The sequence below is a fragment of the Microcaecilia unicolor genome, chromosome 8 (assembly GCF_901765095.1).
Source record: "Microcaecilia unicolor chromosome 8, aMicUni1.1, whole genome shotgun sequence".
Taxonomy (NCBI): domain Eukaryota; kingdom Metazoa; phylum Chordata; class Amphibia; order Gymnophiona; family Siphonopidae; genus Microcaecilia; species Microcaecilia unicolor.
In genome coordinates, this window is record NC_044038.1 from 209,591,364 (window position 1) to 209,652,311 (window position 60,948).

Genomic DNA, 60,948 nt, shown 5'->3' on the forward strand with positions numbered 1-60,948 from the left:
CCCCTTTCACACGTACCACCCCCTGTCACATATTCCCCTCCCCCCTGTCACACACCTCGTCACCCCCCCTCCACTCCCCTCCCCGTCACCCCCTTCCCTTACTACTGCCCTGGTGGTCTAGTGACCTCTTCGGGGCAGGAAAGAGCCCCCTCTTTGCTGCCTGGAACGCTGCCCTGCATCCTGTTGCTGATCTCGGCGCTGATTCAAAATGGCCACCGAGAGTTGAAGTCTCGAAAGGTCGCTTCAACTCTCGGCGGCCATTTTGAATCAGCACCAAGATCAGCAACAGGATGCAGGGCAGCGCTGCAGGCAGGAAAGAGGGGGCTCTTTCCTGCCTCAAAGGCGGAAGAGGTCACTAGACCACCAGGGCAGTAGAGTAGTAAGTAAGGGGAGGGGAGGGCCGGGAGGCTAGCATAGGACGACCCGCCCGCCAGCCTGCCTGTTTGTCCAGAAATCCGGACAAACGGGCAGATTGGCAAAACCCGCCCGGTTGCCCGGACATGTCGTCAAAAAGAGGACATGTCCGGGTAAATCCAGACATATGGTAACCCTACCCTTTACTAAGCTGCAGTAGAAAGTGGTCTCACCATGTCCTTACATTGATTCCTTCCCCCCCCCCCCCCCCCCCGTACTAAGGCCATTTTTACTACAGCCAGAAAATGGCCGATTTTCCATTTTCCCTATTAATGTCCAAGCACTAAATGTTGCCATTAGCATGCAACTATTAAAAGAATTAGCGCATGAGTGTTTACTGCCACCTACTTTGTAGGTGGTAAAGGCTCGCTTGCTAATTCTGTGCTGATCAGTTAGTGCGCAGTAATGTAGCAGCGCCAATTAGTGCCGAAATGCCCACTCTCCACCCCCCCCCCCAAACATGCCCCCTCCATGGAAAAATTAAAAAAAATAAATTTTTATAGCGCATTTTCTGCATGCAGATTAGGAACTTACCGCTGGATGCCTGAGTGCTTCCCCTGATAAGCCCTTTTAAGTTGCGGCAAGCATGTGCTAGCGTTTAATAAAAGGACCCCATTGTGGGACCCCTATTGTGCAGTGGTAAAAAGAAAAGAGTTAAGCTTCTTTTTTTTTTTTTTAGCTCCAGATTGTAAATTCTCCTTCGTTTGAGAAACGATTTCTTGCTGTATGTGTGTATACATTTTTTGTATATTTAAACTGACCTTAGAGAGACATTAAAAGTGTAAAAAGGTAAGTCTTAGACATGATTTTGGAAAGCTCCATGTTTATCTTGCCAGTGTTGAAGGTGATCTAACATTTGAAGGAATAACAGTGCTGTAAAATGTCTTTCTGAACCAGATCCAGGCGTTTAAATGCCAGTGACTGCTCATGCCAAGAATAAAGACAAAAACATTTAGGGACAGGGAAAGAGAATCACTGAACAAAAAGAAGCTGGAACATTAATTTAGTTAGGAGGCTTAGTTCTATCTTCATACTGCTTTTAGGAGGAAATGGGGGAATGATGGAGACCTCACAAAGACTTAGTGCAAAGATAACAGACATTGTTGTAATCCACTATATACCCAAAGACATGCATAGAATAAATTCAGCTGCTTAGCGGTGAAGAAGTGAGAGAGGGGGAAGAGATTAGGGTAGGTAGAGTGAGTGGACTTAATGATCCTTTCTACTGTAGAGATTTGTTTTAATTTGTATTCATCCCAGTAGTTTGAAACTAAAGCCAGTGCTGGACAGCAATAGCATACCAATGGCGGAGCGGTGGAGGCGGTCTGCCCTAGGTGCAGGCAGCAAGGGGGTGCACAAAGCAGTCACACGGCTGTCGGCTCCGTCGGGTTCGCTGCCCATCTGACGTTACTTCCGGTTCCGGGGCAGGGAACTGGCGGAGACGACAGCCACGCAATTGCTCCATGCATCCGCAGGTGGTGAGGATGATGCGCTTCGGAGGAGGGGGAGGTGAGTGATTATTTTTTTGTTACATTTGTACCCCGCGCTTTCCCACTCATGGCAGGCTCAATGCGGCTTACATATTGTATACAGGTACTTAAGTGACTTGCCCAGAGTCACAAGGAGCTGCCTGTGCCTGAAGTGGGAATCGAACTCAGTTCCTCAGTTCCCCAGGACCAAAGTCCACCACCCTAACCACTAGGCCGAGAGGGGGGAAGGGGATGTGCCAAGGCCCAGGGGCAGTAGCAGCAACCTTTCCAGCAAGGTAAATGCAGTTAGCAAAATTGTTGGTTTAAATACATATTTAACTGCCTATATGTGGTTGGCATGATAGCAAATTGGCAACCAGTGTTTAATCATGAATGACTGACTGTAACCTACTTGGATTGGTGGGTGCAGCTTTGGCCACCTTGTAGGGCAGACTGGATGGATCATGCAGGTCTTTATTTACCAAATCCAAGAAGACAGGAGGAGCCTCCACGGAAAGTCAAAGCAAAACAGCAAAAGTAGAGGCTGACAAATGCGCAAACCAATAGGGAGATAATATGAAAAACCAATTTATTCAGAATATTCATATTGTGACAAGGCTACATCCCCGATGTATAGAGTGAAGCAGCAGAACCATGAACTACATATCCCAGAATGCATTTCCAGTTCTAGCAGTGAGATCCCAGGGGATAGGCAAGCTGGCCATATACTGTCTCTGACCACAAGAGGGAGGGTGAATGAAGGAGCCAGTTCCCGGGACCAGCAATCTGTATATCATGCTGCCCACCTGTAATAGGGAGGGGTGGGTTGAGAAGCAGGAGGAGGATTGGATGGAAGAGGGAATTAATCAGCCTGAGCAGGGGAAGAAGGGAGAACGGAATGGGAGCTTGAGAGCTGAGGAAGGCAGCCCCTGAAGGTTTGGAAACCTACATGGTTTTGGGAATTTATTTTGGTTTAAACCCTGCTTAAGTAGAGAAGCCTGATTTTCTTTTGGGGAAACCCTGAGTGGTGGGGGAATTACTACCCTGTTTTGAAACCTGATTATTGTGAGAACCTCTGAAGTTGGAAGGCTTGTTTATGAAGGAGGGCTGCCTGGTGGGAAGAGGGGTTCAGTTCAGGAGGAGAGAAGCAGTGCAGGCTGAAAATCCTTGGGTGGAAGGAAGTCCCAAAAGTATTGAACCTCCTGAAAGTAAAGGCTGCTTGGTGATTAACACTGTCTTGAGGGGAAATCCTGCTTGTGGGACAAGTACTACTTGTTTGCTACTGACTGGGACCAAAAAAGCAGGGATTTCCAAAGGACTATTGCATTCCCCTCAGGGAAGGGGGCAAAGTCTTTGTGTAATTGGTTGATGTACTAAGCGAGGCAGAACAGCCCTGCCTGAGAAGCAAGTCTCTACTCTGGAGGGAAGTTTTGTTTATGAATCTGGAAAATAAAGGAATGTTTTTGAAGTATTTCCTGGTGGCAGTTTTGTGAAGTTCTGGCTATTCAGGGGAGGCAGCTTCCTTCCCCATACTGGAGCAGCGGGCCCCTTTACAATATCAATATCAAGGACCCTGGAAAGGACCCTGAATGATTTGAGTTATCATAACAACTCTTGCAGATCTTAGAACGCAAACTTGATATTGCACATCTCCAGAATCCCCCCCAAAAAAGATTCACTAAAACCAAGCATGCACCTGACGTGAGAGAAAGCAGGGCAGACAATGCACAGTGTTGGAGAAAAGCTTCAGCTGGCGGGGGTTAGGGACCCCCAGCAGCCAAATCAGGGGCCCCAAATCCAATTTCCCAGGCCCCCCGTAGCTACACCACTGGTTTCAAATAGGCACCCACTGGCTCTTCCTATCTAAAAAACAAATTACCCTCTTTACAAGCTAAAACATGATTATAATTTGCCATCTCTCCAGCCATATTACTGGTTGCAATTAAGATATTTTTCTTAATATTTGTGGAGATAATTTTAGAAAGGATTTTTTTTTCACATAAAAGAGCTTTTATACAATTACCCTAGGGGTTACGTGCATAAAAGTATTTAGGATGCCAAAAAGGCATTCACTTTTAATGGATTTAGCACCGATAAGTACATAAGCATCACCATCAAGCCCAGTGTCCTGTTTCCAACAGTGGTCAATCCAGGTCACAAGTACCTGGCAAGATCCCAAAACAGTAAAACAGATTTTATGCTGTTTCTCCCAAGAACAGTGAGTGGACTTTCCCAACTCATTTTTGCCAATCTGCCCGTTTGTCCAGATTTCTGGACAAACAGGCAGGCTCCTATAGGACGGCCTGCCCGCCAGCCTGCCCGTTTGTCCAGAAATCCAGACAAACGGGCAGATTGCTAGCCTCCCCTCCCCTCCCCTTACTTACTACTGCCCTGGTGGTCTAGTGACCTCTTCCGCCTTTGGGGCAGGAAAGAGCCCCCTCTTTCCTGCCCAGAGCGCTGCCCTGCATGCTTCCTTCCTGTTGCTGATCTCGGTGCCGATTCCAAAATGGCCGCCGAGAGTTGAAGTGACCTCGCGAGACTTCAACTCTCGGCGGCCATTTTGAATCGGCACCGAGATCAGCAACAGGAAGGATGCATGCAGGGCAGTGCTCCGGGCAGGAAAGAGGGGGCTCTTTCCTGCCCCGAAGAGGTCACTAGACCACCAGAGCAGTAGTAAGGTAAGGGGAGGGGGGTGACGGGGAGGGGGGGTGACGGGGGGGTGTGACAGTGGGGAGGGGAAAATGACGGGGTGGAGCGAGGGTGTGAAAGGGGACGGGGTGGGTGTGTGGTGGTGGCGGGGCATGTGTCCTCCTTTTTGGGGGACAAAATATGGTAACCCTACATATGTTCCTATGGGCGACTTAGCATTTAGCGAATGCTAATCATTAATATGGGCTAAAAACACTAATTTGTCCTTAGTGCTGCTTAGTAAGCAGGGTCCTAGGTGCCTACCTGGCCTTCACACATGGGCAGCTTGCAATTAAACTGCCCTCCACATGTCTCTGTTTTGAAAATGTCATTCCAGAGTCTGAATTTTTAAAACACGCCTTGGTGACTTTAGGGCTAGTGCCTTTACTTGGACGCTCCAGGATGCCCATGCCACCAGATTATGAACTGGAGCCCTGCCCTTTCACCATTATTGCTCAAATAAATGACTCAATGTTTGGCTTACCAGCAAACAGAAAAAAAGGAATCCCCTTCTTCCAGAGTTTGGAAAGTTTTCAAGAGCAGGGACCTTAAAAGAGGAAACACATGTCATGAACTTTAATCCTTTGTAAATCAGACACACTGAAAATTGTGTTTACAGAAACAGCAATGGACTCACAGAGAGCTGTAATTCTCAGGTGCCACTGGGAATAATTAGTCCTGGGGGAATTCTGTACAGAAAATTTGAAAATTCTGCTCTCTTATATATAATGTTTTATATAGAATTTCTCCACCATAAAAACCTGGGTCCTCCCTGCCCTTCCAGCTTTCTTTCTGCTCAGACTAGACCCACCCCCTCCTCCCAGCAGTTTCACCCCTACCATCATCCCCAGCCCCAAGAGCTTGAAATCCTTCTCAGTCTTGAGTGTGGACAATACGCTGAAATCTTCTGTGCAGAGTGCAGTAGCAGCCAAAAAAGCAAACAGGATACTAGGAATTATTAAGAAAGGGATGGGAATTAAGACCAATGTCTCTGTATCACTCCATGCAGCATCCTCACCTTGAGTGTTGCATTCAGTTGTGGTTGCTGTATCTCAAAAAAGATATAGTGGAATTAGAAAAGGTTCAAAGAAGAGCGACCAAATGATAAAGGGGGATGGAACTCTTTTCATATGAGGAAAGGCTAGAGGTTAGGGCTCTTCAGCTTGGAAAAGAGAGGGATGAGGAGGGATACGACTGAGGTCTACAAAATCCTGATTGGTGTAGAATGGGTAAAAGTGAATTGATTTTTCACTCTTTCAAAAAGTACGAAGACCGCAGACACTCAATGAAATTACATGGAAATATTTTTCCACTTAATGAATAGTTAAGCTCTGGAACTCGTTGCCAGAGGATGTGCATAAGTACATAAGTATTGCCATACTGGGACAGACCAAAGGTCCATCAAGCCCAGCATCCTGTTTCCAACAGTGGCCAATCCAGGTCACAAATACCTGGCAAGATCCCAAAAAAGTACAAAACATTTTACACTGCTTATCCCAGAAATAGTGGATTTTCCCCAAGTCCATTTAATGTGGTAACAGCAGTTAATGTATCTGGGTTTAAAAAAGGTTTGAGCAAGTTCCTAGAGGAAAAGTCCAGTCTACTATTGAGATAGACGTGGGGAGAGCCACTGCCTGCCCTGAGATTGGTAGCATGGAATGTTGCTACTCTTTGAGATTCTGAATGGAATCTTGCTACTCTTTGGAGTTCTACATGGAATGGTGCTACTCTTTGAGATTCTGAATGGAATGTTGCTACTATTTGGGTTTCTGCCAGGTACTTGTGACTTGGATTGGCCACTGTTATAAGCAGCATACTGTGCTAGATGGACTATTGGTCTGACCCAGTATGGCTATTCTTATGTTCTCTCTCTTTCCGCTGGTTCTAGCTTCAGTTTTCTCTGTCTCCTTACCAGAGTGGACATTCCCCCCCCCCAACTTACTCTCTCTCTCTCTCTCTCTCTACCCATTCCCAGCAAGACCCTCCAATTCTTTCTCAATCCCTTTCCTTCTCAAACACCCTTTTTTCACCCTCCCCACACCTTTCGAATACGAATAATCTGGGGCTCTACTGTGCTAAATCCTACTGAAATAAACATGATCTCTGATTTCACTTGTTTTTTTCATTATTTGTTATGTTAAAGCTCGATGCCCATTATTCGTATTTGGCCGAATAGTAAAATATGCTATTCGGTACAGCTCTAGTTCCAGCGGCACCAGTGCTAGAGAGCAGTGCTATACTGCCTTTTTAGGACATTCTGTCAGCCTGAACAGAGCTTTCTAGGAAGCATGCAGCCAGGCACATGACACAGCCGGCTGTGTGCTGATACATGACAGCCAGCCCTGGGCATGGAGCAGCAGGGAAAGCTGACTTCATTCTTAGGTTTGTCTTTTAGTGCTGGATCTGCTTTCCTAGCAGCAAATCCTCTGTATCAGTAGGCTTCTGATAAGCAGAAAAGGCACCACATGCCAGTAAAGAGACTGGGAGCTGTCTGGCAGCCCAGGCAGGTTTTTACTTCATTATGCTTGTGAAGATGAAAATGTTACAAATAGCTCCCAGATAACCTGAGAACCTATACCAAAACAAGACTCACAAAATCCAGAGAGACGATTTATTTGTTATATAAAAAAAAAAAATCAATAATAACACTTTTGCAAAAGCGGGTTGTCTGTCGAATTGAAATCATACAGGCACTCCCAACTTCTACAGCAGGCTAAATTATATACAGCGTACCCTTTAAGCTGTCTCATTGGACATCGATCACATGTACCTTTCCCCCACCCGAAAATGTGAGGGGGGGGGGGGGTTTCCAGCAGGGCTGCTGTCAGACATTCAAGGGCCCAATGCAGAAACTGGGGAGGGAGCACCAAAGTCCATCTCCTTCAATTTGGGGCATATTTAGGACCCACTGTGGCACAAGGGCTCAGGGCAATTTCCCCTAATACCAGCCCTGATTTCTAACACCTTCAAGAGACCTTGTAGCTGAAGAATCTTAACAAGTCAGCTAGGCTGATACTTTAGCTCTCTAATATAAACCCGGAACCCATCAGACAGATAACATTTAAACTAAATATTTTTTTAAACCATAGTTTGGGGTTTTGTGGATGAAGAAAACTTTTTTTGTCACAAGGGAGTCACAACCCTTGCTAACTTATACTCTTCTAAGGGGGTCTTATGCATACAGAGCATCAAAGGGAGGCATTTTAGGAAAGCTTTCTCATACCTATATGTATTTATATTTGCATAATATGCTGCTTTTAAAGTTACCCTATACGTCCAATTAAGCAAGTTCAGAGGTAGATTTTTGGCAGAGCTGCGATATATACAAGCAGGCATTTAGATCAGCTCTTAAGCCGGTTTAAACGCACACAGCATCATTATAGCCGTGATTTCTGCAGCTTCTGTGGGGCAACTTTATAAATGTATTTATTTATTTATTGCATTTGTATCCCACATTTTCCCACCTCTTTGCAGGCTCAAAGTGGCTTACAATACATCTTGGATAGTGGAAATGAGAAGAGAGTAGACATTTGGTGTTACAGAAGGATTTTGGGTTTCATGGTAATAGAATACATGAATGTGATATGACAGAAGGCATTATTAACATTTCTGGATATATGTGGGGGTTTCACATGTTTTGATGAGAGACTTGGAGGTCCATTTTCAAATCACATAGATTTACACCTAAATGAGGGTTACAGCAAACCTTTAGAGGTGAGGATGGTACACAAAGCACATGACAACTGCTGTGTGTCCACTAAAGGTCTGCATTGGGGGTCATTTTAAACTAATGTCCCAAACAGACACAAAATCCAATAAAGTCAAATCAATAAACTGAATTTTGATAGCAGCTCACAGTGATACAGCTTACAGCAGAGATGCTGCTTTTAACTCCTAACCCTTATTCACTTGTTCAGAACCCTTATTTCATCATCCTCACCTTAATGTTCCCTTATCTCTTGTTTGTCCTAATTAGATTGTAAGCTCTGTCGAGCAGGGACTGTCTCTTCATATTCAAGTGTACAGCGCTGCATATGTCTAGTAGCAGTATAGACATGATAAGTAGTAGTAGTAGTCTTTGGGATTCCGGAATCTTGCTACTCTTTGGGATTCTGCACAGAATCTTGCTACTCTTTGGGATTCCGGAATCTTGCTACTCTTTGTTCTTATCCCTCATTTGTCCTGTTTGTCTGTCTTGATTAGATTGTAAGCTCTGTGGAGCAGAGACTGTCTCTTCATGTTCAAGTGTACAGCGCTGTGTAAGTCTAGTAGCGCTATAGAAATGATGAGTAGTAGTAGAAGTAGAGACTCTGGGCCAGCTTAACCACTGAAGCAGGTGAGGCAGTGGCTCTGGGCATCACAATCCTTTGAGCTGTTTCTGCACAGATGTCCTCTTCTTCTATGTTTCCTTCAAACAATTTTATAAAGACAAATCGGTACCTACTTCACCTCTTAACCTTGGGCACGACTTCTCAACCCAGTCCTCAGGACACACCAGGTCCCATTGGGTGTTCAGGATATCTACATTGAATATGCATGAGATAGATTTGCATGCACTTCCTCCTCGGTATGCAAATCTATACCATGCATATCCATTGTGGATATCCTAAAAACCCCATGGGACTTGGTGTACCCCGAGGACTGGATTGAGACGACCTGACCTAGGGGATCTGTTATAAAGTCAACCTCCAAAATCACACCAGAATTACTTGAAAACCCCCTTCACTGCCCACCCTCACCACGAAAATGCTTTCAATAATAACATTTAAAAAAAAAAAAAAAAAAGCATTCTTGCTTTCTGCTTGTGGTTATGGACTCATCTATCCTCCAATACAGAACTTCTCAAATCAGTCCGCTGGGCACAACCATCCAGTCAGGTTTTCAGGATATCCACAATGAATACGCATTCTCGCTATCACTCCAAGGGTTACACTCAATATAAACAGTCATGCGTGTATTACATACCATTAATTAGACTACTACAAAAGTTATATATTTCAAAATCTAACTATTCTTTATTACTAATCACACTCTCACCCCTAAACAATTACTCACACATAAACCATCAAATCCCTTGGGACCGGATGATTGTTTGAAAAGAGAGTTTGATCCATACAAATCCCTGTGTTGAGAGGAGAACGGAGTAGTGAAGATTTCACATCTGTTGGTGATTAAGATACTGTTTTCATCATTTGGCCTGAGCTTGAATTGATTAAACATTGGATGTTTTTTGGAACACAGTGTGTGCACAGCGGAGATGCTGAAGATCTAACAACCAAGGAGGTTGTATGTATCAGAGAAGATTTGGTGTGGACTATAAGACATGTGGAACAATTGATGTATTTTACAGTCCTTATGTTTGAAAATCCCAAGGGATTTGATGGTTTATGTGTGAGTAATTGTTTAGGGGTGAGAGTGTGATTAGTAATAAAGAATAGTTAGAGTTTGAAATATATAACTTTTGGTGGCAATGAATATGCATGAGATAGATTTACATACCAAGGGGGCAGTGCATGCCTCTCTCACACCCCCCTCTCACTTGTTACCCTCCTAGGGAGTTTTCCCTTCCCTCATACCCCGTGTTGAGTGTCTGCATTGCATTGCACTTACCGGAAACAACAGGTAATTGCCTTTTCTTCCCTAACAACAGTCTAAAATGTTGGAAGGGCAGATATCAACCATCCACCCTGTTTCTCAACAGGAAACACAAGGCTCATGCAAGTGGCCTGAGCTGATAAGGCTGCATCTGTTCCCTGACCTACAGTCAGGAGGAGTGAGGGAAGGGAGCACTCCTCCCCATCTCAGCAGACTCTTATCAAAGGCAGCAAATGTCCAAATTCCTGGCAGTCTGGCAGTAAGTAGGTTGTGTGGGTGATTTTCTGATCTCTGCTGCACCACCTGTGAGGCATAAGGGGAGAGAAGCCAGTGGTAGAGTAATCTGGGGGTTGGGGGGGGGGGGGGGGGAATGTCGTCTTTCTCAATAAGAGGGGAAAACCCTTCTGAAATCTTTACCATTGCAAACATTACAAAACCGTGGAGAAACAGGAGAAGGCCCTCTGCAAACACACACAGGCAGCACAGGTGATCCAGGGAATGAAGGACAGACAACAGTTCACCAAAACAGATTTTATTGAGGAAGGACCCAACTTGGCCAAGTTTCGGCTTTGCCTTCGCCAGGGGTCTACATGAATATTTTAATAAAAACAATTAAAAGTAAAATCACAATAGTCCAAATAAATGTAATATTTCGATGCAATGAAGGGATCACCACCAGCACTGTGGTGGATGGGTAAGGGGGTATTAACTTTAAAACTGTTGGTTTTTTTTAAAATGTGTGTTATTTGTGGATAACTTTGAAGTGTACTGTTGCCCTTTTGCCAACTTGTGTGCCTTCAACTATGAAGATAACACAATGATTAAAAATGTAATTATGGAACTTTAAACACAATCTTAATACACATTTGTTAAATGATAAGATATATATCCTTAAAAAAACTGATGGTGTGCTGCAAGATGCACTATGGACACCCTTGCCATGGCCACCATAGCACCTATGAGGCTGCCCTACTGACACTAGAGCGTTGACTTGAAAAGACATGTTCTTACAGTCTCCAGTGGTCTAGAAATCCACTGTCAAGACGAACCTTCCCACCAAAAATACAAACCTGAAAGCGCTGAATTTACATTGATAAGATTTGAGACAGTACTTGGGATACAAGACTGATCAAATCAGATTTAGTCATCCTCAAAGCATTTTGGGCATAACTTTACAGCTGAAAGACTCTTATTTTATAAGGCAACATAGAGGGGGATAATCAAACGGGGGCACCCTAAGGGCGCCCATCTCTAAGGATGACCCTGTAAAGGGGTGGGGCAACCCGTATTATCAAAACAAGATTTATGTCCATCTTTCGTTTCGATAATACGGTCGGGACACCCAAATCATGAAATTTAGGTTGACCTTAGAGATGCTCGCCCCCCCGGTTTTCGGCGATAATGGAAAGCAAGGACGCCCATCTCAGAAATGACCAAATCCAAGCCATTTGGTCATGGGAGGAGCTAGCATTCGTAGTGCACTGGTCCCACTAACTGAATGGAAAAAGCCCTTCCCTTACCGAGTTGGAAAGAAACGGGCATGATTTCCTTCCTAAGGAGGGGACGTGACAGCAGTTGAGGATGTCCAACATGTGGATGTTTCTGTGAGAAGGATGTCCATGCCTTTGCTATGCCTCCAATGCCCTCTTTATTTATTTGGATTTTGGATCACAAGTAGCAGCAGTAGATTGCAAGACCAGTACTCTAACCACTAGACCACTCCTCCACTCCCTTGAAATTTGGCCATCCCTGGGGGGGGGGGGGGGGGGGGGCAATTGAGGACATCCAAAATGTTTGAAAGAAGGACGTCCACGCCTTCGTTATGCCTCCGCTGACACACACAAACCTCCCCCCCCCCCACACGGACCTGCATACTGCCCCCCCACAGGGATGGCCAAATTTCAAGGGAGTGGAGTGGCCTAGTGGTTAGAGCACTGGTCTTGCAATCCAGAGGTGGCTAGTTCAAATCCCACTGCTGCTATTTGTGATCCAAAATCCAAATAAATAAAGAGGGTGTCAGAGGCATAGCAAAGGCATGGACATCCTTCTCACAGAAACCTCCACGTTTTGGACATGCAGGGACAGAGGCACAGCATACTCTAAAAAGACAAAAGTTTTTGAAGTTGTTTTTTTCGGGGTGGGAGGTGGTTAGTGACCACTGGGGAAGTCAGGGGAGGTCATCCCCAATTCCCTCTGGTGGTCATCTGGTCAGTTCGGGCACCTTTTTGATGCTTGGTCATGAAAAAAAATGGACCAAGTTGGCCAAATGCTCGTGAGGGACGCCCTTCTTTTTTCCATTATCGGCCAAGGATGCCCATCTCTTAACCACGCCCCCATCCCGCCTTCAGTACACTGCCAACACGCCCCCTTGCACTTTGGTCGTCCTCGCGAGGAAAGCAGTTGAGGACGCCCAAAATCGGCTTTCGATTATGCCGACCTTAGGAGAAGGACGCCCATCTCCCGATTTGTGTTGGAAGATGGGCGCCCTTCTCCTTCGAAAATAAGCAGGATAGGCACCCATGTGCCTTAATAAAATAGGCGCCCAGAAGCAGCCCCCCGGAAGTGCACAAATGCCAACACACAAATTTACACTTCCTCTGAAACAGGTGTAAATGTGTGTGCATTCTCAAAGCATGCTTCCATGTAACAACACACAATACAGTGCAACACTGCCTCCGCTCTGTCCAAGCTATGTCCACATAAATGCACTGCACAGATCACATTAAAGTAAATGCACTCTTTCCACACTAGGGGTCCTTTTACTAAACCGCATAAGCATCTACGTGCGCCCAGCGCGCGCCAAAATGGAGTTACCGCCCGACTACAGTGTGGCTCATGCGGTAATTTGATTTTTGGCGTGTGTCTGATACGCACGCTGAAAAATATTTTTTATTTTCGGGCGCGTGTAAAGGATGCGCGTCAAGTGGCATTTGGCACACGTAGGTCACCGGCCATGTGTCTCTTTACTGCTAGGTCAATGGCTGGCGGTAAGGTCTCGGACCCAAAATGGACATGCGGCAATTTTCATTTTGCCTCATGTCCATTTGCGGCAAAAATGTAAAAAAAAAAGAGTCCTTTGTTAAAGGCGCTAAAAAATGGATCGGCGTGCGCCCAAAACCAGTGCCTACTCTACCGCAAGCCATTTTTCAGTGCGCCTTTGTAAAAGGACCCCTAGGTTCTATAACTTGTGCCAAACCCCCCCCCCCCCCAACACTTAGGGCTATTCTATAACCCCCGCCTAATGTTAGGCACGGTTTATAGAATACACATACTGCCCAGACCCGCAACTAAATTTAGGCGCAACTATTTACGCCATGTAAAACCTGTGCTTAACTTAGGTGCAGATCGGGCTTGTGTAATTTCTAGAAACACCAACAACTCACTCATGTCCCTCCCATGGCCACATCCTCTTTTGAGATCCATGTATTAGAATTTACATGCATCACTTTACAGAACATGCTTAGAAAGTTAAGAACAGGGCCGCTGAGAGAGGGGGGGGGGGGGGGGGGGGGACAAAATTCCCCGGGCCCGGCGCCGCCACCGGTCCGGCCCGCCCGCGTTGGCATTGAACTTAAGCGCCTCACCTTCGAAAGCGCAGCAAGCAGCAGCAGACCACTCCTTCCTTCCGTGTCCCACCCTCACGGAAGTTACATCAGGCGAGGGCGGGACACTGAAGGAAGGAGTGGTCTGCTACTGCTTGTTGCTGCGCTTTCGAAGATGAGGCGCTTAAGGTCAGTGCAGAGGGCCCGGTGGTGGTGGGGGGGGGGGTGTCCGGGGGCGGCCCTGGTTAAGAACATAAGAATAGCCATATACTGGGTCAGACCAATGGTCCATCTAGCCCAGTATCTTGTTTCCAACAGTGGCCAATCCAGGTCACAAGTACCTGGCAGAAACCCAAATCCTGGCAACACTCCACGCTACCAATCCCAGGGCAAGCAGTGGCTTCCCAGTGTCTGTCTAAATAGCAGACTATGAATTTTTCCTTCAGGAACTTGTCCAAACCTTTTTTAAACCCAGACACGCTAACCGCTGTTACCATATCCTCTGACAATATTTCCTCCTATTTATTTTAAAGTTTTTCCGTGTAACTTCCTTGAGTGTCCCCTAGTCTTTGTACTTTTTTTTTTGAAAGAGTGAAAAATCAATTTACTTCTACTCGTTCTACACCTCTCAGGATTTTGTAGACCTCAATCATATCTCCCCTCATCCATCTCTTTTCCAAGCTGAAGAGCCCTAACCTCTTTAACGTTTCTTCATATGAGAGGAGTTCCATCCCCTTTATAATTCTTGGTCGCTCTTTGAACCTTTCCTAATTCCACTATATATTTTTTGAGATACGGTGACCAGAACTGAACACAATACTCAAGATGAGGTCGCACCATAGAGCAAAGAATTCTATTTAGGATCAATAAATGCTTGTTGTTGGCCAATTACTGGCACCAATTGGCTTGTTAAACAATTAAGTTGTGCACATAATTTGGCCGCACTGCCAAATCTGTGTGCACAACTGTAGTCGCCATGTATACAATCCGAGGGTTTGTGTATATGGATTCACAAATTTTATTTATAAAAAGACCTTTTTTTTGCAAGTAAAACAGATCTGAAGCACAGAGAAAGCTTGTCTAAGGAAGAAAACTATCCAAAATGAAAACCCAATTGTTAAATACCAAATGCCTAGTGTCCAGTTTTATTCAATCGTGGTACATTAGTTTGAACAATCAGAAAATAAAGGGTTACGTTTTGTGTAGTTCTGGTGTAAATTTTATTACTGGTATTTAGGATGGATCTTTGGGGTATGCCTTTTTGAATAGGTTGGTTTTCAGTAATTTTCAGAAATTATCACTTGGGTCAAGGTGGTATTGCAAGACCATGGTGAAAGGTCACGGCTGTCATATTGGATGTGACCTCTGCTATGAGCAGGTGCGAATGGGCATGCTCCTACCCCAATGGACCCCTGCTAGACCACGAGGAATTTAGATAGGCCTTGGGGGGGGGGGGGGCCTATAGGTAGTGGGAAGAGGTTACAGGGTCCCTGAAAAGTTTCATGTTGTGTCATTTCCTGTAACAACAAAGGGGGAGTGACACAGGAAAGACACAAAATGAAAATTTTCTGGCTGCCCATCCCTTCTTTTAACTGCATCCTAGACTTGCCCAACTTTGGTTACAGCCCTGTGGCCCCACTCATTGCCACAATAGTCACCTCCCTCTGAAATGTGTTCAAGTCCCACACAGTAGGTGATGCTTTGGAACAAATATCACCCTTTAAATTGTGAACTGAAATACTTTTTCACATCCCACCCCTATTTGTTAAACACCCTCTATAGTCTACAAAGAAAACCAACATGTTGAGACATGTCTCATGCCTTATTACCTGTTAATAGAACAGAGTCAGTTTAAAACCTAATCTATATAACACAGTTAAGTGCCAACGCATTGAGCCTTCAAACCCAACAGTGGCATTCATGTACTCTAGAGACGTCCTATTGAAATAGAAACAAAACAAAACACTAATTGCACATAATAAATCAGATTTAGTGCTGAAGGCTCCATCGTTCATTTCAACAGTCTTTTACTTGGCTGTAATTTAATGTCTGGGTTTTCAGCTTCCGGAAAAGCATAGTTTGCCCTAGTCAAATCAGTTTACTAAACTATTTAGATTATTACAGTATAGAACAGAAATAAAACGTCCAACAAACCTTATTAACGGACTAACAGACTGACTAGTTTTTAGCAGCTAACATTCCCTGTCTCAGGCTTGAATTTTAAAATTTCTATAGCAGCTCCTTCAGGTGTGTAAAATACAACTAATATTGCTTTTAACATAAAATTTCCAGTTAGTCCAATAAAAAGGAATCACCTTATTTTGTCTGACACCTATTTCCATGCATTGAAGAGGATTAAAGGACAAGTCCATAAACCGCTACTAAACGGACTTGGAAAAATCCAAAATCCCAGGAATAACATGTATAGAATGTTTGTACGTTTGGGAAGCTTGCCAGGTGCCCTTGGCCTGGATTGGCCGCTGTCGTGGACAAGATGCTGGGCTCGATGGACCCTTGGTCTTTTCCCAGTATGGCATTACTTATGTACTTATGACAACTGCATTCTTTAATCCAACATCTTAGAGAAGCAGTCCTTGGTGACTTTCCCTTTGTAAAGAAGGCCATACGTTCATGGACATAGTTAAAGCAGAATTTCAAGAAATGTAATACCACTTAACTGCGGCAAACTTTTTTTAGTGTGATTAATCGCATAAAGTAGCCCCCTCACATTTTCACCAGTATACTGCAAAATATAGACTGCAGATGTAAATTCTCAAAACTGACATTTACTAAACTGAAAATAAAATCATCTCTTACCTTTCTTTCCCTATATCTTTCATATTCAACTTTCGGCAATTTTTCTTCTTCCTTATATCTGTCTTGTTTCTATCCCTTCCCTTCATCCATGGGCACCATCTCCTGTCTGTCCTCCCCTCCCCTCTGTAGGCACCATTTCCTCTGGTCTCACCATCTCCTCTCTTCCCTTCCTCTCTATAGGCAGCATCTCATCTCATTCCTTCCCTTCCTCTTCACTGGCACAATCTCGGTGCCCCACATTCTCTCCTAACCCTCCCACCCCATACCCGACAGCCTTTTATTTTCTACCACCCTCCATATATTTTTCTCTCCTACCGCTGTCCCTCTCCCTCCCTGATGCTCCTGCAGCTTGTTTAGTCCTGCCCGCCGCACACCTGCCTATCACAGCCTTTTTCTCTGCTACCACTGTACTCTCTGGCACCTCATCCTACCCCCCCCCCCCCGCGTGGTCCTCCAAACTTGCCTTATACACATGGTAGCATTAACCACATGCTGCTCCGCTCCTCTCTGTAACCAGGGCTCTCCCTCTCAAGCGTCAGACTCCTGCAGTAGGAAACAGGAAGTTTCATTAGAGAAGGCGGGACGCTAGAGAGGGAGGGCTCCGGTTACAGAGAGGAGCGGAGCAGCGGTGTGGTTAATGCCACCATGTGTACAAGGCAAGTTTGGAGGGTGGTGGGTGGGCAGGATGAGATGCCAGAGAGCGGGGTGGCAGGAGAGAAAAGGATGCCGGTGTATGGTAGTAGGTAGGAAAGAACAAGCTGCAGGAGCACCAGGGGTGGGGGGGGGGGGGGGGGGGGGCAGCGGTAGGAAAGAGCAGCATGATGCAATCTATTGCATTAAAATTATTAGCGCAAGTTACAAATGTTAACGCATTAATCGGGTTAAAATGTGTTAAATGAACAGCGCTACCTTTTTTTGTTTGTTTCTGGACTAGTTCTCTACACCCCATTCTTTTGGACTTCTCATCAGGTGCATGTACCAGTTGGGGGAGGGTAACGTCCTACTGCATAATAAGCTGCTCCACCAAAGGCAATAAGTGGACTGAAGTCATTAAAAAAAAAAAGCGGCTTTGCTTTCCTTTTTAAAGCAACCTAAAATAAACCGTACCCAATGCAATTCCCATCCATCAAAGTGGAGATGATGCGTGGAGAACTGTTTACAAAGCTAAAGAGCTGCTGTTCTGTTCAAGCATTCCTACTCCTGCTCTCACCACAAAACAGAGGGGGAGATGAATAAAACTTACCGGGCCAGCAAGGTGAGTTTTTCCACCGGTTCAGCGAGCAGGGAATCCAGCAAAGAATGCACAAAGGGGTTCTGCGTGCTTCTTACCGTTCTCGGCAGCAGACAGCAGGAATCGTAAGCAAATGTATTTAAATGAGCTGTTCAATATTCAAATATGCATTCCGAGGGATGCACAGCGGTTCCCGAGCAATGCACAGGAAGGCCTGCCTACCTTTAGCACGAGTAATTTTACGGGAGGTCTGGGGCAGCCATAGCATGACAGTCCCTCTCTGGAACTGCACCTTCATGAGCAGCTGCTGCTGCCGCAGGTACTCCAACCCGGCCAGCGTCACCTCCAGCTGCTCTCGAGTCCTTTGCCGCTCCGTTCACCCTTCTCCCTCCATCGCGGCTCCATGCGTATATGAAAACTGTGTGGGAAAAAAAGCTACACATAGCTTTCATAGACGCACGGGGCACGAAAGCTGAGTTCTCAGTGCTGCTTTTAGCGTCAACTCAAGTTGTAGCTCATTTCCCTCCACTTTTGCAATGTGGACCCCTTTTGCTTTCCGCCACTTTACCTCTCCCCCCCCCCCTCACAGCAGTGGGTAGCACCCCCTCACAGCAGTGGGTAGCATTGGGGGGAGGGGGGGGAAGTTAAAAAAAAAAAAAAAGGAAGCCGTGGGTAGCACATGTGCAGAACAGCCACACTTACTGATTGGCTGCCCTATGTTAGCGACTGCCTTGCCCCCTACTGAGCTGTTTGCTGTTTTTGCAAGCAGCTCATTTGCATGCGATTTGCTTTGTGAATCGCTCGGTATTTTTACCGAGGTGGAAACACCGGGCGGTTCGTTCCAGGGACCTTTGTGCATCTCCCTCTAAGGGTCCGGTTCGCAGCAACTCTGTTCTCATATCCTCTGATGCACAAAAGGAAGGATAACTCCAGTTTATTTATTTGGATTTTGCTTGAGCTACTACTGAAAAAGGTGTAAGTTACATTCAGGTACTCTGGATATTTCTCTGTCCCAGGAGGGCTCACAATCTAAGTTTGTACCTGAGGCAATGGAGCGGTTAAGTGAGTTGCCTAAGATCACAAGGAGCAGTGGTGGGATTTGAACTGGCCACCTCTGGATTTCAAGACTGGTGCTCTAACCACTAAGCCACTCCTCCACTCCAGTTTAGTTATAGAAATCCTTCTCCTTAAACGTAAGCAGTGAAAAGACAATTTTACAAGTCAGTGCCTCAATTTATGTGCAATGGACGACCCAGTTTAGAGAATTCTAGCAGTTAGGCACTATTCTAGAAAAAGTTCTTCGAACTTGCCTTTTACAGAATTGTGCTTAGCGCTAATTCCCCTGCCTGACTTTGGGTACCAAATTACGGCTGCTGAAACCTGGTGTAAATGCTGGCACCCAAGTTAGGTGCACTGAGGCAGTATTCTGCAACAAAGTGCGTAACATTTCAGAATGCACCTGGCCGTGACTCCTTTTCAGTTACACGCTATTTATTTGTTGCATTTGTATCCCACATTTTCCCACCTATTTGCAGGCTCAATGTGGCTTACATTGTACCGTAATGGCGATCGCCAATTCCGGATTAAGAAATACAGAGTGGTAGTGTAGTGAAGTTCGTACATGACAAGGTAAATTAAGCAGCCAAGTGTTGATTTCTTATTCCGGAAAAGAATCTTCAAGTGGTATTGCGTTAAAGTTCAGTAATTGACAGAGTAGGTGAAGTAGTCAAGTATGGAGAGCTCATTTCTAGTATCGGTTTGGTTGTCTGGTATTTAGGATGGATCAATTGTGGTATGCCTTTTTGAACACGTTGGTTTTGAGTAATTTTTGGAAGTTTGTTAGGTCATGCATTGATTTTATGATATTGATTTTAGAATTAGGAGCCATGCCTTACAGAATAGCACACAGCCAGATGCAAACGCAAATTTTAATGGGTGCCAGTTAACATCGATAATTGGTTTGCACCCAGTCAATAGTATCAGTTGGCTCGTTAGTGAATTAATTTGCACACATTCAAATTTTGGCACACAAATGTAACCACCCTGGGCCAGATTCTATATATGGCACCTAAACCCCCCCCCCCCCCCCACGGTAGCCATTTCTGCCTAACCGCATTCTATAAGCAACGCCTAGATTTAGGTGCGGTATACAGAATACGTTTAGTTGATCGTGTTTAAAACTATGCGTGTCCATTTACAACAGCAAAAACATGGCATAAATCCCTGCACGTAGATTTGCACACACACTGGGCCAGATTCTATGACAATGCACGTAAATTTTGGAATGCTCACACCATGCCCGTTTCCCTGCCCATAGTCACAGCCCTTCGAACTGCATTACAGAATCGGCTTAGCGAGTTGTGTGCATAAATTCTAATTGTTGCCCATTAGTGCACATTATTGCTTTTTAAGTGCTGTTAAATATGTTGATTAGCTTGTGAAGCCAATTAAGTTACATGCATCGTTAAAGAATACACCTGGATTTTGGCACACATCTCTAGGCACGTTATATAGAATCCAGCAGCAGATGTAGAATCTGGGGGTTTGTGTGCAACTAGAAGAGGAGGGTTATATATGACCATGTCATGGATGTGTCACAAACATGCACACCACTTAGAGAATGCTATCAGCTGCATGCATTGCATGGGGCATTGAGGCATGCCCACTTAGGCTAGCCATGGACCTGTTGTACCAATGTGGTTTTGAGCTAATATTTTGTAAGGGCTTAGGGGCACCCTTACGTCATTATAGAACTGGCACTAAGCACACCCTTCTGTGGTGCCTGAGGTGACAATTAAGAGAACTGCTGCCCAAGGGGGTAATTCTAGGGCTAACATACTTAGAATACTTGTACTTATGCATGTTTATGCTGCTTATGTGCCTAGGCCAGGGCTCCACCAATCCAGAGCGCCAAGTTGCCTAGAAATTGCATCCGGATGCATGTGATTTCATCCCCTAAAGGTTTTACCCTATTTGCAGCGCTGGCTCTGAAACAGCTGGACTAAAATAGAAACCCTCTCAGCCCCAGCAGAAAACAGGCCACAGCTCCCCCTCCCCCCTCGGCAGCCTCCCATTTCTTTGGTGGGTACTGGGCGGCAGCAGCCCCACTCGCTCCTGGCTTCAGAGACTAGCACAGGAGGTCCTGGCAGCCATCTTAAGAATGAAACTGGCACAGCCAAGAGCGTGCGCTAATTCCATCCTCAAGATGGTTAACAAGACTGCAGCTTGAAGTCCCAGAAGCCATTTTCTGGGCCAGGTGTGTATAGGAGTAGGAACATTCCCGCGCCCACTACACACCAACAAAAAGGTAGACCCGGGGAGGATGGCAGTTTTGTTTTCAGCTTCTACCAAAACACCAAGCGGCCAGTGGACTCTATGCTATTACTGCTATCCCCTGAATTCTATACAGGTCACTGAATTTGGACACAGATCAATATGTAAACACATTACTTAATTAGCTGTTATCAACTGACATTAATTGGCACCATTAGGACACACAAATTTGCCTGTTACTTTTTTGCATGCAACTCAAAAGGGGGCACAACCAGGGACATCCCCAAAATGTAGGTGTAGTATTACAGAATAGGGTCATTTACGCACCCAACTACTAACTAGGTGCTCACCTGCATTTCTACCAGGTTTCAGCAGGTGTTGCCCTCACTCCCCCTCCTCTCTTTCACCACATGGACAGTACCAGGGCAGTTAGAAAAATTTTCATCGCAGCAGAATTGGTACAACTTTTTAATATCTGGGTAGGGCAGTTATAAAGGTTACTGGCAATTTATAACTTCCTTTGAAAATTGAACTCAGCATTAACCTGCTGCTGGCTTCTCATCATGGCACCAGCTGTATTGGTAGAAAAGGCCCAATGAACAAGATCTGTGTCTATCTACAAGGCTTAAGCTAGGGGTTCCTGCCTCCAACATAAAGATGCTTATCAAAGAGGTAAGGAGAAGCACAGCCCGTCCGCAAATTCCTGGCAGATTAAGGGTTCATGTATTGTACGAGTGATTTTCTGATCTGGGCAAAGCTGAAGAAGAGGGAAGGCCACGGTGTGGTGGATTGCACAGAAGAATTTTTTTTTGTGGTAAGGGGAGAGAATTATGCTTAACAACAAAATGCAAGGAGATGACGTGAGCCTATCTGGCCAATTACGTGGGCTGAAGTCAACAGGCAGAGTTTATCACCTTATCAATTTCATTGATTTGGGTGTAGCAAGATGGCAGTGGCAGCACTAGGGAGAATTAAAACCTCGTTAGGTGAAGACTGGCTTCAGCCTTGTGACTGCATGCCATGTCCTGTTATCAAAGCTCCTTGAAGAAACAACTTGTCATGAACTGCAATTATCAAAACGTCACACCCAGGCAAGGTTTAGTTCCAATATATAATTTATTTGTGCGCTAATAATCAAATTTCAACTGCAGAGCATCTTTTGTGCAAGCCTTCATCATTGCACATTAAGGGGCTAGTGGTGTAGGGAACAGCACGGGGGGGGGGGGGGGGGGGGGGGGGGAAACTTCTCTGTGAAGGGAGGGGGCAGGGGAAAGGGAACTGGGACTTGATATACTGCCTTTCTGAGGTTTTTGCAACTACATTCAAAGTGGTTTACATATATTCAGGTACTTATTTTGTACCAGGGGCACTGGAGGGTTAAGTGACTTACCCAGAGTCACAAGACGCTGCAGTGGGAATTGAACTCAGTTACCCAGGATCAAAGTCCACTGCACTAACCCCTAAGCTACTCCTCCTCCTAGAACACTAATAGCATGCAAATTATATGCACACTTAACTTCTTAATGCTCCAATGGTAAGTGGGAGGAACATGCTTGGTGCAGTAAGTAAGCACAGCTCTTGTGTACATGCTCAATTGGAACCAAAGGCTGGAAGCAGGGATAAGATTGGCAGGCAAATATTTAAAAAAAGATGGAGCTTTTGGGCTAACTGCAGGTCCAGTACACAGAGGTGCAAAAACAATTATCCTGTTTGGGATCTTAAAGTTATGTCAGTGCCCACTTGTCTATCCCATCTTATTTTTAAAATGTCATCATCATTATCACCCTGCCCCTACTCCCCATGAAAGGTGTACAGGTTGTACACCAGAAATCTCTCTTCAAATACCCTAATGCCAGCACCAAGCTGGTGTTGAGGTTTTTCAGTGGCAGGACAGGGTTCAGTTTGTGTGCCTTTCCAAGTATTGAGAGAACAGCTATGGACCTCATTTGCATAGGATTAACATGTTAATGCTGGCAACCATCTTTACTGTACACATTGCCCCCAACATTAGTGCCCACTGACCATTCTACACACTCAACAGTGGCATTAGGTTCTAAACATCAGCCCAGAAGAGAAGTTGGTTGTGGAGCAGGGAGAGAACACACACATACTGAAGTGAGGCATCAAGGCCTGGATTAGACTTATCAGGGGCCAAGATAAGCCCAGCAGTTGTTGCGGAAAGGTGTTTGTCTTAAGTAACTAGAAATCAGGGGCTAGGGCAGAAAGCAAGCAGGTCAAACAATTGCTCCAGCATGGATAGCACATTTCTCATCTCAAAGGCATGTTGCTGTTTCAGGTTGTGGTTTTGAGAGAGCAGTACTGGCCTTTGCAAAAGCATCCAACATTATTGTTGTTTTCTCCCATATCAAGTGTGAACACACAGCAGAGGCATTACCCAAACCTAGTACAGAAAAGGGTGCACTTTGGAATGAGCCATAACAGAAGGACCAACATGAAGTTTGGATTTCACAACCCAGTCTTTAGGCCCCATCCAGTCAGTCAGGGTTGCAGGCTACCCAGAATGAATATGCATGATATTGTAAATCCATTTTATGCAAATGCATTGTGGGCATCCTGGAACCCTGATTGCCTGAGAACTGGGTTCCTTCCCCACCAATTTGTTTTGAGAATGAAGGCCACCCTGATGCCTTGCTGGTAGCATACAAGTGAATGAAATTAAAATAGACAATTTGTATTTTAACACGGTCATTTTATTTTAAAAACCTTGTAAAAAAAAACCCCGCAAACATGGCTTCTCAAAGTCAAGAGGGAACCAAATTGCTAGAAGGAAGCCATGAAAGTGGAGGGAGACGGTATGAAGAAATGAAACTGAATCATGGCTTGAACCCACAAGGCCCTCCCCCCCATGTCATACAATAACCCTGCTACAGGGCAGTACAGCATCAGTCTGTGCCCATCAAATGGGACAGGTTACCACAAGTCTGTGCCAGCTGGGGACATGTGCCTGCCAGACTTTTGCATGGCTTCACTCGTAAACAAAAACAGCAGTTGTATTGTGTTTAAATGAACCTGAAAATACCATAATTCTTCCAAATTATATGAATATTATTGTCATGACTAACACTCAACTTTATGGAATTTTCAGTGTTTTAAGAAGGAATTGCAACCCTGAGTGGTATTCAAAGAACAAACACTGGGGAGGAAAAAACCAGAAAGGAAAAAAACAAAAACATTTTTACTGTTGGTTCTTAGGAAGGAGTTTTGTTAACAGGAGATGGCATAAGCCTATCTGGCTCATTCTGTGGGCTGAAACCAGTAGGCAGAGATTGTCTCCCTATCAATTTCATTGTTTTGGTGTACCAAGATGGCGGTGGCTGCATTGGGGAGAATTAAAGCCTCCTTGGGTGGAGACCAGCTTCAGCCTTGTCGCATCATGCCATCTCCTGTTATCAAGCCTCCTTTGTTCTTATAAACCATAACTAGGCTTACTAAATGTGACTAACATGGCATATTTTATTTCAAATCCCATTTTATACACAGAGACATGTTATTCATGATGTGCATTAACAATGGTTACCACACCTTAGTATCTCTAGGGCAGGGGTTCTCAACCCAGACCTCAGGGCATACCTAGCCAGATTTGCATGCCCTATCTCCATGGTATGCAAATTTATCTTGTGCATATTCATTGTGGGTATCCCGACAACCTGACTGGCTAGGTGGTGGTGTGTCCCAAAGACTAGGTTGAGAACCCTTGCTCCAGAGGTAGATTTTTTTAAACAAATAGGACCCAAATGGTCCCGTCTAGCTGCGAGATCAAACACACCCACCCTATCGCAAGTGACAGGCTTTCCCCAACAGAACTGTTGTCAAGTGGAGCTAGAAAAGATGGGTGTGCAGAAGGGGGGGGGGGAGGGGAGCAGACATCAAATTTAAACTTCCCATTCCACCAAAATAAAATTAAACAAAATTTTTTTAGCAGCAACACATTATACAGGGTTATTCCTACATACTTGCTATGCATATTTGTGAAATACCATAAAAACAGAGGCTACAACGCTCTGACTACATCTGCCCAGTGAGAGCTGCTTTCATACAATTTATTGCTTTAAAAATCTTAGGTCTGCTTAACTTAGTCTGTCAAAAGTAGTCATTCTTTAAATATAAAAAGGATTTCTCTTTGTTCAAGATCCATTGTACCTTTTGATCAGTTCCTGATCCAAAAAATGCAGAATATACCATATTTACCTTTACATAAATACTGAAATTTGTCCAGAGGTTGCAGCAATAAGAGATCAAAGTATACAATAAGGATTTTTGCTTTTTACATTTTAAAATAACTAAATTTGCGATCCACTAAACATTATTCTGTTACAGTGCAACAGCTATTGCTTTACTTTTATACCAAAACTCCCTTTTGTTTTTGCATACTGAAATGGTTTGAGCAATTCCTCAGATAATTTTCCCTACTTACAATTTGGTAAAATGAGAATTAAACAAGGTAGATACTTACTAATCTCCATCTTGCAATTCACGGCTCATGCGACTAAAAAAAAAAAATTATATATATAAAGATTGCAATAAATAGTCAAAAATAGGTATTTCTGTAAGGCATCCGAGTATACAATATTTTTTACAAAAAAAAAAAATTTAAAATGTTCGAGTATCTCAAATATATTTTTTGCCACAGACTGGAAAATAAAAATTAAAAGACTAAAAGGAAATCTGAAGCAGATATCGTGTGCAAGAACTGTAGTTTCTCCTTAAAGAAAAAAAAAAAAAAAAAAAAAAGTTTGTCCTTAAGTCCCATCTTCAAGACAGATACTGGTCTGTGGCCTTTAAAAAGTTCTAGGCATGACTGCAGTCCAACATAAGGGCTGAAGTTTACCCTTAAATAGTATAAATAGCTTAATTTTTTAGGTGCCTAACAAGTCTTCATTTCTTTTTTTTCTCAGTAGCTTTGGAATTTGTATCCAAGGTCAAAGGCTGTCCAAGGCGGTACCAGTGTGGTCCCATTACTGCATGCGATCAGGTTGCAACTGCTGGGGTTGGTATTGAATGAAAGCGGTGGAGGCTGATGCAGGCGTGGTGGTGGCTGCAGCTGCAGTGAGGGGTTGCTGAAGAGCACTGGCATAGCTGTATCCTACATAACCTGGCGCAGGGGAGGCTGCATAGGGGTACTGGTCATAGGCAGCTGTGGTATACTGGCTGTAGGTCTGAGCAGCTGTGCTATAGTCTATATACGGAGACGTAATGGACTGGATAGGAGTAGGTATAACGACACTTGGCTGAACGATTGCTTGGGGGTAGATGTATTGAGGAGAGAGCCTGCGGAAAGAACACAAAAAAAAAGCACTTAGTTCTCATAAACGTGTTAACTAAAATTTGGATTAGTATCACTGATCCTGCTCAGTGTTTTTTTTTTTTTCTATCTTTAAAGTGAAAGACAATGCTAGAAGCTAGGAAAAGCCCCAACTACAGCAAAACTCACTCAATTATGTATCATTAAAAGAAGGAAAAAAAAAAAAAAAAGTCTTACAGTGCTGGACTTCCAAAATTCACAACAGAAATAAATGTTTCTACACCAGTGCCTTTTGGCAATAGTTACCCAGTGCTTGTTGCAAAACAGAAATAATTGTGTTTTCTTTCCCTTGAGTAATAGTTCTTGGCAGCTGTCACACCAAAACCCCCAGCTATTTAGTAACAAGACTGAAGAGCTGTTGTGCTAAGGCCTTTTTTTTTTTTGCATAATGCATCTCCCTCTTCCATCAGAGGCTTCAGGTACAGATCTCCAGGACAGCCCGACTGAAACCCGGATCTTCGATTTCTGCCGAAATTAAATCTGCAACAGAAATTGGCTGCTTGGTTTCAGCAGAAACCCAAAACCAAAACTGCCCCCCCCCCCCTCCAGCAACAGCTTGGCTTACCTCATTGTTGTGGGTAGTGGGTGCAGAAGCGTTCCCACTTGCTCCTGCACATGGCCAGTTCCAGTCAAAATGGTTTCCGAGACTTCTAGTGGCGGTCTTTGAGAGACCACTACTGGAGGTTTCAGAAGTCTCCTGCAGAAGGTCTCACATGCCACTTCTACTGCACAATGGTACCAGGCAGGAATGAGGGGGGTTTGTTTCTGTTCCCTGAAGCCACTAGACCACTAGAACTTAAGATAGAGCCTACAGGTGGTCAGGGGAGGATTTTCAGTTTCAACCCAACCCCAGATGTTTTTGGTGCCAAAATCCAGTCAGCCTCTAACCATAGTATGGTAACTTAACACATTCAGCACTGGAGAATTTCCTATACTGAATGATATGGATTGTACAGTAGTGTTTTTTTGGTTTTTTTAAAATGTTTAATCATTTTTATTATAAATGTTTATAGATTTATTGGTAGTTTGCCAAAGCAGAACAGAGCACTGTACAAAACTAAGAAGTTAAATATAAAAGGAAAAGGAACCAAGTGATAGGATCACTTAAGAGCTTGTGCTAAATGTCTACTGGAGTCTTAAAACCAGCAGCCCAGGGGCAAAAGGCTCATACTAGCTACCTAACATGGGTACAGGCAGGAGCTGAGTGTGACATAGGTGGGTTGGAGAAGGGGCCAGCTAAGACTGCTAGAATGACAGTTGGTACTGCATGCCATCATGAAAGCCAATGTGGCTGAACTTGCCATCATCAAAAGGTGGTGTTAAGTGCAGCCACAGACCCTAAAATATAAGCCCCCCCCCCCCCCAATAAGTCTCTACTATATGTTCCAAAGTTGTCCTCCACCCACCTCATCAGGACTTACCCAGAGGCTATTCCTGGTGGTCCAGTGGTCCTGGATAGGCCAAGACGCCCATCACTGGAGGCAGTACCTTGCGAAGGATGTTAAAAAAATGGAAGCGGTGCAAAGAAAAGCTACGAGAATGGTATGGGATTTGCGTTCCAAGACGTATGACCAAAGACTTGCTGACCTGAACATGTATACCCTGGAGGAAAGGAGGAACAGGGGTGATATGATACAGACGTTCAAATACTTGAAAGGTATTAATCCGCAAAAAAATCTTTTCCGGAGATGGGAAGGCGGTAGAACGAGAGGACATGAAATGAGATTGAAGGGGGGCAGACTCAAAAAAGGTGTCAGGAAGTATTTTTTCACGGAGAGGGTGGTGGATGCTTGGAATGCCCTCCCACAGGAGGTGGTGGAGATGAAAACGGTAACGGAATTCAAACATGCGTGGGATATGCATAAAGGAATCCTGTGCAGCAGGAATGGATCCTCAGAAGCTTAGCTGAAATTGGGTGGTGGAGCAGGTGGGGGGGGGGAAGAGGGGTTGGTGGTTGGGAGGCTAGGATAGGGGAGGGCAGACTTATACGGTCTGTACCAGAGCCGGTGATGGGAGACGGGACTGGTGGTTGGGAGGCGGGAAATACTGCTGGGCAGACTTATACGGTCTGTGCCCTGAAAAAGACAGGTACAAATTCAAGATGAGTTTATCTTGGGCAGACTAGATGGACCATGCAGGTCTTTCTGCCGTCATCTACTATGTTACTTCTGCCTTGGTCAGCTTCTGGTGCCAATATGAGTATGATGACCCCAGCAGTAGTTCCACAGTACTACCACTAGGGTTAGGCTTTTGAACCACCTCTGGGTAAGTGATGGGGTAGGGTTGGGGAAAGAATCCTTGGGAACAGAGTTAGGGGCGTTATGTTTCAGGGCGAGGGCAAAGGCCACCTTGCATACTTGGGCAGACACAAACAGTCCCCTATGGTAAAACCTGTCTTGTTTAGTAAATGAAGGCATGGCTCCTGCATTTACTGTATAGGCTTTGATACACACAGGAAATGCAAAGCTATCACATTTTAGTGAAAGAGCCCCTTGGTATCTTATGAGTTCTGGATAAAAGCTGAAAGTTAGGCATCCATTTTTTTTTGAAAAGTCTCAACCTCCCCTTATTATCCTGTGTGTGTGTGTGTGTGGGGGGGGGGGGGGGGGGGGTGGTATATGAAGCCATGTGCAGACATTCATTGCAAGGCCTCATTTGCTTATGAAGAGAGAGTTGCTCAATGGTAGGGCAGGCCCTGCTTGTATCCTACCAATCGGAAGCTGCGGCTTCCATGTAAGTTATTTTGGTTATCTAGAACTGCAGGTGGTTTTGGATGACTGAAAACTTCCAAAGCCAGTATTGGGTTACATTACCTCCGTTTCCAAGCTTTTGCCACTGGTATAAATTTAAACTATAATATTTGGTAACATGCTTCTTACAGCATGCCTATTGCCTTTTCCTTGCTAGACACCTGTTGTATATATTTATCATAAATAGGAACACAAACTGTTCCAGACCAGGGGTAGGTTTACTAGAAAGTGCTACTGTGGTAGAATGCACTAGTACACACTAGAGCACCTTACTTGCCGGTCCCAGTTAAAGCCAACAAGACTATTTTATGTTAACAGGGCACAAACAGTAGCACACATTGTAAAGACTAGCCCTTCTACCTGCTAAAAATTGTCAACATAAATTTTGTACATAAAAAGGACTTTGAACTCCTGATTTCACCGTTGAACCTCAGGTGAGGCACATATTCCATTAACAGAAGAGGATACTTGATTAGGACATAAGCACAGTTAAGGGGCTCATTTTCAAAACAGAAATACTGCCAAAAAGTGGTACAAAAGCAGCATTTGGAAGTTTTGGCAAAACATCCAAATCGCTATTTTCAAAATACATCCTTAAGGTGTTTTTCTTTGCAGTGTGCCCAAATCACAAGGGGGGCATTGCTAAGGCGGGTTTTGGGAGTTGACCAATGTATTTCTGCCATAAATGGAACAAAAGGCCAAGGGCTACAATTTATACATTTTGGTCTAGACCCGTTATGACAGAAAAAAAGGTGACCACTGGAGGATTAAGGCATGACCTTCCTTACTTCCCCGGTGGTCACTGACCCCCCCCCCCCCCCCCCAAGATGTAAAAGAAACAGTACATACCAAGCTCTATGACAGCCTCGGATGTTATGGCCACATCCTATTAGCAGCAAGCAGGTCCCTGGAGTAGCCTAGTGGTCAGTGCAGTATACTGTACAGAAGGGAATCCAGGCCCATAGCCCACTAACCTGTACACTTGGGGTGGAAAGTATGAGCCATCCAAAACCCACATATTGGCGATACCTGCAGCCATAAGAGCCATTGTTGTGGTGTACAGTTGGGTACAATATAAGGAGGCAACAGCGAGATGTGTACCTGGGACCTTTTATGTGAAGTCCACTGCAGTGTCCCCTAGGGTGCGCCACTGCTCTGTGTGGTTAAGTCTAAGAATGCTGGCTCCTCCTCTATCCCAATGCCTTGATTTTGTGGGTTTTTCACTTGGACATTGTTTTGAAAATGGCCCATGATAGACACACTAAGCACAAGATCTAGCAAATGGCCATTAAAAAAAAAAAAAAAAAAAGTTTTGAAAATGGCCAAGTACACTACGGGATTTCTGGATATTTTCTGCAAAATATCCAAAGCCAGATTTAGATGTCCTATCGAAAATACCCCTCCATAAAAGTCACAGAAAAGTGACAAACTCAAACACCAGCATTAAAACAGGTGTTCACATACTCTTTAGATGCAACTTCCAAAAGATAGATGGAATGGACAGACTGGATATATGGTCTTATGTTTCAATGCACCACTCAAGGAAAAACCTTCTGTGGTGAAATCACTTTTGTCCTAAAGTGATAGGTGGGCAGTAATTCCACTAGGATAGTGTTGCATACAAGATTTCCAGGCAAGGAGAAAGCGAGCCGAGGAGAGCATTGCTTACTTTTGTTGTGACTGTCGAGTACCTTCTAGCACTGCAATACACATTTAAACATCCTTTAGTCTACCAAGAGCCTAACTTTAAAGCAGAATCTAAGAACATGCGTGCGTTAAGTGAAGTGGATACAGCATGCTAGTTCTATAGTTCAAATAAACACAGTAGAAAAACCAAGGTACTGTTTTGATTACCACAAACTAGCAAAAACAAAGCCACATTAAAAAGCGAAGCAAATATCAAAACCATGAAGTTAGCTGCTGGTTGCATCAGATTGCACAGTTTAATTTGTCAACTGGACAATTTTTTTTTCTAAACAAACATTTCACGAGTTTGAATTGAGGTTCTTTAGGGACAATTGACGTTTGCAGGGCAGTCCATTGGTCTGCATGCAAACGGCAGTTGACGTAAAAAAAAAAAACAAAAAACGCGCCAAGCAAAAAAACTTTTATTTTTGATCCGCTAACAGCGATGCAGGGGTGGCTCTCAGGCGTGAGTCTACATCAATTAAGGCAGCTGTGAACCAGAAGAAAACTTCATCTCCAAACCAGAAAACAGTGATTATTTTTAAAAAAGTGATTATAAAAAGATGTCAAATGATCAATGGCATCAGCATCACACATCATGAAGTTGTCCTGTGAGCACTGCACAGCACGAGTTACATCAGCAGATCAATCACTGGTAAGGACCACAACACACAGTGAATAATGTGGTCAAACCTAAAAGGGAGAACAGCTGTTGCCGGCAGAAGAGTTATGAACTGCTTTGCTGTGTACCCTCTCGCCCACAGAACGCCAGATCAGTGGCAGCATGACCCAGTGCACCTAACTAGGAGAGATGAGGAAAAACAAAAACGTGGCACCAGCCCCAATTATTTTAAAAAAAAAAAAAAAATTACACTGTTACAAATGAGGAAAATACTTCAAAAGAAAAAACCACCTTTAGTCAATTCAGAGTAAAAAGACAAAGTTGTAACGGTCAAAATTAAATGTAGATCAAAACTCCTAAAGTTTAGTGAGTGCTAACTGAATTAGCGCATATATTAAATGCTATTTTATAGCAGTGGACTTCTTAGCATTTTAGCACGTGCTAAACTCTAAAAGTGCTAGGGGCACAAGCAGGAGGTAAGCAGCAAAATGAACTAGAACATCTGAAATTTAGTATTTTGAAAAAATAAAGTGTTCTAAAACTTAACACTGGCACTTACAATCTGCTTAATCATCAAGTTCAAGGCGGAAAACAATTGCACATTATAAGTGTGTACTTTGTCCCTAGAAGGCTCACCATCTCAGTTTTTGTACGCGAAGCAATGGCGGATTAAGCAACATCAGGGTCACAAGGAGCTGCAATGGGAATTGAACCCAGGACTAACCATTAGGCCACTCCTCCAAAGACCCCCCCCCCCTCTTTATGTTCTGAGCCTAAGGGTATTTCTTACTATTTATACATTCTGGAATACAGCCACACTTCATTATCACATCCTTGTTTATGAAAGGGATCCCCTTTTTGGAATCCTCTGTTGCATTAACGGATTTACATGCCTGAGGCCTGCAAAGGGCTCTAATAAGGACCAGCAGAGCATCCCCAATACCAAATTTACTCAGTGACCCCATGGGAGGACCTTTTGACACCAATATCTATGACACAAAACAAAGTGAGAAGTAAATCTTTAAAGTGAGTCCTGGTAGTGCTTGGAATGGACTGAGAACCAGGAAGCCAGGGTTGAAATCCCACCACTGCCCTTTATGGTGTTAGGTAAATCACTTAAGAGGCAAATTCTATGAACTGAAAGACTCCATTAATAGACAGGCACCTATATGCACTAGGCAAAGCTACTGTCCAATGCCTTAGCACTTAACTGCAACAGGGGCATACATGTGGGTGTAGTATGGGCAGGCCCTGGGCACGTCTCCCAATTATAAACGTAGTTTATAGAACTTACACATGACTTGGTATGCCTTTGACATTGCGTAAGACACCTACAACAGCAGAAGAGGGTCAAAGAACAAGTACTAAGGACCATTCAAGCTTGGGATTGTCTAGAGCCTTTTTTTTTTTTTTTTTATTGGTAGGCCCGTGTGGATCTACCAATAAAAGGACTCTAGACAATCCCAAGGTTGACTGGTAAGACACATGGGCACCAACGCCCCCATATGCTAACATTCTATAGTGTAATCTTGGCACCAAGATGTCACTACAGAACTGGCACTAGTGCACAATCTGGGAAAGCCTAAGATGGAGGCACCAATTCATAGAACTGCCCCATTAACCCTACATTGCATCAACTATGAGCTTAGATTATACTCTCCTCTGGGATGTACTTCAATGTCTCACCTTGAACTACCATTAAACGAAACTTCCAGCTAAACCAAAACCCCATTTCACTTTAAGAGTGGTTTACATTTTAAAACGAGAACCTATGTTGTAAAATGTGTGCCAAATGTTTTCCCTAAATGGATAGCTCTAGATACACAAACCTAAAGAAGGAGACGCTGGTCACTTAGGACACATTTACTACTGCTTAGCACACACTGGAACCTTGGCCCACAGCCTTGTCAAACCTTATAAAACCAGAAGTTCACTGCTACTCAAAAGAACCCAATGGTTTAAGCTTTTTACACAAGGCACAAAAATCAAAGAAGAACCCTTAATGAATAAAGCCTAACTTTCTGTACAATGACCTCAGTTGAGTGTCCGGATTCACCTGTTTGGCAAGTCTTTAAATACCAAGAAATAAGGGGAGGGAGAGGGAGGTGTCAGAGGTATCCCTAGGATGTAGGATTTTATTGCCATCATGACCATGCATTTATATAGCCTGGATTTGTTACTTATTTTCCACATTACCATTAATATTCTGAATACTGATTTTTCATGTGGTTCATTGGGGGGAGAGGGAACCGTAATATTCTGCAAGAGATGTACAGTATTATGGAACTATGCCTCGCTGCTCCATGTGGTCTGGTCAAGCATCTGCTAGAATTACATTAAGAAACTAACTTCTTTGAAATAGCAATTTAAAATATTCAATCTGACAGGAAATATTTTGGTGTTGGAGAGGGAGGGGTGGGAACAGTTGGCCTTTTTTGGCTAGGAGAAGCCATTTTATTCATGCCATGCTTTACATACTTTGGGATTGCTTTTATGTCAAGTAATTAGATTTTGCTTTTTACTGTACATTATAGTTTTCTATAAATAAACTGGAAGAACCAGGTTAAATGTACTCCTGGTCTGAAGATCCAACTGTAGTTGATCAGCTTTGATTTGGATTCAACCGGATTTTGAGGTCATCACTGCTGTTGAACTGGGTGTTCAGCAGCATATTTTTTAAAAAATTGCTAGGTTAACATTTGAAGTTTTGAGTATTATTTCAGTTTGAACCGTTAAGTCCATTACAGGTAGGACCATTTCTCAAATGTTTAAATTACAAGGTATAGAAAGTTCCAAGGTAGTACCGTTGTCCATTCTCCATTTACTGGGATGCCTGAAGCTAGATGAGAGGTAAAGAGTTCATATTTTGACATAGTGCTCTTGAACTTAAACTGTGCCCATCAGCAAGGGGATGGGTGTGCATGGGTCTGGGATCAGATGATGGCACATTAAAACAAAAACCGAGGCTAGGTTGCAGGTGGATCACATGAGAAACCCTACTCTTCTGCCCAATTAATTCCCCCCCCCCCCCCTTATCTGTTTGAGCAATACTTGAGTTTGAAGACTGGATGCTTTTAACTAGAACATTACCCATGACATGGTCAAGTAAATACACACTTTACATGACTGATATTTGCATATATTGTGAGCAGGCATATTTATAGAAAATAAAAACTCAAATTTCCCACATTCTAGCCAAAAGAGCTTAGAATGTAATTAGTTCATCCGACTTCTTACGGGTGCATGCATGTGTGTAATATTTAGATATTAACAACAGATGTGTTGTCATATTGGGACAGACTGAAGATCCATCAAGCCCAGCATCCTGTTTCCAACAGTGGCTAGCCTAGGTTACAAGTATCTGGCAAGATCCCAAGAAAGTACATTTTATGCCGTTTATCCTAGAAATAAGCTGTGGCTTTTCCCCAAGTTCATCTTAATAATGGACTATGGACCTTTTTTAAACCCTGCTAACTGATTATAAGTACATAAGTAATGCCATACTGGGAAAAGACCAAGGGTCCATCGAGCCCAGCATCCTGTCCACGACAGCGGCCAATCCAGGCCAAGGGCACCTGGCAAGCTTCCCAAACGTACAAACATTCTATACAATCAAGCCATTGTGACATCACTAATGAGGTTGGCTCTTATTGGTGGAATGAGCCACTATGACATCACAATAAGTTAAATCACTACTCTATGTAATAAAAGTGAGCCAAGTAGAGGACATAAGTACATAAGTAATGCCACACTGGGAAAAGACCAAGGGTCCATCGAGCCCAGCATCCTGTCCACGACAGCGGCCAATCCAGGCCAAAGGCACCTGGCAAGCTTCCCAAACGTACAAACATTCTCTGGCAATGAATTCAAGAGATTAAATTACACGTTGAGTGAAGATTTTTTCAGATGCGTTTTAAAATTTACCACTTTGTAGCTTCATTCCCCACCCTAGACCTAGTATTTTTGGAAAGACTAAACAAGCTCCATCTCTGGCCGTCTTCAAATCTAGGCTAAAGGCCCACCTTTTTGATGCTGCTTTTAACTCCTAACCCTTACTCACTTGTTTTAATACCCGTATTTTATCATTCCCACCTTAGTTACTCCCTTATCTCTGTCCTGTTTGTCTGTCCTAATTAGATTGTAAGCTCTGTCGAGCAGGGACTGTCTCTTCATGTTCCAGCGCTGCATACCATCTTGTAAGCGCTATAGACATAAGTCGTAGTAGTAGTAATTCACATCTACCTGTTCCACACTACTCATATCTCCCAAAGCTGAAGAACCCTAGCCACTTTAGCCTTTCCTCATAGGGAAGTCATCCCACCCCTTTATCATTTTAGTCACCCTTCTCGGTACGTTTTTTTTTTTTTTACTTCAACTATCTTTTTTTGAAATACAGTGACTAGAACTGCACACAGTATTCCAGGTGCGGTTGCCATGGAGTGATGCAAAGGCATTAACATCCTCATTTTGTTTTCTATTCCTTTCCTAATATTCTATGTTTTCTTAGCTGCTGCAGCACACAGAGCAGAGGGTTTCAACGTCGACACCTAGATCCCTTTCCTGGTCAGTGACTATCATATTACCTACTCTATTTTTAGGATAGGGATATATATAAATGTTATTCAGGAGGGAGCACAGTCAGAAGTGATTGCTGTCAAAAAAGTTACTATTGTAAAGAGTAAACATTGTTTGGAGAAAGAACTAGTTCTGAGGCTACAGGGCCCTAGCACAGGGATAGACTGACCACTTATCAGTCCTCCCAAAAGTATATATATATATATATATATATATATATATATATATATATATATATATATATATATTTTTTTTTTTTTAATGAAAAAGGACACAGGACAAAATTCCAACTAATACATCTCATGTAGCATGGCACCAAATCTGCCTTCTCTGTTCAGAATTAGGAAGATTCCAACCTCCTAATTTTTGGTCCTCTTTAACAGCGCCATCACAATTCCCCAGACTCAGTGCCAGGCCTTTGGAGGGTGCCAACGATCACCATGGATACAGGAACAAAATGTGAGAACAGTTAAACAAAACACACCTCTTCCTCCCTGGTTTCACCTACAGGATCCTGTCAAAACAGGAAGTTGCAGTAGAGAGGGTGGGACACAGCAGAAGGAAGGCCACAGAGATGGCCTCTAACATCGCTGCAGGAAGCTGTTGGCGAGATCAGCGTAGAGAAATGAGGGAGGGGAGAAAGGTGGCAGTGGCAGCAGGGGGCCCCCTGAAGATTTTTTGCATGGGCCCAGCTTTGTCTCAGCGGTCCTGATCTCTAAAGGTTGGGGGGGGGGGGGGGGGGGGGAAGAGAGAGAAAGGTTCTGGAAGACAGAATGGAGGTGTGACAAAGCTACTGCTGAAGCCTAGCCAGGCCCAAGCAGCAAGGGGAACTACTCTAGGTTACACAAGGCAGGAGACCCATATTAGGCTGACTAGGCCTAGCTCAGGGAGAAGCTGGCAGACCCAAGAAGTCTGGAAGCCAGCTAAGGGAGACTTGAAAAGCAGCAAAGGCATAGGTTACTCGTTGCCAGTACCCTGCAGTCTCACTACAGTGGAATTTATTTATTTATTTATTTTTTTAGTATCTCAAGAGATTTGAACTATGATAGGTGCATCCTTCAACCCCTGAGAAACCCACTTCTGTTTAGCAGGGACTGGTCTCCATTACCGGAACTCAGTAAAGCTTTTGGGGAATAGTACTTTCTTCTGTGGAGGAGAGCAATTGTTCCCTATTTCTATACCATGCTATAGGAGATTTTTTTGGTGTTTAAAGATTTTTTTTTTTTTTTTGGCAAATTGAGTGCCTAGTGCCACTTACCACCTGTCACCACCATACTTCATCTAAAAACTATCCCCACATTTTGCAGCCTTCAAATGTAAAGCCTTTTTGGGTCTATTAGCCACTTTTGAATGCTCATACTCAAAATGGGTAATATTTTCCTAGGGTACAAAATTTTGTTACTTGGCACAGGCTGGGAGCTGCTAAACTCTGGAAGCAAGAACAGTTCCAGATAAGAGAATGCAGGAGATAGAAGGGATGGAAAAAGAAATTAAAGTATAAGAACTTTTTTTTTTTTTTTAAATTAGAGCAGAAGACTGAGAACCAGGAGAACTAGGTTGAAATCACACAGATGCGCCTTTTGTTCTTGGCAAGCCCCTGAACCCTGTCACCTCAGGCACAAAATTTAAGCCTATGTTTACTAAGTGGTGCTATGGGTGCATTAGCGTTTAACGTACATAAATGGTTCCTCAGGGGTCAGTGCTAGGACAGCTGCTTTTTATAAATGATTTAGAGATGGGAGTAACCAGCAAAGTAATTAAATTTGCTGATGACACAAAGTTATTCAAAGTCGTTAACTCGCGAGAGGATTGTGCAAAATTACAGAAGGACCTTACGAGACTGGGAGGCTAAATGGCAGATGACGTTCAATGTGAACAAGTGCAAGGTGATGCACGTGGGAAAAAAGACCCCGAATTATAGCTACGTCATGCAAGGTTCCACGTTAGGAGTTACAGACCAAGAAAGGGATCTGGGTGTAGTCATTGATAATACACTGAAACCTTCTGCTTAGTGTACTCCTGCAACTAGGAAAGCGAATAGAAGGTTGGTTATTAGGAAAGGTATGGAGAACAGATGCGAGGTTGTTATAATGCCATTGTATTGTTCCATGGTGCGACCGCACCTCAAATATTGTGTTCAATTCTGGTCGCCACATCTCAAGAAAGATATAGAACTGGAAAAGGTGCAGCGAAGAGCGACAAAAATGATAGCAGGGATGGGACGACTTCCCTATGAAGAAAGAATAAGGAGGCTAGGGCTTTTCAGCTTGAAGAGATGGCTAAGGGGAGACATGATATAAAATAATGAGTGGAGTGGAACAGGTGGATGTGAAGCGTCTGTTCACACTTTCCAAAAATACTAGGACTAGGGGGCATGCAATGAAACTACAGTGTAGTAAATTTAAAACAAATAGGAGAAAACTTCTCTTCACCCAACGCATAATTAAACTCTGGAATTCATGCCGGAGAACGTAGTGAAGGCGGTTAGCTTGGCAGAGTTTAAAAAATGGATTGGACGGTTTCCTAAAGGACAAGTCCATAGACCGCTACTAAATGGACTTGAGAAAAATCCACAATTTCGTGAATAACTTGTATAAAATGTTTGTACGTTTGGGTAGCTTGCCAGGTGCCCTTGATCTGGATTGGCCGCTGTCGGGGACAGGATGCTGGGCTCGATGGACCTTGTCTTTTCCCAGTATGGCATTACTTATGTACGCGCATTAAATGCTAGCATGCCCATAGAAATGTATAGGCATGTTAAAAACGCTAATGCACCTTAGTAAACATACTCCTTAGATTGTAAGCCCTCTGGGGACAGGGAAATACTACAGCTGAATGAAATTCACTTGAACTATTAATGAAAAAGCATGAACTAGATCCAACAGTATTTTACCATGTTAAAACTGTTCCTGTGTAGGATTCATCTAGAGAGATCTGGTGTACCCAGGTTTTAACCATCAGGAACTAAGGGGGGGAATCCTACTAGACCACAAGAGACAAATTTTTATTAAAGCAGTCTTAGAATGTTTTGCTCTTCAAATTTCACCGATTTTCCCCTAAAGGCCTCTTTTACAAAGCCACGCTAGTAATTCCTGTGCGGTAAATGAAGAAGCCCATTCAGTTCCTACAGGTTTCCTCATTTGCTGCACGGATCGCTAGTGTGGCTCTGTAAAAGGAGATCAATGGTGTCTCCTCTAAAAAGGTATGACTTGATTTTGGAATGATCTGGCATTTTTCCTGGCATAGAACACAGACCTTAGGGGTAATTGGCTCCCTTGCCCACCTGAATTTTTTTCTTCCTTTTATACATCCCTCCCAAGGGCCACTTGTTTCTCTAGTGAGCCAGGCAGCACCTGTATCTAGGGTCCATACAAAGCCTGTGTAGTATTATATACCAGCAAAAGGCAAAACAAAATTTCACACATTCTATTATCCTGTCCGCATCTCTATATTTCACAGCCCAGAGTCCCATTTATCCCATTCTGTAAGGTCATCAAATACCACTTCATCTCATCTTTAAAAAAAAAAAAACAAAAAAAAAAAAAACCCTTTTCACAGGCATAAACTAAACATGAATACCTTGACCAGCCTGCACAGGAAAAAAAAACAAACAGGTGGCCTTAAAAGGTCCCCCCCCCCCCCAAAAAAAAAACAGCTCCATTCATTCTCATAGAAGATGACAGCAGCTAGAGACCTGCACAGTCCATCCAGTCTGCCCAATAAACTCATTGCACGTGCTGAAATAGAACATTCTCGATCTATCCTTGCCATTTCAGGGCATGGCCTGTAGAAGTCTCCCCAGCCCCGGACATACTCCAACTACCGGGATACAATATACACATCACCTGTTCAGCGATTTCCTCCTCGGTCACCTCCTGCTCATTCTCAATTACAATTCCTTACACAGCTCCTTATTGCAAACTATTCAATATTCATATGTTAAAGGTAAACCCTTTTATGAAATGTGTATTAGAATGGATGGGAAGGGGAGTTTAGGTGAGACAAGGGATTGAATGGTCAGAGAAGCCTTTTTATGAGCACTGCTCAAATGCTATACAAGGTATAATCCACCCACCCTATGAATGCTTGGCGGGGGGGGGGGGGGGGGGATCAAACGTATTTACATATTTATTCACTCAACTTTAATGGTCAGCCTTAAAAACAGATGACCTCATCAGCCCAAAAACTCCTCTCTCCCACACAGCCAATACAATCCATCAATGGGGCACCAAATAAACTGGGTGACGGAAGGGGAACAAAGATATATGAATAGTCATCAGATCACCTTGCAAGTTAAAAAAACAAAACAAAACAGATAAGTGTGTATGGGGTGGTGGAAAATGTGTCAGAAAAAGTAAAATTATAACATGCTCGTCTTGAATTTCACCCTAATAAGCCCACGACTAGGTTTTGTTGTACTAACACAAAAACAAAACAAAACAGAAAACGAGATTAAAAGAGATCTTACCAAGCAGCAACTCCGGGGCTGATACAGTTACCTCATGTTAAAGCCTTTTTAAAGCTCAGCTTACCTTAATGGAAGCAGTAAATACAAAGCGTTGCTTCCCAATGCTATAAGCTAATTGTATACTATTTTATTTACATACTAGTAGACTGAACACAAGAAAGTATGCTAAACAAGTGAGCACACTGTATGTATGCACACACAATCAATGCCAATGCATCTGTGCATGTGCCAGATTATTATTTTGTGTATGACAAGATGTTGTATATAATACACCACCCGTTTAGCCTAGGTGGATGTAGGCACAGATTTGCCAACACAGGCCAGCACTTTATTCTTCCTCTTAGCTATGAATTCATCCATTTATGCTCAGATTTAAAAAATTTCTAGGTCCTAGGCCAGTGATGGGCAACCTTTTGAGCTTGGTGTGTCAAAATTCACCAAAAAACTGAGCATAACTCGGGTGGTGTGTCACTTCGAGAAAAATTACTGCTACTAGGACCGCCCACTGGGCCCCCCTCCACCCGAGATCGCTGCCCACCCGAGGTCGCTGGGGACCCCCTCCACCCGCTACCGGGCCTGGAACTAATCTTAAAGCCTCCTTTCACGTCGCAGCAAGCAGCAGCAGGGCAGACCTCTCCTCCTTCCTTCTGTGCTCCGCCCTCACAGACATTACGTCAGGCGAGGGCAGGACACGGAAGGAAGGAGTGGCCTGCCCTGCTGCTGCGACGTGAAAGGAGGCTTTAAGGTTAGTTTCCGGGAGCGAGGACTGACCACACTGCGGCAGCGCTGCGTGTCATAGGTTCGCCATCAGGGTCCTAGGCTGTGCCTAATGGCTAGTCTGCCCTAGGCCCCTTTTCAGATAGGTCAAGGTGGCTATGGTTGTCTTGAAAGCTCATTTACCCACTGGCCTTTGACTCCTTTACTACCCTAATACAACTCCAAAATAAAAAACTACATTGTACACATCATGTATTTTAATGTATGAAGGGGTGAACTAACATCTTAAAGCAAAATAGGGAGTTCCTTTTCTTAACCTGCTGACATTTCAAATTTTACAGTAACCCCCCCCCCCCCCCGACTTCAGTATTTGTTTTGTATTATGTAGACATTATTCCAAACACAAGACTACCAGACTAGTGATCTAGTGCTTTGCACAAACAAAACCCTAAAACAAAAAAAGAATTTGCTTGCCTTTGGGCAGTTGTGTTCAAATAGGCAGCTGACTCATTTTGCTGCCCTGGTGAACACCTGTTATTTGGCAAGAAACCAGGCCTGGCACAATTGTGTGGCAGAAGGCCAGCTGCTTGTGCCAGATCCACTTCCTAACACCTGGGAAAAGAATAAGTGCAATTTCTGAAGTGCACTAATGCTTACACACAATGATATATGTAATTCATTCCTATTTTGCATCCCTGTCTGCCTGGGTCCTGGTCTCAAACTGTTAAAATACGGCTCTGGTGTTTATGCACCCTCTGAGGTATATACCCTTCTTTGTATTAGACAGCCAACTAATGCCTATTGGAATATGTTCTATTAACTATTTTCAGATGAACCTGTAGGATTTAAAAGAATAGCCTCCAACTTGGGGTTGAGGAGGGGGGTGGGGCAGCCAAGAAACAGCTGGGATTTGGAGAGCAAATTTCTAAATTATAAACAGACCTAGGTTTTAAAACTGGTTAAAATATAGTTACTAAATGAGTTTAAGGACACACTAATCCATCTTTTAGAAACTTGGGTGTGACAGAAGGAAGTTAAAGCTACAATTCCAATCATGCAGTGGGACAAGATACAGAACAGGCACAACTAATTCAAACAAAAAGGTGCTAAAGCCTTTGAATACCTATTAGCTAGCAGAAGGCTCCTATTATATTTAGGAAAGCTTCACCCCCCCCCCCCTTCATTCTTTTCCCATTCCTTCTCCTGCCATTTTATACCCTGCCAGCACCATTCCTATGCCAAGGCACAGACCTTGGGCCTGAAACTTGTAGCAATCAAGGGCCTTGTAATTGCTGCTCTAGTCCTAGGCAAGACTCCTGCTACAAAGGTGGGGAACAAGTTCTGGGGAAAAGTAATTTAGCTGTCGTACCCCTAAGTGCCATCACTGGATCTCGGGCCCAAGTTCAACTCTTATAAAAGCAACCTTGCCCCCACATCCCATCTTTCCCCGTTGACATTAGATAGGAAGTGGGGGGGGGGGGACAGATTATAAAGGGCTTTCCTTACAATGAACCTTGTATACACTAGGTTACTGTTGGCCTATGCTATAACATTTCATCATCATTATTGAATAGTCTAATATGGTTGGTTTTAAAAGACAAAAAAAAAAAAGTATTAAATAATGCAAAAACCATGTTGTGTCTTATTGTAACTGAACTGTTTCCTGTACCTCACCTTTGAACTATAGTGATGAGGAGAGTCATAAATTGTAGAACCCCCCCCCCCCCCCCAAATGAAAAATAAATACAAAACCCTCATGGAAATGGCCCTGATCTGGGAGTTGTATATCAAAGGCTACTTAAAGAAAGTGAATCCTAGTTTTTGCAAAACTATGAAGCCTTCAAAACAATCGTTTGCAGGTGCAGCTAAAGCATCTTGGGTATGGACAGATACGTTTTCAGGATTATGCACTGCTGAGTGATCATCTTTAATGAGCAAGACTTAATTCTTTCCACTGCCCTGTGTTTATAGTTCATGTAGAGGAATGAATGTAAGCTGTATATCATGCCGCGATATCTTAAATCTGCAGCCCTGGTTGCAATGCATTCACCAGCAAACAAAAAACAAAACCAGCATGAGCCTCAGAATACAGAAATATTTGCAAAAAATGTTTCAAAAGTAATGCTGCCATGAACTTAAAAAGCACCCCCAACCACCAAAAAAAAAAAAAGGCACTTCAATGTTACACACTGCCACCTTATAACAGTACATCCACATATCCCAACTGGTTCAGAATCACAGCCGAGGTCAGGCAGAGGGGAATGGGGTACTGCAAACACTGAACTAAAGGGGGAAAACAAAAGCAAAGTACAAAAATACCAAAAAGGAAAAGAAAATGCAATAAACTTCCAAAAATTTCTGGGGGAAAAATGGGAGGGGACAGGTTTAAATTTTACAAACTAGCAACATTCTCCTTCTGGAATGGTTTAGAGACGTACATGAATCATTAAATAGTTAAAACGCCGGCAGCATGACAGTCTCCATTGTTCTCTAGCAACATTTGTCTTTTCCACAGCAGCTGCCAGATCGCTTTTGATTATATAAAGAACTTTTGGACTGCAAGGGGATGGGATAAGCTATTGAAATGGACACACAATAACCCACTTTTGTAGACTCTTCCGAGGTCAGAAGAACATCTGTCCAAATTTTTTTCTCCCCAACCTAATGTTACTTTGCATGGCGAATACCAAGAAAAGAGCACAAGCAGTTCAGATCATGTGCATATGAAACATTATTAAACCTTGTATACAAAATGCAGTGCACGTCTTGCTTACTGAACTAGGTTACATTCTTTGTGACGTAAAGGAAAATTAATTGGACAAAATTCACAGTATGTTTTATTTTACTAAGTAGAATAAAGGAAAACAAAACAAAAGGTTTTGCTGTCATCTGAACACTACAACATGAATCCCTTAGAATGAGAAAGGGCTTTATAGATATGAAGGAGTTTCTCAGCGTGCTTTTTAAAAAAGTGGCAAGAACTGTTTAGCCACAGACAAAACCTTTGATGAAACTTACCCAAAAGATCTCTGAATAAAAGCAGGATGTATTGGCTGGACACCTATGGTAAAACCTAGAAAACACAGATCAGATTCAAATGCCAGGCACTGCAATGGAATTAATGTCAAATTATATAGATAAAAGCTGCTTAAGGACACAAAGCATAATATGATCTAGTAAGGGGTTCTTTTTCCACCTTAATTCCAATATCTTCCTGCGATGTATCAAAACCAGGGTTTACTGATCGTTTTAAAAGGCGATTCTATAAGCTGGTGTCTGGATGTAGGCATCAATAGCATGTTACAGAAATCCAGCATGTATGTCACAGGTGCCAATAATTGGAAGTCATACATGCTAGACGCTATTCCAGGAGTGGGCAACCAAAGTCCAAAGGCCACAACCCAGTCTGGTTTCTAAGATTTCCACAATGAATATGCATTAATATTTGCAGAGCTGCTGGGGGGGGGGGGGGGGGGGGGGCGGCGCCAGGGTCTCACTTTCCTGCTCCTGACAGGACACGAGTGATCGTGTCCCAACAGGAGCGGGAGAGAGAACTCCGGCACTGGGCCTCCCCCCTTGGAGGCTGGGGAGGACTCGAAGCTTCTTCCAGCGCTGCTCTGCTGAGTGGCTGCTTTTCCTCTCGGCGCGCATGCTCTGTTTTGAAACTGAGCATACACCAAGAGGAAAAACAGCTGCAGAAGTAGGCAGCCAGCGCTGGAGGAAGACATCTTCTGCGGGTGGGGCCTTGGGATCCCCGCCAGCCAAGGTATTTTCTGTTGTGACAGCGATTGGGGGGAGGGGGGGGGCAGCAGCTATGCCTTGGGCCTAGTGGCGGCAGCCCTGGATATTTGTATACAATGGAAGCCATACATGCAAATGAATCTCGATGCATATGCGTTGTGAAAATCTTGGAAACCCAACTGTGTTGTGGCTCTCAAAGACTGTGGCAGCCCACCCCTGCACTAACTGAAATTTGTAAGCCGTGCCAGGTGGTACACACACGGGCAGAGCATGAACAAGTGACACATGCAGCTTATAGAATACTATTAGATGTACGTGCTCAAGCCACCCCAACTTGGCTATGTGTCGACATGGCAACCTGTGCACCACACTAGTTTTGTGCCATTATTTGAAAGTGACTTAGGTGCACCCAAAAGCTGTTACAGAAATGACACTTGTGCCAATTTAGACTTACTCCCTTAGTGCCTGTATCACACAGTTCAGGCAAAGGTTTTTTGTTTTTTTTTAGTGGGTTCAATAGTTTGAATCACTTGTCTGCTGAACCAAGATTAAAAAAAAAAAAAAAAAAAAAGTTGTCTTCTGAAAGTAAAGTACAGAGGAGTGGCCTAATGGTTAGAGCACCTGTCTTGACATCCAGGAGGTGGCTGCTTCAAATCCCACTGCTGCTCTTGTGATCCTGGGCAAATCACTTAACCCTCCATTGCCTCAGGTACCAACAGAGCCCACCATGGCCAGAGAAATATCCAGTGTACCTGTTGAGCTACTACTGTAAAGGCGTGAGCAAAAAAAAAAAAAAAAATCTAACCTTGTCACCAAGCCTTAAGGTAACTACACTAAGAGGCATATTTTCAAAGCACTTTGGGAGGCTAAGTTCCATAGGTTTCTATGGAACTTTGGGAGGCTAAGTTCCATAGGTTTCTATGGAACTTTGGGAGGCTAAGTGCTTTGAAAATGAGCCTCTTAATTTACTATAAATTGTCAAATCTTCCATCTCACAAAACAAGTTGCATATGTTATCTACAACTTTTAGTTATGGGCAGATTCTTCAGTACCAATTTTTTCAATTTAAAAAATTAGAAACCAATCTTTTCAGTGAAAACAGAAATGGAAGTCTTGTCTCATAAGCAACAGTTAAAAAAAAAAAAAAAAAAAAAGTTTGCCGAGTCATTGGTAAGTAAGCAATTTCTAAAAAATGACACAGCACTTACTTTCTTGCAATACATGTTACCCTACAGCATGACTCATGTTTTGCATATGACTGTTGAAGTTTAAGACTTTCTGCATATTCTGGTGAAAAGATACTGAATACCACATCAAAAGCGCTCCATTTGAATGCCAACGCAAAGGATCAATAGTCATGGACTCGGAGTCTGTATTACTTGCTAGGCATTCTCCATCATATTATGCTATCTGGTTTTGATGATGTAGCATCCCCCTTACCTCCCCCCCCCCCCACTCTAAAGGAAGACAAGGAACTTATGTTAGCCTTTTGAACATGATGGCAAAGGCTTACTAAAGTTTATATTTGATTACAACTTTTAAATGCAAGTGTTATTCTAATTAGGTATTTAGATAAAACAAGGCAATGAAATTTAGCAACACATTTACTGCCAGTTCCCTTTTTATCAACTAGGTCACACCTTCCCAAATTGTGGGTCAGGTCCCCAATCCACATTTGGGGGTCATGATCTGGGTGAACTCTCCATTGTGGCATTTTTCACCTTGGGGGGGGGGGTACAGTTTTATTTGACCCCGAACATGGAATAATGACAACTTTCTTCCTTTTTTTTTTTGTTCCAAGCACTGAGCTAGGTACTTGTAATCTGGCCTGATGCTGCTCTTGCTTGACCTTGGTCTGATCCAGCATGGCTTAGCGTGTATTCTAAGTTATTTTCACAGCCCATTCAATCATTTTTCTAGCACCGATATTAATCTGAATGTCCTTCACAAGAGGGGTAATTTGGGGGAGAGGGATAGATTCATTTAACCCCCCCGCCCAAAAAAGGTTTTATACATCAGAGGACATTTCACAAGGTATTACAAATTAAGACGTACACCTCCCCTGTGCCTCACCGCTTTGAATATTTCTTGGTTTAGCACCCAGATAAGCCAGGTTCACGTTTGCTTTTCTACCATCGATGATCGGGTTAGGGTCTTTGCAGGCTCGCTCTGCTGCTGCCCTGTCGACCATTGTCACCTGCAAAGGAAGAGAAACCAACATTTAATAATAGAGTCAAATACTAGAACTACCTATCAAAACAATTTATTCCTAACAATGAGGCATGATAGGGATAAAAGGATTTTCCTAAATCTTAAGTTCAAAATGACAGACCATGGGCATGACTCAAGAAATAAGGTGGGCCTCTATTTGTGCTTCAATTATAAAGAGCTCATTCAGGAAGGCCTAGAGAGAAAGCTTCAGGTAGTTAGTAAATCTGAGCAACAAGAAATAGTTAGGACTGAGAGGCTATTTCTCTGTTGGTTATTTTTGTGCCAGAGTCCAGAAGCAGCTGACATGCAGTCCAGATCCTTTTCTTTTCAGCCAAATATGCACCAGGGCTAGGAACCAGAGGTGGTATTGATAAACAAAAACCCCAAGCAACAGCAACAAGACACCCCTCAAAACAAAACAGATCCTCAGAATGCTAGAAATGAAAGTAAATGGTAGATGTAGTTGGTACAAAAAAATAAACTGTATGGAAAGTTTGATTGGTATTTAAGGTGAAAGCACCAGACCAGGGCTTATTTGGTCAAATGCTGTAAATTATTTACTAGAGCGGGACAGAAACATGTCACCAATTGAAAGTTTCAGAGGAGGCCTTATTTCTTTTTTGTGATGTGCTGGGTGGGGGGGTGGGGTTGGTAGAAATGGTTGAGTGTAGCTCTTCAGAAGGGTGCTCTCACAAAAGGTTCACAATTAAAAAAAGGGATCGGAGGTCAATTCAAACCAAGCAAGTCATTGTCTGTGAGCCCCCCCCCCCTCTTTTTTTCTGCTGTCGTCAGTGCTGTCAGCAACAAAAACAAAACATAAAAAACAAAAAAAAAAACCTAAACTTCAGCGGGTTCACCCTGTTCTTCACTTACCCTTCCATCAGGGTCCGTTTCTTCTCATGCTAACTGGGGAGGTTTGGGGGGGGGGGGGGGGGGAAGAAGGGGTCCAGTCTAATAGGTTAACAAAAGGCATACAAAAAAAACACAAGAAGTCTATGCCCATCCCCCAACCAGACTATGTCGTCCCCCGTTTGGAGTACGAACTGACCCCCTCCAGGGATGTAGTCCCTCATCGTACTACAGAGAGGGCATGGAAAATTACCAAAAGTATATTTGCCAACACTCCTACAAAGGTTCCCAGCGAGATCAGCAGAACTTTACATCATACTGCGCACCATATTTACAAAACAATGGAACAGTCTTTCTCTACAGATGTCAAAAGAGAAAAAAAAATGCATGCTCGCTCTTAAAATTCAAGGCAACCCATGGTCAGTTGGCACGGGCAATGTCTGCGAATGGGTTAGTTTTAGGCTCCCACGTGCAGGATTTGGTTAGTTGCTAGTCCCTGGTAACTAAGGGAAACAACGCCTGGGAAGCACTTACAAAGCCATATCCTCGGGATTTGCCCGTCTGCCGGTCTGTGATGACCACAGCTTCTTCAATATCCCCGAAAACTTCAAAGTATTTCCTCAAGGAGGAATCCGTAGTGTGGTAGGGCAATCCACCCACGAAAATCTTGGTGAAGGTAGTGTCCTTCTGTACAGTGTGCATGGTCACTGGGGTGTAAACTAAGGACCTTTGTAGGAGCATTAAATATAACCCAAAAAGAACCACGACAAATAACAAAAAAAACAATTTTAAATTAAAAAAATGTAGAACTGCATCTATGCAAAGAACAGGCTGGAACCACGGTCCGAGGTAGCTGGTGCTGCGCGCTCCCACGCGGCGATCGCCCTTCCCGACCCCCACGCAGTCAGCCGCTCTGCAGGTTGCTGCTCAGCGGGCTTTATACCCATAGCTAGCCCCGCCCCCCCTGTGAACCAGTTCCCGCCCCGCAGCGGGAAAAGCGTGGGGGCGGGGACAGGCACCGAGGAGGCTGGGAATTGTAGTAGTAATCTGCTGCTTAGCATTGGAGTGGCTGGAGTCAAAGCAGTGAGTAGTGTTATGGACATGCGTGACCCTCACCCAAGGGCGAGCGCAAAGACGATGATCAGAGTTGAGAGACTGAGGGGAGGGGGGCCATTTTCTGCAGTGTGTGGGAATGCTTGCTGCCCCTCCTCCCCATCCGTGTGCTCGCTCTGGTAGTTCTGGCTACAAAAGCGAAATGTGCTTGTGTTACTTTCCCTCGCCTGGTAACAGGTTACTTCAAAAATACCGTAGATCGACTCTTTCATAGCTTTTAGTTCTTTTGCTCTACAAATGCCAGTTGCAAGGTTAACTTAGCTGCAGGAGTTTGTTTTTAATACAACGTATTCGAAAGATCGGTTCCTGAAATACAGTTTTTTCTAATCTCTGCTTGCTACAAAAAAAAAAAAAAAGTCTTACCCGCCTCTAAGTCCCGTGGTGCCCAGCGGTGCCCTCCCGATTCGACGGGCAGTGTTGTTTGGTCGGGAGACTTGGCAAAGGGCACCTCCTGCTACCCCCCCCCCCCCCCCTCCGACGGAAAGGAGTGGCCTCAGCTCATTTGGCTAAGAAATAGACGTTTGCAAAACAAATAGTGTTGAAGCCCGCCACGAAGAGCCGCTTTAAAGAAAAAAAAAAAAAAAGGATCCCCCCCCCACCACGGTTACAGATTGTGCAACGTCATATTTCAAAAATGATTGACGTCACAAAGGCTTCTTAACTAAATATATCAGGAGCTTAGGCTTCTGGTTTCATGACTTACCTTACTGTGCATTGTCGCCGTCGTCTGACTTCCTTTTAACACGTTATATGCAGCGCTGCGCACGCTTTGTAGCGTTATAAAAATGCTAAATAGTAGTAGTAGGAGCATAGCGGTAGCTAGTAAATTAAGGTTCAAAATATGACTTTATAGCATTGCTAGTTGGAAAAAAGAAACCCTGTATTTTGCTTCTACTTGCTTAAAAGAAGAGCAGAGTGGTTACAGCTGAGAACCCAGGAAGTCTCAGGGTTCAATTTACAATGTTACCACTGGCGTTTCTTGTGTCCATCAGTAGGTCATTTTATACTCCATTAATTGGCTCCTAAGTCCTCTTGGTCAGGGACCGAACTATACCTAAATGTATAACTTGTGCAGAGCTCAGATTTAGAAAGGGTCAGGGTCATAGATCTGATATACCACCTTTCTGTGATGGGGCCATTTTACTAAGGTGCGCTAAGCAAGCTTAGAAAAATGGGCTATGGCAGGACGTGCTCAGGCATCCTATGGTAGGGTTACCATATTTGCTCCCCACAAAAAAGAATGCCACACCCCACCCTGCCTTCTGTCACTTCCCCCTAAGGGTGGCCTATCCTCCCCTCTTTTACCTTTCTATAGTTCCCTGGTGGTCTAGTGACCTCTTTGGAGCAGGAAAGAGCCCCCTCTTTCCTGCCCGGCGCAACTGCAGACTGTCTTGCTGCCTCCCGTCCCAGCGCCGATTCAGAAAGGCTGTCGAGAGCTGAAGCAGTGACCTTGCAAAACTTCTGCGGAAATCTCGTGAGGCCGCCACTTGAACTCTTGGCAGCCATTTTGAACTGGCGCCAGGACGGGAGGCAGCAAGACAGTCTGCAGCTGCGCCGGGCAGGAAAGAACCCTCTTTCCTGCCCCGAAAAGATCACCAGGGCACTACAGTAAGGTAAAGGAGGGGAGGGGAGGACACCCTTAGGCCCACTTGCCTGCCAGCCTGCCTGTTCAACCGCAAATCCGGACAGGCAGGCTGGCAAAACCCGCCCGGTTGTCCGGCCTTATCCTCAAAAAGAGGACATGTCCGGGTAAAACCGGACATATGGTAACCCTATCCTATGGTAACTTTGCAATCTGCATGAACTAAGCAAGGGCTTAGCCAGACCGCAGTGGGAGGGGACCAAGGTGGGGGGGCACCCGGTGCCGCAGCAAATATCTTGGCTGGCGGGGGTCCCCAACCCCCGCCAGCTGAAGCATTGTCCTGTGCCGGTCTCTGGCACCGTGCCACCGCGTTGCCTGCCCTGCTCTGTCTTCTTCTCACATCCGGCACACTCCTTTTAGGCTACACCCCTGGTGCTGGTTGAGTGAGTGAGTACTATGTACTAATGCTGTTGGTAGATCTGCTTCTCACTAGGTGGTATTGAGCTCTGCAGTATGTGGAGGTGTGCACAGTGGTGATAGTGGGGTTAGGAGGTTGCACCTGTGGTGGTGGAAACACCTGCACCAGTAGTATGGAACTGCTGAATGCTCTTGCACTTGAGGCTTTGCTGGATGTGACTGAGAGTCTGGAGGGGAGGGCTAGGTGAGGTACCCGTTATCAGAAAGTGTTTAGGCTCTGGACCTCAGTGACCAGGAGTGCCTTACCACATACTGCTTTGACAGGGCTGCCATACAGCACCTCTGTCAGCAGTTAGGGCCCCAGCTCCAGTCCAGGACATGCCAGAATAATCCTGTGCCAGTGCACCTGAAGGTTACAGCCTCCATCGCCTTTCTTGCGACTGGTACATTTCAGTCACTGCTTGCAGTCACTGTAGGCTTTACCCAGCCCACCATTAGCAGAGCCGGTAGTGGGAGGCGGGGCTGGAGGTTGGGAGGCGGGGATAGTGCGGGGCAGACTTATACGGTCTGTGCCAGAGCCAGTGGTGGGAGGCAGGAGGCGGGGCTGGAGGTTGGGAGGCGGGGATAGTGCGGGGCAGACTTATACGGTCTGTGCCAGAGTCAGTGGTGGGAGGCAGGACTGGAGGTTGGGAGGCAGGGATAGCGCTGGGCAGACTTATACGGTCTGTGCCAGAGCCGGTGGTGGGAGGCGGGGATAGCGCTGGGCAGACGTATACGGTCTATGCCAGAGCCGGTGGTTGGGAGGCGGGGCTAGTGCTGGGCAGACTTATACGGTCTGTTCCCTGACGAGCATAGGTACAAATCAAAGTAGGGTATACACAAAAGTAGCACACATGAGTTGTCTTGTTGGGCAGACTGGATGGACCGTGCAGGTCTTTTTCTGCCGTCATCTACTATGTTACTATGTTTATCTCTGTCTGTCCCAGTTCCTTGATGCCTTCCTCACCTACATTTCACACTACATCTTCCTCAGCACTGTCCAGGCCCGCCAGAACAAAATGACCCACTTTTACTCTATGCAAAGCTGCTCCTTCTAGGGGTCATCCACTGCACACATGTGGCCCTCAGACTGCCCTGGGCACATGAGGACACCTATAGCAATAGGAAATCCTATCACTTGATGAACATGAAGGTGGTGAGAGATGCCCAGGGGGAGATAGTGGATATGTGTGCTCAGTACCCAAGGTCCTACCAGGATGCATATATATTGCAGCACTCAGGTATCTATCAATACTTTGAAGGAGGGGAAATCACTGGTGGCTGGCTCCTAGGTAAGCAGCACTGGGATTCCCTCCCTTCATGCTCCCTCCTCCCACCCTCCAAAGGTGCAGGGCCGCCGAGAGGGGGGGACAGGGGGGGCAAAAGTCCTGGGGCCTGGGCCTCCAGGGGGACCCGGTGCTGCCGCTGCCTGGCCCGCCCTCCATCACTCCCAGAACTAACCTTAAGCCTCCTTTCACTTCGCAGCAAGCAGCAGCAGGTCAGGCCACTCCTTCCTTCCATGTCCCGCCCTCGCCTGACGTAACGTCCGCGAGGCGGGGCACGGAAGGAAGGAGGAGAGGTCTGCCCTGCCGCTGCTTGCTGCGAAGTGAAAGGAGGCTTAAGATTAGTTCCGAGGGCCCGGCCCGATAGCGGGTGGAGGGGGGCCTGGCGACCTCGGGTGGGTGGCCTGGCGATCTCGGGTGGGTGGGGGGGGGGGGGCCGGGGGCGGCCTTGTCCCGGGCCCGGCTCTCAGCGACCCTGCAAAGGTGACCAGGCTTTCCTACACACACCCATGTTTGTGATCTTTGTTCCCAACCCCTAGGTGACAGAGGCTACCCCCAACTAACCTGGCTCATGACCCTCATTGTACACCCCCAAAATGAGGCAGAGGAGCCCATATGAGCATCTATGCCAGCTAAAGAATCGTTTTCAATGCCTCAACTTCAGGGGGGGGGAAGAGCTCCTCTACCGCCCCCCCCCCCCCCCAGATTCCACCTCCACCAGATTCCAACCCCTTCTTCCACCTCAATCTCACTGTTTTTCCTCCTTTGAGGTCCACCCTATCCACCTTTTCTCTCCTCTGCCTCTTTGAATAGTGGTCATTTATAGTCCCCCTGATAAATCCCTTTCATCCTTTCTCAGTGACTTTGATGCTTGGCTTGCCTTCTTCCATGATCCTTCCTCCCCCTCTCTCATCCTTGGTGACTTTAATATTCCTGCTAATGATCCTTCTAACTCTTATATTTCCAAGTTACTGGCTTTAACATTCTCCTTTAATCTCCAACTATGCTCCAACTCCCCCACTCATCAAAATGGTCACTGTCTTGATTTTATCTTCTCCTCCAACTGTTCACCCTCTAGTTTCCTTGCCTATGATCTTCCCCTCTCTGATCACCATTTTATAACTTTCACACTTAAATCTTCTCCCTCCCAGTCCCGTCCTATTGTAAACCCCCACTATAATGTAATAAGTGCGCTCACTTGAAGGAACAGGCTCTGGAAAATGTCACAGTGTTTCCCCACAGAAATAATGATCAGAGCCTTTACCAAACCAAGGAAATTGTTACAAATTAAAACGTATTTAAAATTAACTCAAAATTATTTCAGTATTTCAGTGGCTTTCATGTATTAACAGAAATTCCTAACTTAAAGAGATTCTATTTCTTTTCTTTAACAGCAATCAATCCTAGCAACTTGGAACTGCTTCCAATCAATACATCAGATAAGTATTTTAAATTTCTAGAACCCAGACTATTGAGTAATAATGTTAAGATTGTTCTCCTATGTGAAGGACTGATTCTTTGTGTTGTTTGTTTTGTTTTTTTTTCAGGTCTCACAGTCAAGAACTGAAAGGTAAGTATGCAGATTTTCCAACTTATTCCCTTGTAACCTTTTAATTGAATTAAATCTTTTGTCCAAAGCTCGAGCAGGTAAGTACTTAGCTGCAAGACTGCTGCAAAACTTCCTCAGCCTTCTTCTCTTTCTTGCGTTGCAGCTCTTTCAGTCAGGACGATTACAGTGTTGTCTGTACCTGAACTCTAATTAAATAAAAGGGAACAAAAAAACCCTGTCTCCCTGACAAATATATGCAGAAATTCTGGGAATGTAAGATAAAACTGATGGCCAAGTCTCTAATTTGAAAACAACAGATAAGAATTATTCCCTTTCCCTACTCTGATCTCACTATTTTTCCCTCACTACTAGTGAGAAGGCTATTGCTGATTTGTAATTTCTCTCTCACAGCCAGGTCCACTCACTCTCTGAACCATACACTTCTCTCTCCCATACATTACCCACATCTGCAGCTTCTCTCACCCTCTAGCACTCAAATTTTCCACACCCCTGCAGCTCACCTGCCATACAGTAACTCCTCTCACTCACTAGCACCCAAATTCCACACACCTGTAGCACCCTAGCTTACAGGTCTGTCTCCCTCAATGTCACAAACTCTTCTCACACACTAACACCTAATTTTCCACACACCTGCAGCACACCTGCCCAGTGGCGTACCAAGGGGGGGGGGGCGGTGGGGGAGGTCCGCCCCGGGTGCACGCCGCTGGGGGGGGGGGTGTCGCTCGCTTGTCCGCTACGTTCGTTCTGTGCTCCCTCTGCCCCGGGGCAGAGGCAGCATGGAAACGAACGAAGCAGACAGGCACGCGGCACCCCCTCCCCAGCAGCGTGCACCTGGGGGGGGGTTCTTTCGCCGGGGGGGGGTGTCCTTTCGCCGAGGGGGGGGGGTCGCACTGCACCCGGTAGGCGGGGCGCATCGGCGATCCGCCCTGGGTGTCAGCCCCCCTAGGAACGCCACTGCACCTGCCATACAGGTCTGTCTCCCTCCATGACACAAGCTCTTCTCCCCCTCTAAACAGCCTCGTCTCCCCTAGCAACAGCATCACAGCTTGGCCATCTGACCCGTAAGGACCAATCAGCTGCTGGCTGTCAGAATGTCAGCTAACTTTTGCAGTTTACAATGTACATCTGCCCCATCTTGGAACCCACTTTTCCTATTAAAATGAATGTAGAAAAAGGATTTTAACACACAAAAAAATATAAATCACATCACATTCAGATAAAAATAATACCAACATCTATGTCACATTAGGCTGAATCCAGTCCATGTTTTCTTTTTCCAAAACCCTGAATAAACACTGTTTTACCCTATTTCATCCAAAAACCCCATAAAAATTTAACCAAAATTTCCACATGTATAAGGTAACATGTGCGCTCCCAAACTCCGTTGTCGGATTTTTAAAAAACGCTTCCAGAGCAGTGCACAACGCGCCCCCCCCCCCCCCAAAAAAAAAAAACATGGGGCACATCCCAAGAGGCCCCCAACGTGCCAACCAGCCCCGGGAGGGCCCAAAATGGCCCGGAGCAGCCCAGGTAAAACCACTTTTAAAGGGGACACTCTTTTATTTCATTTTTTGTAACCCTTTACACTATCTTATCTAATTTCTCTAGGAATCTTCATGATATTGACCCTTCATCTTTATCCTCCCATGTTTCAAACCTCCTCTCTACTGTGGCACCATCCATGTCTGTCAACGAGGCTGTTTCTTCTTACAACAATATTCTATCCTCTGCCTTAGACACTTTTGCACCTTTGATGACCCGTCCTATAAAGCGTACAAAACCCCAACCTTGGCTAAATTCTAATATCCGCTACCTACGTTCCTGTACCCACTCTGCCGAACGCCTCTGGCGGAAATCTCAGGCCCTTGCTGATTTCTTACACTTTAAGTTCATGCTGACCTCCTTCCAATCTGCTCTTTTACGCGTCAAACAGGATTATTATATCCAACTGACTACTCTCTTAGCTCTAACCCTCGACTTCTCTTCACCACATTGAACTCTCTCCTCAAGGTCAGTGCTGTAGCGAGGGCGACTGACACCCGGGGCAGTTCGCCGCTGCGCACCCCCCCCCCCCCCGGGTGCAGCACGGCGCACCCCCCCCCCCTCGGCGCGCGAGCACCCCCCCCAGAGCGCATTCTTACCAAAGAGGGCGGGCGGGAGGGCTGCTCCGCCCCGAGTGCACATCGCTGGGAGCTGCATCGGCTCCGCTGGTTCCCTGCTCTCTCTGCCCCGGAACAGGAAGTAACCTGTTCCGGGGCAGAGAAAACAGTGAACCAGCGGAGTAGACACCCCCCCAGCGGCGTGCACCCGGGGCGGACCGCCCCACCGCCCCCCTTCCTACGCCACTGCTCAAGGTGCCCCCTCCCCCTACTCCCCCTTCATTATCTCCTCAGACCCTAGCTGAATTTTTTCATGACAAGGTTCAAAAGGTAAACCTTGAATTCTCTACCTCGCCACCTCTCCCTCCACTAGTCCATTCCCCTCTCTCTCCTTCCCCTCAGTCCTTTTCCTCCTTTCCTGAAGTTACTATTGAGGAAACTACACTTCTCCTTTCTTCCTCAAAATGTATCACCTGTTCCTCTGATCCCATTCCCACCCACCTTCTTAATGCCATCTCTCCTGCTCTTATTCCTTTTATCTGTCACATTCTCAACCTCTCACTTTCCACTGCGACTGTCCCTGCTGCCTTTAAACATGCTGTGGTCACACCTCTCCTTAAGAAGCCTTCACTAGACCCTACTAGTCCCTCTAATTACCGACCCATCTCCCTCCTCCCTTTTCTCTCCAAATTACTTGAGCGTGCTGTTCACCACCGCTGCCTTGATTTTCTCTCCTCACATGCTATTCTTGACCCACTACAACCTGGTTTTCGCCCTCTCCACTCAACTGAAGCTGCGCTCACTAAAGTCTCCAATGACCTATTACTGGCTGAATCCAAAGGTCTCTATTCCATCCTCATTCTTCTTGATCTTTCCGCCGCCTTTGACACTGTTGATCACAGCATACTCCTCGACACCCTGTCCTCACTTGGATTCCAGGGCTCTGTCCTTTCCTGGTTCTCTTCCTACCTCTCCCTCCGCACCTTCAGTGTTCACTCTGGTGGATCCTCTTCTACTTCTATCCCTCTGCCTGTCGGCGTACCGCAGGGTTCTGTTCTTGGTCCCCTCCTCTTTTCTATCTACACTTCTTCCCTCGGTTCATTAATCTCATCACATGGCTTTTTCTACCATCTCTCTGCTGATGACTCCCAAATCTACCTTTCTACCCCTGATATCTCACCTTGCATCCAAACCAAAGTTTCAGCGTGCTTGTCTGACATTGCTGTCTGGATGTCTCAACGCCACCTGAAATTAAACATGACCAAAACCGAGCTTCTCATTTTTCCCTCCAAACCCACCTCCCCGCTCCCCTCATTTTCTATTTCTGTTGATGGCTCTCTCATTCTCCCTGTCTCTTCAGCTCGTAACCTTGGGGTCATCTTTGACTCCTCTCTCTCCTTCTCTACTCATATCCAGCAGATCGCCAAGACCTGTCGTTTCTTTCTTTACAACATCCGCAAAATCAGCCCCTTTCTTTCTGAGCACTCTACCAGAACCCTCATCCACACCCTTGTCACCTCTTGTTTAGACTACTGCAATCTGCTTCTTGCTGGCCTTCCACTTAGTCACCTCTCCCCTCTCCAGTCGGTTCAAAACTCTGCTGCCCATCTCGTCTTCCGCCAGGGTCGCTTTACTCAAACTACTCCTCTCCTCAGGTCGCTTCACTGGCTCCCTATCCGTTTTCGCATCCTGTTTAAACTTCTTCTACAAACCTATAAATGTATTCACTCTGCTGCTCCCCAGTATCTTTCCACACTCGTCCTTCCCTACTCCCCTTCCCGTGCGCTCCGATCCATGGATAAATCCTTCTTATCTGTTCCCTTCTCCACTACTGCCAATTCCAGACTTCGCTCCTTCTGTCTCGCTGCACCCTACGCCTGGAATAAACTTCCTGAGCCCCTACGTCTTGCCCCATCCTTGACCATCTTGAAATCTAGATTGAAAGCCCACCTCTTTAACATTGCTTTTGACTTGTAACCACTTGTAACCTCTCGCTTCTACCTACCCTCCTCTCCTCTTTCCTCTACACATTAATTGATTTGCTTGCTTTATTATTTTTGTCTATTAGATTGTAAGCTCTTTGAGCAGGGACTGTCTTTCTTCTATGTTTGTGCAGCGCTGCGTATGCTTTGTAGCGCTATATAAATGCTAAATAGTAGTAGTAGTAGTAATGCCAAAATATTCATGGCACGTTGCATGCTGCACAACCTGGCCAAGCAAAGGAGACGGCCCCCTGCCAGAGCCCACACAGGAGCAGCAGTCTGAACCAGACTAACAGAAGGAGGGCCTCTCCCCCCCCCCTCCAAGCAGATCAGGCACCACTCCATCTGAGGGTGCAAGCATGACAAAGGCTCATAAAGACACACTTTCAGTGACAGTGAGTGCTACCTTTATCTCTCAAACAATAGTGACAAACGCACCAGCCTCCTCCTCCCCCCAATGTGCTCCCCATTCTTCCCCTACCCCCTGACACACCAAGCCCCCCCCCACCGCACCACACTGATATGCCTCACAGCACACTCTTCCCCTCATGCCCTCAGCCACCCCTCCCCCATACCCGCCTTGCTCCCAGCCTTTCCGTCCCTCCCTCTAGCCCCAGTGGAAGGTCCAGGCATCTCCTGTTGGTGAGTCAATGTCCAACCCCTGTCGAGTCCTCATTGGCATCAGAGACGGCAAGGCAACATTTGGCCATATGATAGGACTTCCCTTCTGCTGCCAGTCACCACACCCAGGATGGGACTGTGGCTCGGCTGTGTGGTTCCAGCGTTGCTCCGTGACACACTTGGCCTTCCACCTGTGGTCCCAAGGTGGCCATGTTTGGCTGCAGGTCCCATGCTTCCTGATGTAGTGGCAGCTGGCACGGCCCCCACCCCAGGTTGCTGGATGCACTGTGGGCAGCTGTAGGCTATCTTGAGGGTGGTGGTGGCCGACTGCTGGCTCCCTGGTGACAGTTTGGGAGGGAGAAGGAGCCTGAGGGATAAGCCAGCCGCAGACTGGCCCACCAGGTTAGCCTTTATGTCCCTCTGGAGACCCAAAAACTGGATCAAAACAGTGTCACAAGCCTGATGCTGCACCTGAAGGCTGCTCTCCTGAGCCTCCATGCTGCACTGCTGCAGCTTCACAGCCTGGCAGAGCTCAACTTTTTCCCAGTGATAGTCCACCATCAGCTGGTTCTGCTGCAGGATTTTGGATGTCAGATTGAATACTATTGCTTGTTGGTTCATGGTCGGCTCTCCCATCCCCACTGTTCCCTTTCACCTCTTTGGTACTTTTATTCCACCTGTCGATTCCTTTTGTTACCTTGGCATTACTTTTGATTCTCAATTGACATTTAACCCCCAGATTTCAAATCTATGTAAAACTGGTTTTCTAATCCTCTGTCTACTGCACACTGTACATTGTCATTTTGATCAAAATACTTTTCATACCCTTGTTTTGTCTCTTCTCATCACCATACATGTACTCTTCCACAGGAAATTCAAAACACTCGCAACAAAACACTATAGATATCTAATTATCTGCTGTGCAAGGATCTTCATAAACCTAAAATAACATAAGGAGGAAAAGACTTCAAACAGCCCAAGTGCTACAGCGACTTTGTCACTGATAATTTCAAAGCACTTCTCAAGGCTCTTAAATCATCACTGGCCAAAAACCTCCTTGAAGTGAATATTAAGTGAATACTTTAATTTACTTTTTTCTTTTTTCTTACTGAAAACTCATCTGATATAAGTCCCAATAGCGTAACACCACAAAAATATAAATATGGCTACTTAGCTTCTTCATCAAATCCAGTCGCTCCACTCCCAGTCTCGTTACTCCTGACAGGGAGCCATTTCACCCTCTGGCTTTGTCAAGGGAGAACAGGGAGATGAAAGAAGACAACAAAATGCCTTGTTGATCTCCCTGTTCTGCCTTGAGAAAGCCGGAGGGCGAAACGGATCCCCGTCGGGAGTAACGAGATCGGGAGTGGAGCGGCTGGATTTGATGAAGAAGCTAAGTAAGGGAGTAGCGTGATCAACAGGACACTTCCAAACAAATCCAAGGAGATTAAAGATGGTAAAATATATTTTAATAGTAGATAAGACTCGAAACGGCACCGTGTTTCAGTGAACACCGCCTGCCTCAGGAGTCTGTACTTGGTAAACGCCAGTTGATGGAGCTGAAGAAACTGAACCAAATAAAGCCTTTAAAAAGAACGTTAATTGATAAATAAAGCTGAGAGAAGAGTCGAGTGCAAAAAATGCCAAATAGCAGAATCACTGTCAGCGGCATAATCGAAAGAGAAGGACGCCCATCTTCTGACACAAATCAAGAGATGGGCGTCCTTCTCTCAGGGTCGCCCAAATCGGCATAATCGAAAGCCAATTTTGGGCATCCTCAACTGCTTTCCGTCGCTGGGATGACCAAAGTTCACAGGGGCATGTCGGCAGTGTACCAAAGGCGGGACGGGGGCGTGGTTAAGAGATGGGCATCCTCGGGCGATAATGGAAAAAAGAAGGACATCCTACTACTACTACAAATCATTTTTATAGCGCTACCAGTTGTATGCAGCGCTTCACAATTGAACATGAAGAAAAGACAGTCCCTGCTCAAAAGAGCTTACAATCTAAATCAGGACATACAGACAGGACAAATATTTTGACGAGCATTTCGCCGACTTTACTTGGTCCAATTTTTTTCACGACCAAGACTCGAAAAGGTGCCCGAACTGACCAGATGACCACCGGAGGGAATGGGGGATGACCTCCCCTTACTCCCCCAGTAGTCACCAACCCCCTCCCACCCAAAAAAAAATTAAAAAAACATTTTTGCCTGCCTCTATGCCAGCCTCAAATGTCATACCCAGCTCCATCACAGCAGTATGCAAGTCC

The 60,948-nt window shown here is 44.9% G+C and overlaps 1 protein-coding gene across 1 annotated transcript; it reads right to left on the reverse strand.

Annotated features, from left to right (window-relative positions):
• Window positions 1–25,076: 25,076 nt before the first annotated feature.
• On the reverse strand, window positions 25,077–48,871 carry RBM38 (RNA binding motif protein 38). Its single transcript, XM_030213041.1, has 4 exons — window positions 48,506–48,871; window positions 46,985–47,108; window positions 44,189–44,243; window positions 25,077–26,318 (listed from the first exon to the last, which is right to left on the reverse strand). Exons 1-4 carry the CDS (start codon window positions 48,710–48,712, stop codon window positions 26,006–26,008), a joined length of 699 nt encoding a protein of 232 aa, XP_030068901.1. The 5' UTR covers window positions 48,713–48,871; the 3' UTR covers window positions 25,077–26,005.
• Window positions 48,872–60,948: the final 12,077 nt, after the last annotated feature.

Bases quoted from the DNA above. Each gene is read 5' to 3' on its own strand.
- RBM38 (XM_030213041.1), bottom strand. From the start codon at position 48,712: ATGCTCCTACAAAGGTCCTTAGTTTACACCCCAGTGACCATGCACACT. The intron at 47,109-48,505 runs GTAAGTGCTTCC...CTTCCTTTGCAG, and splicing joins AATCCCGAGGATATGGCTTT to GTGACAATGGTCGACAGGGC. The intron at 44,244-46,984 runs GTGAGGCACAGG...TGTGTTTTCTAG, and splicing joins ACCAAGAAATATTCAAAGCG to GTTTTACCATAGGTGTCCAG.